The sequence below is a fragment of the Rhea pennata genome, chromosome 2 (assembly GCF_028389875.1).
Source record: "Rhea pennata isolate bPtePen1 chromosome 2, bPtePen1.pri, whole genome shotgun sequence".
Classification (NCBI taxonomy): domain Eukaryota; kingdom Metazoa; phylum Chordata; class Aves; order Rheiformes; family Rheidae; genus Rhea; species Rhea pennata.
In genome coordinates, this window is record NC_084664.1 from 96,322,761 (window position 1) to 96,394,595 (window position 71,835).

The 71,835-nt window shown below is 39.2% G+C and overlaps 4 protein-coding genes across 5 annotated transcripts in view; 2 read left to right on the forward strand and 2 right to left on the reverse strand.

The window, feature by feature from the left end:
- The window catches only part of GCM2 (glial cells missing transcription factor 2), a 5,748-nt gene extending 3,270 nt beyond the window's left edge, over positions 1-2,478 (forward strand). Inside the window, exons 4-5 of the mRNA XM_062568051.1 lie at positions 1,254-1,379; positions 1,597-2,478. Coding sequence (XP_062424035.1) covers positions 1,254-1,379; positions 1,597-2,478 — 1,008 coding nt within the window. The remainder of the gene's footprint in view (positions 1-1,253; positions 1,380-1,596) is intronic.
- Positions 2,479-13,776: 11,298 nt separating this feature from the next.
- MAK (male germ cell associated kinase) lies at positions 13,777-49,108 on the forward strand. Of its 2 annotated transcripts, XM_062568052.1 has the most exons (16): positions 13,777-13,862; positions 15,294-15,403; positions 19,382-19,716; positions 21,493-21,547; positions 22,358-22,479; positions 23,542-23,621; positions 25,473-25,605; positions 25,701-25,872; positions 32,010-32,177; positions 34,084-34,404; positions 35,590-35,780; positions 37,100-37,230; positions 38,854-38,985; positions 40,752-40,826; positions 44,110-44,238; positions 47,346-49,108. In XM_062568052.1, exons 3-16 carry the CDS (start codon positions 19,616-19,618, stop codon positions 47,498-47,500), a joined length of 1,965 nt encoding a protein of 654 aa, XP_062424036.1. In that variant the 5' UTR covers positions 13,777-13,862; positions 15,294-15,403; positions 19,382-19,615; the 3' UTR covers positions 47,501-49,108. The 2 variants fall into 2 exon arrangements, with proteins under 2 accessions (XP_062424036.1, XP_062424038.1); XM_062568054.1 differs by lacking the exon at positions 40,752-40,826.
- A 2,445-nt stretch (positions 49,109-51,553) lies between these two features.
- On the reverse strand, positions 51,554-56,194 carry LOC134136278 (transmembrane protein 14C-like). Its single transcript, XM_062568055.1, has 5 exons — positions 56,140-56,194; positions 55,659-55,734; positions 54,811-54,912; positions 52,572-52,656; positions 51,554-52,367 (listed from the first exon to the last, which is right to left on the reverse strand). Exons 2-5 carry the CDS (start codon positions 55,732-55,734, stop codon positions 52,310-52,312), a joined length of 321 nt encoding a protein of 106 aa, XP_062424039.1. The 5' UTR covers positions 56,140-56,194; the 3' UTR covers positions 51,554-52,309.
- Positions 56,195-66,568: 10,374 nt separating this feature from the next.
- The window catches only part of LOC134136604 (N-acetyllactosaminide beta-1,6-N-acetylglucosaminyl-transferase-like), an 8,554-nt gene continuing 3,287 nt past the window's right edge, over positions 66,569-71,835 (reverse strand). Inside the window, exons 2-3 of the mRNA XM_062568518.1 lie at positions 68,479-68,571; positions 66,569-67,057 (exon numbers count right to left, since the gene is read on the reverse strand). Of these exons, the coding sequence (XP_062424502.1) occupies positions 66,867-67,057; positions 68,479-68,571 (284 nt within the window). The 3' untranslated portion in view covers positions 66,569-66,866. The remainder of the gene's footprint in view (positions 67,058-68,478; positions 68,572-71,835) is intronic.

Below are 71,835 nucleotides of genomic sequence, written 5' to 3' on the forward strand. Positions count from 1 at the left end.
CTAAGAAAATTTAGAAGCTTGCCAGTAAAGGAGAACTTAAACAGCTCAATTCTGAAATCTTATGTTGATATTTTCGTTTTTAGCAGCACTAGGACAAAATTTCACAGAAAGCTTCCATTTTATGAGATTACATGCTATCCTGGATTTTTTTTTCCTGACTCAATCTCCAGTCTCTGTTGTTCAGTGAGTAAAAGGAAACAAATTGGCCACATTGCTAATGAGTGAGAAATCAGAAAATATTTTCTTGTTATTATTCAGCCACTGTTTTACAGAAATGTAAAATCTAAGAACAGGATTTTTTTTTTATAAAAATAGGTGATAAATCCTCATTTAAAAGTTAATTTCTGTTGAGGAAATGAAAGCACTTTTAAGAGCAATGTCAAGTTTGCTAGTCCGCATTAGGAACTGTACCCAAGTCCACTCACACCTGGGAAAATGTCACAAGTAAGTACATGTAGCATGCAGTATTTTATCATAGTTTTGCATACATGTACCTACCTATAGATCTTTCAGTAGCAGAGCCTCTCTGGATGGCTTTCAAGGTAATGTGTTGATCCTCTTCAAGAAGATAGTTATTGCTTATTAGAGTAAAGAATGCTTGTCATCTGGTAGCGTGCACCCTCTTTAAAGCCTATTTTTGCTGTTTTGGTGGTGGCTATTACAAAGCAGAAGCGAAATCTTGGACTGCGGACACCTGACCAAATTAAATTTATAATCCTTTTTTCTTGGTTCTAACCAGCTACTCCTGAACATCACAGAAGTAAACAACATCTTTTCTCCGTTTCCCTTTTCTCTATCACCCAGGCTCACAGCTCTGCAGTCTCCACTGACTTCTCCCTCACTTTCTACACCTATATACCTTCCAGTCACTTTTCTTTTCTTTTTTTTTAATTTAAATTCTCCATGTGCTTTAGTTTCTCTTCCCAGTCTACTTGTTCTCAACCATGCTGTGGCTGCTACTCATTTTACTCCCATTTACTGCATTTTCTCATAAATCCTACGACTAATCTTACCTTGTTCTACTTCACACCTAATGCTGCCCCTAAAACCATAGGCAGAGCATAGAAAGGACAACAGGGATCTTAACGCAGGCACAGCAATCAGGTGCCTAAATTAAGATGGGATTAACCTAGCCCCCGATAGTCTCAGGAGGCCTATAAAACAATAAACAAACAGTGCAAAGACTGAAGTTCAGTTATAAGATTAGGTGTATGTTTGGATAAGCAAGCAATTCTTTGTTAATCTTGCTTTAGGCTAAAGGAGTCCATGACCACCCCAGGCCAGAGAGCAAACAGGAAGCAGAAGCAAGAAGAAGTGCAATTAAGAAGCAAACATCCTCTTCTCACCATTCCCAGAAAAAGAGACCTCTAAATTCAGAGGTAAGTGAAGATTTTCCGTTAATTAAAAAGACGACACAAGCACATACCACATGTGCTGGGAGTCACAGAGCAAAACAAAACTACGGCTGCTCATTCGGCTCGTGCCCAAGTGGACAAGGGCAGAGGAGGACGGAAGTAAGCAATAACGAACTGTGAAGACACGTGTGCGGGCAGTACCCATTCCTGAGCCTGAGACTGATTTTCTTGCCCTTTTCAGACAGGAAGATACCACGACAGCAGCGGTTATATCAGTAATATGCAGAATTTGTCCTGCCTGGAAGGCCCAGAAAGGGTCAGTATCATTGCAGACACCAGCTTTTCAGTTCCAGCTCAGTCTTATCCCTCGCTGCAAAACACTGATCTCTACAAAGCTGCTTATGACTCAGCCAGCTTCCAAGAGGACCAGCTATCAGTGTACCAAAAGTGTCCTAACCCAAGGATCTACGTGCCTCGGCCTTGCAGCTACGAGTATGGAGTTCCTGCTTTCATAAATTCCAGTTCTTACCCTGGGTTTTACAAAGACGTGACAAGTACTCCTGTGGATGCTGACCCCATGAACCTGAATGGATCTCAGTGTAATTCTGCGGCTGCCCATGATAAGAGCTTCGATAATACTGGTAGACATTATGGACTGAAACCAGTTTGGGGGAAAGCTGGCAGTGGAGACAGGAGTGACTATGGACAGATGCAAACCAACACGAATCATCCTTACTACAGCGGGGAGTATTCCTGCAGATACGGCAACAGTGCATCTCCCCGAGCGCCCCCATTACAAACAGTCATCACCACCACCACCAAAGTGTCCTACCAGGCCTACAAGCCATCAGTGGTGAAATACAGTGATAACCTCTGCGATGTGAAAAATCTTCAGAGCTATACTCACGTGGCAGAAAATGTCTCAGGCACTATCTATTCAGGGATGAAGATTCAGGAAGACTTTGGGATGATAAAGTCAGCGTTGCTTTACCAGCATGACCCAGTTCCCACAAAGTCCGAGCCAGCAGAGAGCATCGAGAGCTATCGGTATGGCCAATTGCTGGGGAACAGCTATGTGGAGCATGAAGAACAGGCCTTAAGGTTTGAGAGCAGTGAATATTAAGTAAATGTTGCTTAAATGACATCAAAATTAAAAACTAAATCAAGCTAGAAAATGTGTGCTCATACTGGTTGCATGCCTGTTAAGCCCAGAGGTTTGGGATTTGAGAAGCAAAGAAACTGTACGTGAGGATAACTGACCCCTGCAAGGTGCCTTTTATATATGTCTAACTGGCCTTCTCTAAAGTGAGAAAAGAAAAACCTATATTGTAATTTTGTTCTGCTTTTTGATTGCCTGTAGCAAGTGTACAGATTGCCTGGTCTTTCTGTGCAAGAAGAAAATTTTAGATATAGCACCACTGACATCAGGGGTTGCTCCTTGCAACGCTTTACTTGGAGGGGACACCACCCAGTTGCCCAGAGGCTGGCTTTTCTCCCAGCCCTCCTGGCTTTGGTCTGTATTTTTGACTCCCTGCAAGCACACTTGGCAGCATTCCCTTGGAAATGAAAAAACAACAAAACGAGAGTTGAGAAAACAAATGTTTCAAAGACCCTCGAGCTAAACAAAAAAATGTAAGGACTTAAATATCCAAATTCTATAAGCTAATTGAACTAATTTTCCAACTGGCTGAGAAGGAAAAGAAGCAAAGACATATTGTTTTAATTAAATATTTTGAAATCTGTCTAGTACTATGGAAGGGAACCAATATATAAAAAAACACAGGCTAACAAGAAAGCTATACAGAAAGAGTATTTTAGTCTTATTGGCAGGATATTTTATTATTGTTGTTATTATTTAGTTAACAAGTATCTTTAACTTTCTGAATGTTTGAAAAAGTATTGGGGAAACATCTTATCTGTACATTTCTGCTATGTTACTGTAGCTAGCGGTGTGCCTAAGAGGTCGGTACTGGGGCCAGTCTTGTTCAACTTATTCATCAATAACCTGGATGAAGGGACAGAGTGCCTCCTCAGCAAGTTTGCTGAAAGGATAGTTGATGAACCAGAAGCCTGTGCTGCTATTCAAAGAGACCTGGACAGGCTGGAGAGCTGGATGGAGTTCATGAAGTTCAACAAAGGCCAGTGCAGAGTCCTGCATTTAGGGAGGAATAACCCTAAGCACCAGTACAGGCTGGGGGTTGACCAGCTGGAAAGCTGCAGAGAAGGACCTGGGAGTCCTGGTGGACTAATTGACCATGAGCCAGCAATGTGCCCTTGTGGCCAAGAAGGCCAGTGCTATCCTGGGGTTGCCAGCAGGTCAAGGGAGGTGATCCTGCCCCTCTACTCAGCCCTGATGAGGCCACATCCGGAGTATTGTGTCCAGTTCTGGGCTCCCCAGGTCAAGAGAGACATGGAGCTACTGGAGAGAGTCCAGTGTAGGGCTACAAAGATGATATATCTCTCTTACAAGGAAAGGCTGTGAGAGCTGGGCCTCTTTAGCCTGGAGAAGAGAGACTAAGGGGGGACCTTATCAGTGCCCACAAATATCTTAAGTGGGGGTGTCAAGAGGATCAGACCAGATTCTTTTCAGTAGTGTCATGTGACAGGACAAGAGGCAACGGGCACAAACTGAAACACAGGAAGATCCACCTGAATATGAGGAGCAATTTCTTTGCTGTGAGAGTGACAGAGCACTGGAACAGGTTGCTCAGAGAGCTTGTGGAGTCTCCTTCTCCGGAGATACTCAAAACCCACCTGGATGCAACCCTGTCTAACATGCTCTAGGTGACCCTGCTTGAGCAGGGGTTTGGACTAGATGATCTCCAGAGGTCCCTTCCAACCTAAACCATTCTGTGATACTGTATTTTTTATGAACTTGCAGTCAAAAACAACAACATGTAAACCAACATGAGTAGCTAGCTAGTAGACTTCGACATAAAGAACCTTGTAATGCTATGATTAAACCAGTAAACAAACTTTTACTGCAAAGCATGGTGTACAAATATCTGAATATTAAAAATTATTTTTGCTCTATTTTGTTTTCCTTTCATACTTCTACAAAGACAATGCATATGGTCTGCTTTTTGAAGTTGAGCCCCACAGTTAAATTCATGGAAATTCAACCAATAGCCTCCTGTTTCAGGTGTGGGTTGTTCAGCACTTAAAAAAAAAATCAGGCCACTTGAAGCTGGAATTTACAAAAAGGCTGTGAATTCAACATTAACCTTACATTAACTTTTAGTGTATTTGCTGTCTACCTCACTTGGCTCTTTTTAAACTTCTATGGTAATTCTTCTATCAGGTATGTTAGATTATGTTAGAGAAGAACAAATTCAGGTGAGCAATATAGTTTTGCAAATTAAGCCATATCTCAAACTAAGAAAACAACAAATTACCACCCAGAAAGACTGATCCAAAGTTTTAGAGTTTAAAATATGCAACATGATGTCTGTTTGAAGAACTGATATTTCTCATTTCTAGTCCAATGCATATTGAGTCATTGGTGGTGTAGAATAAAGGAAGTTATTTCTAAGTTAAAGAAAGAAAATTAAAAATGCAAAAGAATCATACTGAGGGGAAAAATATGTAAGGCCAAGCAAAAGGACTATAATGTCTAGAAAGAGACTCTAAGTACATTCCAAATCACAAAAAAAAAAAAAAAAAAAAAAAAAAAGATGTAAGTTGCTTTATTTTATATTGAATTTAGAGAAATTAGACCACTGCAATTCAAGCTTCGCACATGTTAAGACATAAGACAAAGTGGGGAGGGAGGGTGTGCTGTTAACGTGCTGGTACAAAAATTGTCATTGTAGCTGTATGCCTCAATGTTGTCATGCTCTTGAAACACAACCTTTAAAATAGAACTTTATATCAGCTGAGAAAATGCAGCAAATTTTTTAAAGATGTTTCTTTTTTGGTATGAAGTAGACTTATTTCTAATAAACACGACAATTGTTTAAGCACAGTGAAAAGATACAGTAGCAATTACTTTACCATGTCATCTGTAGCACTAGAACAAATAAAAACACTCTGAAGGATATTGCACTCTTTCTCCACTTTGTTCCCTTTCACGCATGAGTGTCACACTCAAGATATCTGTATATTATCTTTTGGACAAAACATTGGATGGACAAAGCCTAGTGCTGTACTTGGCTTTCTCTCCAAAATGTATAAATGTAAGGGCAATTCTAGCTCCTAGAAGAGAAAGCTGAAATCAAATATCTCTTTGTGGGTTTATGTAGTTGCAGAATTGACTTTAAAAGCACGTTTCTCAAGCAAAGCTTTATTCTGAAAAAAAGATGTGCTCCCTCTGGTCCCTAAGCAAGCAGCTTCTCTCCCATTTATCATCCCATTAAAGCTTGGTTTCTGGTCCTGCCTCAAGGACATGAGAGGAGCACCTTGCCAGCCCGCATCATGCACTGCGACACACATCTTCACCTAACAAATTCCAGTTGTTATGGATAAAACGTGGAGGGGAAAAAAGGTGCTTTCAAACCTCAGCCACCTGTGGCTCCAGCTTCTCATGAACTACAAGGGCCCTACGGAGGTGAAGTGCCATCTGTCCCCATACTCAGGCTGCCCCTTATATGAAAAAAGCAGCCTCTTAACAGAGAGGTTTAAAAGCCCAAGTGTTGAATGGATCCCTCTCACAGAAGAGATGCAGCTTGGTCCTGTTTTAAAACATGTACCTACAGAAACAGCAATATGTCACCTACTTGATTGGTAGAACGACTCGTGGGCATTGCTTTGTGGTCCCATCTACTACTACTTGCAGTTGTCAGTGAAGAGGTCCCTTGAGGGAGGACAGACGGCTCGTGGCTTAGCACGTGAGCCCGCTCCTTCAGTGACGGGGAGTCACAGCTCCCACGAGAGCCTGAGCAATTCACTTAGAATTCATTCCTCTTCTGTAAGCAAGTCATCTCTCAACTATTTTAGTGTGCTAAATACTACAAGGTGCTCAGATACGTGGCTGTTCTGGGCCTAACGAGCTCAGAGTTGCTGATTTCATCGTTTAGCGTGTAGAGTACCTTCTTCGAAAATAGAGGCAAGTTTTCCTCTGAGCTCTGCTGGTGGAAACCAGAGCTACTCTAGGGACACTGATCATGTACTAGAGCAGAATATAACTTCCGAGCCTCTTTGGGATTTTTCTTTGTATCTTTTGGGGAGAAGCTATCTAACAGGACTGAGCTATTTCCATGCATGAAAATCGATCTCACTTTTCCAATGAGGCCGTTTAACAGGACACAAAAAGCATGTCTAGAGATGCAGCAGGTTTTTTAAAGGGCTGGTGGCCTTGCTGAGATGAATTACACACCTGGGGCTGCTTATGTAGTTCCCATCATTATCAGTACAGCCACACACAAATGAAAAGCGAAGAACCAGGACATTTAGTGTTGGCATATTTTCTCCTAACGGGCAGGGTGAATCCTGTAAACCCTATCTGTTTGACAACGAGTGAGACTAGTGTATGGTGGTGTTCCATACCTGGTTAACTGCCTTCAGTTTTCTAACTGCGTAAAGTAAATAAAGTAAATATCACATATGAGCAAAGGGAGGGTGAACCAGTTACTGTTTATATACTTTGCTGTGTTTAGGATGATGCAAAATGGAGCATGCCTTTCAACATGTCACCTTCATGGGCTTGCAAGAGTCCTCATGCAAGATGAAGACCAACAGGATGATACCAGTACAAATAAATATCATGCAGGAATATAGCTCATTTGGATCAAATCTATTCAAACAAACAGAAACCACATCAAGTTTACACAGCCTGTATTCACTTCTACATACCTGCTGTCACTTGCTGTAATGTGGTTTGTGAGAAGCTCGTTTCTGGTACTCAGCTTGGCATTTGAGCAAAGCGTCAATGACTTTAAGGAGCACAAGCAAAGAGGATTCTTTCAACAGAAAATTAGCAGTGGGTCTGTTCGTGGTGTTGTGTAAAACAAGTAGGAAAGCAGGTGCACAAAGAAGATCTTGGAGGTCCCTTTGGCAAGATTTACAAACTTCACTGCTGCTCCTGAGTCTCTTTGTTCCAGCTTGTTACCTTTCCCGCAGTTTCCTGGTTCATAGCAAGAGCAACACATAACCTCTGTTATGTCTTTATGACAAAATGAGGTGTTAACTGACTGGGTTGCAGTGCTGGTCCTACAACTTTGTAGCATCTTGTAGTTTGGCACTAATTCTGGCAATGCTGCCTGCAACCTTTCTGTCTTCATGCATGTGAAATGTTGTGGAAGGACACAGAAAGTACTGAAAATTAACAGAAATAAGACACTCATAACATAATTTAAACTTATAATTGCTGTGTCTGTGTAAAACTAATATTGAAATTATTTAAAAACCAGACCCCTTGCTTGTGCCAGGTCTCTTATAAGTTACCACATTTAGACCACAAACCAGAAACCAGAATCAACCAAAATCACCATTCTAGGCACTTCCCAGACACAGGGAATTCAGGCAGTTGTAGCCTACTTCTCTACTATGGTCTAACCTCTCTGGAGAAGCAACCGTGGTTTTACAAGACAGGCATGAAGGACAGGCATAAGGCCACTGAACACTCAAACGCTCAAGCACAGCAAGTGTGACGTCAGTCCCATGGCTCCGTAAGGAAGGCAGCAAGAGGGATATCTCTGGAAATTACGTGGCAACACAAGAAGGGAGGTATTTCTGTGCACAACAAAAAGCAGCGCAGGCCACAGTGCTCCAAGCCTACTAGGAGCTCACGACTGCCTGTAGAAACGGGGACTACCTTTAGATAAATGAAAAACTCAGAACAGCTCCTGCTCCTTTTTTATTGGTTAGGTGTCTAACTAAGCAGAAGAAACAGGAGGAACTTCCCATGACAAATAACTAGGACAAAAAACAGACTGTCTAGCGCAGGGTCAGGGTTGAGTAACGTTACAGTCAAAGTTTGCTGAGTCAGTTATGAGTACACAGCAGTACCAAACAGCAAGGACTATCAATGAACTATCTTTGCAGTACACAAGTTTGGAAAATAACTTCAAAGTCACCTCTTGAATGCAGCTTCTTTTTGCCTTGGCGTCTTTTCAAAATACCAGAAAAGCAGTGACAGAAAAGTCTTGCTTTGTCTTTAACAGTAAAGTGTAGTTATCTAGTGGCTTGGACATGGATCCCACAGCGCCACTGGAAACCTCTGAGCCCGTTCACTAGAATAGGGACAAGCATGCAAGAACAGTCTGTCCAGCTGAGATGCTAATGCTGTTTTTTACCCATTTCCTGGCCTTGTTTGCCTAGAGCAACCTCTCATCATTCCATGCTCTGTTTTATTGGGCTTATCACAAGCAGAGTAAAAACTGCATTCATGTTTCACTCTTTGATTAGTTTTGAGAACTCTTCTCTCAGAGCAGAAGGGAACAGGTGAGCACTTTTGTGAAACAGTAGGAAATTCCAGGCAATATGGCTCACCTCAGCATCAAACTTGGCAAATAAATTTTTCCCACTTCGCTGTGCCCCACATTGCTGTGGGAGCTCCCTGCAAGCCTCGACCTGGCCCTATACCAAGCTGGACAGCCACCACAGCAGGAGGATGCTTGCATGGGAGTGACAGAGAAGAGTGCTCCTGGGACCTATTTCTGCTCCCTCGTCCTGCCTGGTCTCTGAGCGGAGCGTCCACCCACCCCGGCGGTGACTTCAGGGAGGCAGCATGGTGGGGGATGCTCTGTTCAATATCCCTAGCAGGTTCCTATTTTTATATTTTTAATCCTTTTAGCTCTAAACCTCTTCAGTAATGGTCACAAACAGAAGTCAAGTTTTACAGCTTCTGCGCCTACAATCAACCTAGGAGACATGCCACCTTGTCAAATTATTGTGACACACTGATCATGAGTAACCCTAGGTAACTCTTAAAAAAAAAAAACAGTCCTTGGTACCTCCCTTTATTTATTTTTTTAAAAAACTTGAATTCAAAATCTTGTCCTGACTTAGGATTTGACTTTGCTTTCACACCACTGTTGATGAAATGCAGAGGTAAACATAGGACAGCAGAATTACATACCTGATAAAAGCCTAAAAGAATCAACCATCATTGCCAAATTGCAAGGCATCATTTTATCATAGTCTTTAAAAGCTGTCTAAAACCGAGGGTCCTACCCAACCTATGACAAAGGTGAGGTGAAGTTTTAGCTTTTATGCTATGCTTGTGGACACCCAGAGCCTCTTCTCCAGTCAGGAAAGCGTATCACTAACTGTAAGCATATGCTTAAACCCTATCTAGGCCAATAATGTTCAAACACATCTTTACAGATAAATACATGATTAAATGCTTTTATGATCAGCTTCTGTTCGATCACTGCCTGCATTCTCCTCATGTGGACTGTGTTGGTAACGGCATCTTCTAACTTCTCAAGCTGAAGTTCCACCTTTGAACTTCATTTTACCTGAGAGGCACCCCTGATGTTTTTGTTTCAATAGAGAAAACAGGCATATTCAATTTCAGAAGAAAATAGTGTTGTTTTCTTGTACTTTCATTTCAGCCAACTGTGAATGGTTGAATCCTTTGGATTCCAGAAAACCGATTCCCATAGCTTCATGTTCCACACAGTTGACTTGAGGTAGAACCGATTAATCTGTCAACAGGACTTAAACGATCATGAAGTTACCGTACCAGTTAATGACAAATAGGAAAAAAAAATGCAATTAAGACAGCTTCTCATTTTAGCTCAGTGTGCCAGAGCTGTCAACTTAGTTAAGCACATATAAGCCTGAACGTCTAACATAATTTATGCTTTTCCCTCCATAGTGCCACTAGTAGTCACAACGTCGAAAATATCTCCTGTAATTGCCCCTCACTTTCAAAAACATTAAAATTAGGATGTTCATACAAATCTTGAGCATGAAAGCTTAAAAATGAGATTTCACAGTCAAAACTATTCTCTAGATCATATACTAAATACATGGCTTTGTTAACCATGCCTTCTGGACACACCAGGGATATTTTGGTTACAAAGGAATGGTAAGACACTTCATGACTATTTTTGTAATAGAAAAACATATAATTTAGAATAGATATAGCATTCAGACTCTTTCTCTCATCAATATTAGCAACAGGCGTTTTAATAAATTGCTTATAATAAATTTAATAGAAGAAAAATGCTAGAAAAATATCCTCAGACTTCATAATATATAAGCATTTCTGGGGAAATCCCAGGTAGTGGTTGAGCGTATGGTTTCATTTCACATATAACTGTCCATTAGTAACAACAATCCTAGTTTACACTCTCAAGATAATCTCAAGTATTATGGTGCCACCTTCAGGAAATATTTTACATGGCTCTGTTGTCTTCAGACAGTTTTTATTTATTTATTTATTTAACAGTATTCAGTTTCTTTCATACCGTCACTTCTTTCTATAACGTTTCTCACTGCATTGTTGTTGCATGCACTGAGGAAGGTAGAAAGTCACTAGATGATACACTTGCTACCTGAAGCTGCTTTGTAGGTGACCAATCATTTAGGAATTCAAAACAACTCTAGGGAAAAAAACAATTAGTGCACAACAAAACTAATAAAAATCCCATAGTCAGTGGTTAATTCCAGTAAGTTCTCTGATAACACAGAAAAGATATTATTGCATATTATTTTGTAGCCTTCAGTTCTAATATCATCTCTCTCCCTTTTCTGGCCATCATGAGATTTGCAGCTTTGAAACCCTCTAGTGCTTCTTCAAATTTGTTCACATTACACTGTTAGGCAGACGGATGGGCACACGCGCGTGTACAGCACAGCACGATTGCTTGTGCTCTCTTCCCTAAGACCAGGCTAAACTTTAAGCAACTTGAGCACGAATGTCAGCTTTGGTTTTGAGGGAGCTGTCCTGAGTTACAACAGCTGCAAAGCTGCACAGCAGCACCTTCGCCTGCACCTGCACGAGAAACTCCATCCACACTGCCTTTTTACAGATTTCCAAATCCACAGAAACAAATACTTCCTGCACGCATGGGCAAAGTACAGCGGATGGAAAAACAGCAGGTGAAAACTCCCCATCCTAAGCACACGCTAGCAAACAGGCTAAGCAGCTAAGGTGCTGCTTGGGCAACTGGACGTACTCCCTGGGCTACCACCCTGGCCTGCGCCCCAAAACGTCCCCTGGCCTCCGGCTTTCTGAGCAGACGATGCCGGAGACAACTGGCTAGGGAAAAGCAGGCAGCTCCTCCCTCTGGTACACGGTATCTTCCTTAAAATTCCCTTTCTGTGCCGAACGGCACGTACTGGCTGTTCAGTTTCCTGCAGAAACACTGCAGCCCAGAGGCCGGGAGGGGACGGACGCACAGGCTGCGCTCGGGCGCGCAGGGTTCGGCCAGCGTCGATACTGAATTGTCTTTTCTCGTCTTTTAAGTCAGGCCGTAGCTCGTCCGGACTGCAGGACGACACTGAACTCCAACTCCGCTTCCGAGTCTGGTTTTGCTATGGGTATAAAGCAGCTGAAACAGGAGTGCTTGCAGTAAAATAACTGGCATCGCTTTGATTTCTTGGTTTGCACCTGATTTCAAAGACGTCTTCTACTCCCTTTTTTCTATGACTTTAAAGAGGTCACACGGAGAGTGCTACCTTCATATTATGAGTTCTCAAAAATATCTGCTTTACAGCCCTAACTCGGTAAAGCGTAATTCCCTGGAGCAACTAAGTAAGAAGAAGCTTCTGTAACTGTGCTGAGGAAACCAAACCAAACCAAAGCGCGTGGCTCTGTTTGCTGTTCACACCTGTGTCTCTGATCAGCAAAGCACTGCCACACTTCACCACAAATTTAAATCGTGCCGCTGGAGCTGTACAACCAAAACTAGGCACCAAGGTTTAGCAGCTGGTGGGCTCGGTTTAATAAAGTGCCCTGCAGATCTGCGTTTGTAAGATAGAACCTGCTGGAAATGGTATATTCCAGCTTGGAAAATATCTATTCTAATTCAGCTGGGTGTCCCTTATGCAATACCAGATACCTTTGTCTGACGACAGCTGTTTTGTTTCTCTTTATCCTGGCCCATACTCCAAAGAAATTTTGCCTAATCTGTTAGACTTACTCAGCTCTTAAAGCCACACACAAGGGAAACGAAACCACGCACAATGGCAAAAAGCCTCCTGCAATACCTAAAAGAAAACGCCTGGAAACGATGCAAGCTGCAGGAATAAACATCTTGGATGCTGCAGCTCCAGGGAAAGCAGCAGCAAAAATGTTTCCAGAGTGGTTGTTTTTCATACCATTTTCCACCATGCTCTTTGTGCCGAAAATAATGTAAAAATGGAAAGCAGCAAGAAAAAGCACAAAGTTGTGTCATTGTGCTTGTGAAATGCTAATCTCAAATTGTGCTTTACATCTACCTGATGCCATTAATTTTGCTGTACAGCATGTAATGTCTGAGAGCAGAATAAAGTTCTCTTTGTTACCACAATTAGAAAAAATTGAGCTGAGGAAGGTGCCCTGGGAAGATCTGATTAAGTAACACCATTCATTTGCTCAGAAAAGGACTGCCTGCTCTATGTATTTACTTTTAAATTTCTGATAGACTTGAGTCATACATGGAAATTCTTTTCCTCCCCTCATGCTCATTTCTGCATTTTCATGCATGGATTTATGTATGTAAAAGGTATAGGGTGACTAAGCTGTCCAGCCATGCAGTCGTAACTGCTTTCCTTAGTTTTTGGAAGCTCCTGACACCTGTGAGAAGTCTGCAGATCAGCTTTAGTTTTATTGGCTGTATAATTAATGAATTCCGTATCCATCATATTTAGAGGAAAGAGGTGTTTTTTCTGAGCTCCCTCTGGAGGCAATTCACAGCACCTTTACTCAGGCTCCTGCTCGAAAGCATCCTCTAAGGAAGCTTTATTCATTATAAAAATGAATAAAGATCAATAAACAGTAGTAAAAGGATTTATTACTATACAAAAAAGTGGGAAAAGTATCCCTTAGCTGTCACAGTGTGTCTGACTGGCATTGCAGTTTTCTTCAAGAAGAGATCATCAGCCTGTGATCACACCCGCCCCTGCGCAGCACCCCCGCCCCCCCGCGCGCACCGGCTGCACTCCCGCGCACACCCCACGGCACCCTTGCACGCGAGCACCCGCGCGCGCACACTCACGCCCTTGCACACCCGGCGCGCGTTGCCCGCCCGCCCCCTGCCAGGCGCCCGCCCCCTGCCAGGCGCCCGCCCCCTGCCAGGCGCCCGCCCCCTGCCAGGCGCCCGCCCCCTGCCAGGCGCCCGCCCCCTGCCAGGCGCCCGCCCCCTGCCAGGCGCCCGCCCCCTGCCAGGCGCCCGCCCCGCCCGCTGCGTCGTGCGGCCACCCCCGGCCGGGGGGCGGGGCCCGGGCGCCAGGAACGGGGCGGGGCCACGGGGCAAGCCCCGCCCAGGCCCGCCCGGTCGCCTAGGCGACGAGTCGCCGCGGCCTGGCGCGCGGCGGCTGCGGTTGGCGCTGGCCGTTGGCGGTGGGATGCGCCGGCCCGGCAGGGGGCCCGGCGGCGGCGGCGGCCGCCTGGCTGGCACCGGCCGAAGCACCGCAGTAAGTGGGCGGCCGCGCTCCCCGGGAGCGGGGCTGGGGGCCGGGCCCGGGGCCAGGGCCAGCCGGCGGGAGGGGGCCCCGCGGCCTAACTCTCACCGGGGCTGCGCTGCCGGCGGGAGCCGCGGGGCGCGTGTGTCCGTGCCCGTCCAGCAGGGGCCCCGTTTCCCCCCCGCCTTTGCTTTTCCTTCCCCTGCCAAGGCCCTGGAGGGGGGCTGAGCACCACTGCCCCTGCTGTGCCGGTAAAGCCCCTCAGCCAGGCATGAGCAAAGCCCGAGAGGTTTTCCCATAAAAACAGAATCGTTGATTGAGGCTGGAAAAGGAGCAACCCCGGTTCTGTTATCTGTCCCTGACTGGATCACCCCTTCCCCTGCCTTCCCCCTCCCCTTTCCTCTCATCTTAGATGAACTGAATCATGTGTGATTTTTCTGTGCATATACCTGAACCTAGCCTGTGTTCTTAGCGATGGGTGTAAGAGCAACGGCTCTGTTTAGGTACAGTGTGTGGGGATGTGAGTCCTGCCCCCTTTGACTCCAGTGAGATAGGACAAGTCCTTAGTGGTCTTAAGTGTTCAGTATTGATGAGACAAGGCTGATTTTTGTTTATGAGAACTAAAGTGAAACTTCCAGACCAAGCAATCTTGAGTTCCACATCTTGAAGAGTTGTGCTCTTCTTTCCAAGGGTAGCATATATTAAGGGAGGTAACTGTGCTCTCAAGAGATAACAAAAAATCGGAATGAAACTGAAATTGTCATGGAAATGGTGCTCTACTGAGCCAAAATGGACACTTATTCAAATTTATAGTGATCTAGAGTGAGTCTGGAGATTTTGAAAATGGATATTCTCTGTTCCTTCTGAACACCCTCAGGAGCTGGAGACTTAGAGTCCCTAAGTGTTGCTCACTGAAACCAACATTACTGTTAGTTTTTTGAGGGCGTTACTGGGGAAAGTAGTGACAATGTTGCTTGCACTGAATAACAAAAAGTTACTGCTTAGGAATGTTGGAAAAATTGGTGTGGATCATTCTGGACTGAAACCAAATCTGGTTGTGAACAAAAGGAAGAAAAATATTTCTAGCAAACTGGAATCCCTCATTTTTGATATGCTGTATTCTGAATGCTTGTTACAAATAAGTGAAACAATGTATTAAACCTTTAAAGAGAATTTGTTTTATTTATTTAAGGCAGTATTTTGAAAGTACAAACCTCCTCCCTGAGATTATAAACTTGCTTGTAGTAGTGAGCAGCTACTTACAAATTATTACTTATAAATAACTGCTAGTCTTTGATGAGAGTGATGGATTTGTAGTCTAAGCTTGAGAACTGGACATACCAGCCTTGGAGCCAAAACCGCCAGTTTTGGTAATGTGACATAGAGTCACTACTAAGAAGATTCTTTTAATAATGTTTTGTTTTTCTTTTTTTAACTTATAAGATTTACATCAGCATACATCACTTACTGTGCAGTTCTGCCAGTTTTGATCATTGAGAATAGTACCATGCTCAATGAAGAGTTTTGGCAATTTCAACAGTTACTGCAAACAGGTTAGTGAAACTGGGTTATAAACATTTTGCTTATCCATATTGGAAATCTTTATCAGGTCATATATTCTAGATTGTATTTTAATAGGATGGTAGTTTATTTTTCTTGAACATTCAACTATAAAATATTTTCCTTAGTAATGTATTATAAATGTGCAGCAGCGAGGCAGATGATTTGCTGTTATTTAAATTGTAATTCAGACATTTTAAGTTGGTTTGGATTGTTGCTATTGCTTACAGAAATAATATTGGTAATATTGCAAATGTGAAAATTTTCTTGAAATATTTAATAGTTGTTGAAATTACACAAACCATTAGATTCTTTCAAGTTCCTATATTTTGCCCTCTATTTGTCCCCTGCTTTAATCCTTCCTTAATCCTGTGTGAAGAGATTATTGGCAATATGTCACTAAGAGTATAAAACAAGCTGTTGTTTACAATAGGATTTCTCTTTTCAGTTTGGTAGCCAAGACTGTGATGGCATATTTATGTTCTAGAGCTGCATATAGGTTGGGAAATATTATCATATAACCTGCATGATGGCGAAAGGCACTCAGAGGCCTATGTTACCAAGAAAAGCTAGATTGCACCCTTGTACCAACCTTGAGAGAACAAAAGAGAAAGCTGAACATCAAATTTTGAATAGAGGAGACCACAGCGAAAATTTACTAACTTAAGCTGGGTATGTGTGGTGCAAAATATAAAGCATGCAAATGTCTACTGTAGTGAAGTATGAATCTCTACGACATTTGTTTATATTCTAAAACATTCTATTCTGTAATTTCCACAGAGCAAAAGAAGCTTCTGATCCTGATATCATAGCAGCCTGATCAAAACAGATATTTAGCAGTTTTATTTATTCTAATATCAGTGGATGATGGTGGTCAGCATTTTGCAGGATCCAGTTATGTACTTTTTGGTCAGCAAAGTTCTGTCAGCCTTCAGTATTTCTTATGGACTACCACATGCCGTATCATTGCTATAAAATTGACTGTTTAGTTGTCCACAGAACTGTATTATTTTTTCAGATATTTCTGGTGTGAAGGATGAATTCTCTAAATAGAATTGGAATAACAGAAAAGTCCTAACAAAATTGGAGAAGAGCCTGGAGTCAAATGTGATACCTGAAGTCATTTTTTCCACCATATTTAGTTAGTTTTCAGGTGATGATGTCTCACTAAGAGTTCCCTCATATGCCTTTCTAATTGACCAAGACAACTCTTTCAAGGGACTCATCAGCAAAAATGGCCTAGTGGTTGAATGTGTCATATGTATGATGATACCCAAATGTTGGTGTCAAGATACATAGTTTTCACATCTGATTTTATTCGTTTCTGTAGAGCAGCTTTGGCATTTCCATTTGATTACTGAAGGAATGTGCTGCCACTTCTGTACTTTAGTAGATTGTCTTCATACTCTAATAGATTACAGTATACAACAGAGAAGGAATATATTACAGAGCAAACAAAATGCACATGTTTATTATAGCTACAATATATTATATTACACAGGAATTTTAAAGGGAGGAAGCACTTTATGTGATGCTATTTCAAGTATCCAAGCTAAAATAATAGTGCAAATTGGATGAAAGGAATAATTGTAAAAGAATCTAATTATCTTAAAATCTTAAATTAACTTGAAAAGCTGATAGGACTTAGGCAACAGAATCAGAAGACTAAAAGGTCAAAACCTGAGGTTTGTGACTAGATCTAGGTCTTTGTTTATTCCAAATATAGAGTTTTCTGTCTTGTTACTTTAGTTTACTTTGTTAGCAAAAAGTTGGGTATGAAAGGTAGATACACTTTTGAGTTCTCCAAACTTTTTTAAAGTATTTAACTCCAGAAGTTCAGATCAGAGCCATCTGTTGTAGGTGTTGCAGAAAAAGACCATGGAAACCATGTTTTAATCAATCTGCAATTAACGTTTGCTAAAGCAGGGAACTGCAGGCACTCAAATTCTGTTACATTTAATTTTACTTCATATTACATGAAACTGGCTGCCTATTCATAAAACCCACATGCAATATATTGTTGCTCATGCTATAGATGCTGTGTTTTAAAATGTATACTAGAATACGTTCAGACAGTGGGATGTTTTTAGTGTCACTAACAACTGGTAAGCAACAAGATATGACTAGCTGGCATGTATTTTAGCCTGAAAGAAACGCATCTTGCTTGTTACTGTTACAAGTAGTCTTGTCGAAATGGCATCATTAAGTTAGTAAAGACCACAGTGCATGCAGACACTTTGGGGAATACAGTGTAAAGCTGAATTCTGAGAAAGTCAATGACAGAAAATGTAAATATATGAAATTCCAATATAAGATTCGGCTTGTCGTTTTAGTTGGCTATGATTTTTACTTCTTGTTAAATCTGCTTTGTAAGATGTTATAGAATATACCACTAAACAATGATCTTATTTTACTGCAAAGATGTTTTTTCCATATAGAGATAAGAAGATCTTCATATCTTTCATTGCCAAACTGGTTATTGTCCAGTGCAAAGATTATAAATTGAGATTGTCCACTGAGTCATTTGTTACTGGAATCTTGACAGGTGTCGTAAGATTGCCCCGGTAATAGAAGTAACAATGAGTGGGGAGGTGTACATTACTACTTTTCCAAAGAAGCAGCATTTCAAGTAACAACAGCCTAGAAATATCAGTGTATTGTCTAGGCAGATGTTTCTTTTACACAACAGACTAGCCTACTCTGTGACGTTGTATTCAGAGTAGTAAAGGGACAGCTTTGTGGTTGAATTTGAGCAGGTCTGTAGAGCAGAGATTTGTTACTAGCTGAACTTGAGTTGCCTTAACCTATTTGGACAGGCTTTCCAGCCTGTAGCTAACTCTCGCGTGAGGATTAGAACTACAGAGTTGTGTTTGTAGCTGAATTTTGCATCTCCAGTAGAGGTAGGTTGAGGGTGGATGTCAGCTGATTTAGGCATTAGTCTGAATTTTCAGACAGCAGTGGCAAAAAGAGAGAGAATGCTGGAATTAGACTAGCAGTAGATGATTGATCTATATTTAAGTATTTGGGTTATGGAGAATAAATGATGCATGATTGATTGTTAATTTTTCCTAGGCCTACATAAGTAAGTGGATGAATATTGTGAGTTTACATAATTGCCTATTATCAATTACCTTAAATTTTGGTGACAGATAATGTTATGTATAGCCAGGGTTAGGGTTTGAGTTTGGATTAAGATTCAAATTAAAGTTTAGATAAATAGAAGAAGAAGGACTAACATTTTTTAATGTGGACTCTGTTCTAGATGAAAGTTCAGGTCAAGGCTTCCAGATCAATGCACATGAGCCTTATACTTATTTCTATAGGCCTTTTCAAATTTAACAATAATCTTAACTCATTAGCCATTACTATGCCTAATCCTAATTGTGACTGTAGACTAAGAACTGTGTGAACTGCAGAGTAAGATATCCAAATAAATTTATACATTGGAGAAGAATGCAGGGATTTACCTTAGGGAAGATGCGCTCCTTCTTCTTTTTCTTCGCCTCCCTCCCTCACTAGTTTTAAGCTACCTAATCTGCTTGCACTGCCAATTCGAAACACAACATTTAGACCAACAAGCACCAGCCCTATTTTTGCGTTAGCAAGCTGTCCAAAACTGGACTTATTCTGTCTGTGATCGCAAACCTCAGCTCTGCCTTTATTGCAGATTAGGAATCTACTGCTGTCTGCAAACTTGGAATAAGGAGTTCTATCAAAGAACATCAGCCTTAAACACACCTCTCCAGTTCTACGGAATTATGACAGTAATCCTGACTCTCCAGTCCCTGCTTACTCTAATCCTAGACCAGGCACCTTCTGTGGTTTGAGGGTTTAAAGGAAATAGTTTTACTGAAGTGTTCTAGTTAGAGAATACTTAGACATCTGGGAAGTATTATTGAGATAAAAATAATACAGTGTCTTTTACCTAAAATGTTGTAAAATTAAATTTTTACCTATTTTTATTTTTTAAGGATCTATATGAGAATGACCATGTCCTCTTCTTAGTTAAACTTTATATCTGGATCTCAGAATAGCTATAATTTGGAGCAGATCAGCAAATATCCTGATTAATTATGAGAAGACATTCATCAATATAAAACAGTCTGGAAGAAAAAAAATTCTTTAAGAAAATAAGCACAGAATCCATTAATAGAACAGAAAGTGTTTAATATTTCCAAAGCTTTTGGCTACCCTGGTCTTACAAAATGAACCGTTATACTACCATGAAACAACTGGGCGATGGCACATACGGCAGTGTGTTAATGGGGAAGAGCAACGAGTCAGGAGAACTTGTGGCTATCAAAAGGTATGTGTTGCTCAGTAAATGTACCTGGATAACCTTTATGATGTTGTTGTCTACCATCTGCGTACAGGAACAAAGGACAGCTTGGTTTTTCCCAAGGAAATTAGCGTAACAAAAATATTTTATCTATTAAGGTGCTTGATTAAGCGATCTTGTGTCAGACCTCCAGCTAGGGTATCAATAGTGAGACACAACAGTTTGCACAAGTTACTAAGGCATCTTGGCATATAAAATTATGTGCTGCTTTTGTTCATCTAGAATGTGCTTCCTTCTAAAATGTTGTTAGGTTAATGCCAATGGAAAAGCAAAATTGAATGTACAGTTGATAGGTTAGGGAGATTTCGGTTTCCCATAATATTTATATGAATTGTGAAAGTGGATGACATCCCTCTTAATGGGTAGATTTGAAACCTCCGACCCCCCCTAAACCTTCTTATGTACTGTGCAAGTGTCAGATATTACTGCAGTGATAAATACCAGGTAACAATCTGGTCGGGTAAATAAAAGATATCTGCTTGGGTCTAATAATGATGTGTTGTGCATAATCAACAACATTGTCATACTAGCCTGAAAAGATTGTTAGAAAACAAGAAAAATTGTATTAGAGGAATGGAGATATTTCCCCTTATTCCTGTAGAATTGCAAAGCAAGAGACAAAACTTAAGTAGAAATACCAGAAATTGAAAGTTACTGGGATTTTTTTTTTCTTTTATGGATTTACTGTGGAAAGGTAATTGGAATATAATTGACTAACTAATTGCTTTGAGAATTGCATAGAGCTTTAGGTTTCTCCATACATAGCTAGTACTGTTACCTAAGTTAATAAAATTAATCAATACTCAAAAAAAAAAAAAAAAATCTGTGGTTTATTTTTATGACTTCTAGGCAAAAGGAACAATGTTTTGTGGAGAATATTTTTCTTGTTTTTCATTGTTATGATTTCAGGGTTTGCAATGTTTCTGTGTGATTTTAAATTTGGAGTTTTGTGAGGGGGCAGTTTAGGTTGTAGATATATTTATTTTAAAAGAAAATCTCAGTTTTAAATAGAGTCTCTCTAGGAGCCAGAACTTTTCAGAAACACAATGAACAATATGAAATTCACAACCAAATCCCAAGGTCTCAGCAACACCTAATATTCATGTCTATATCTACACAAGACTTGCAAATAAATGTTACACTGGTACACATAGCAGTTAGTTTAGAAACTTTATTTATATGTATGTATGCATATTCCTTGGAAGATTAAGTAAATTTTTATTCTCTATTAAATACCTTAATAGAAAAATGTTTGTAGAAATGACTGATCAAGTCAGATGGCTAATTATAGTGTTCAGCACTTAACATTTTTGAAATCTGAAGAGTATTTTATTCTTGTTTTCATAAAATCTTCAAATGAGGCACAAATAGGTGATTTTTCTTGTTTTAAATATCCACATTTTATTCACTGTGTCACTGTTATTTCCCTTTCAATTAAGGGCAGTTCAAATGATACAAAAGAATTTTGTGTCCTCAATGTTTATAGAAAGGCCTTTTAGTACCATGGTCTGTCTGGCTAATTACATCTGTAAAAATATATCTGCAGTGATTAATCACTAAACACTTAAATTTGTAGCAAATCCAAGAGTTGTATGCTAGTGATGAGTATTCTAGTCTATTTGAAGTTCAGTTCAAAATACAGCTAGTGTTACACTTGAAAAATAGCATGTTTGGGATTTTCTTTGTTCTAAAATCATTCTATGCTATTTAATTAAAATACTTTGTTGTGGACTTCTATTTCAGAATGAAAAGAAAGTTCTATTCATGGGATGAATGTATGAATTTGAGAGAAGTCAAGGTAAAACTGTGAACATAATCATTTAATAAAATATCTGGTTAGGTTTGCGTAAATAAATGAACGGAAGGGTATCTGCAATGTCCAAGCCTAAGGTCAAACTCGAGCAGAAATCTTGAACCAGGGTTCCACAGCCACCATGGGCTGCTGGCACTCCTACAAAAGCTCCAGAGTTATGGAATATCTTAACATCCTCAAGCAGTGGTCATGTCCCGTAACAAAGTCATCTATCTTTGATAGAGGATAATAAAGCACAACAAAAGGCTGCTTATCAATTTTAGTAGCCTGTTCTTTCATTACAGGTAGCTTACTAGATATATATCCGGTTCCCATATCTTGTACTTGGGCCGTCTGTAGAAAGCACTGAGAGTTTTGGCTAGCCAAGTGATATAGGGCCAGGCCTGACACTTGAAAATTTAGACTTAAATTTCAAGTCATCTCATGTTTCAGACATTTTATTCTCTATATACACAAAACTACCTGTCAGACAACCTGGGTATCCATAATTTAGGTTTGAAGTATTGGACATTGCACATAATCACCATTTACAAAAAGAAAGCATACAAAAGAGAATCCTTATTCATAAGAAGCTCTTAACAAAAAGACCCCATTTTAAAAAAAAACACTAGGTTTTCTTATTCAATTCTGTAAGCAAGAGCTGTTAGAGCTTCAGAACTGTTTTTTATTGTAGGGATCTATACTTTTTTGTGTTATGCTTCAACTCAACTGGAAACTGTTATTGGTAAAAATTTAGCTCTGTTAAGGAACCAAACTCGGTCAAATTTTCTGAATCCATATTTTGCTGTATTACAGTCTCTGAAGAAGCTGAATCATGCCAATGTAATAAAACTGAAAGAAGTCATCCGAGAAAATGACCACCTTTACTTTGTGTTTGAATACATGAAGGAAAATCTCTATCAATTAATGAAGGACAGGTATGTTTCTTCCATAGAACAGACAGTGTGCTATGATGTTTCATTCTGTGACTTTTATGCTATCTTGAGGAACTTGTTGGAATTTGTGTTTTAGGCTCTTATTGCAGCCCCATTAATATGAACCAGAGTTACTGCACCTGCATACCAAGAGTAGTATTCTGCATTGCTCAATTTATAATGCTTCTGGGAATAATACTTTGTTCAGTTGTTATGAAATAGATTGCATGTCTTCAGTGTGTATTGAGCCATGAGAGAAATTCTAAATACCATTATTTTAGCATTCACTTAAATTTATGAACTAGATAAATCCTGTTGATACTGCTTTTGTCTGTGGATTTGGTTTAAGGTCAAGGTGGTCACCTGCATGTACGTGCATGCATGCTGGTACCTATATGGAGAAAGACCTATATGAAGACTGCCTGATGTTGCTGTCTTGGATAAACTGTACATAGTAGGTTTTCAAAGTGGACTTCGCAATAAAACTTGCCTTTTTGTTAACAGTTTTTTCTTTCCTGAATTCTTTTGCTATTAATGTTTATTCTCTTTAGACTTTAGTGTGTGCCTGGTCTCCCAGTGAGCAATGATCTGAGCTTCACATCCTGTGATGGTTGCTAGCAGACCAGCACAGTTTTACCCTGCAGCTGAGAGGCATTGCTCTCAAGTAGGATTCCCCTGAGGGTACAACTGGATAGCATACTTACTGCAGTGCTGTGCCAGTGCAGTCTCTTGCTTGCTCTGGTATCGTGCCTACCACATTCATCTGGTCAAGCGCACTAAAGGCCAGCCAGCTGCATGGCCCTACAAATAGGGTCATGGACCTATCTGCAGAGAAATCCCTTTGTGGCACTGAAGGAGACTGAGACTAAGGCCTGGAAGCAAGGGAGTTTTGAGACAAGAGCTAGTTTTGTCTGTCTTGCTTTGTGTGCAAGAATTGGCAGGTCTGTTTTCCTCCATTTATGACATAGTACTGAAAATGAAGAAAAGCGTTTATTTTGCCTTATAGGAAAATATGGATTTATACATTTTTTAATCACATGAAATTGTTAATTTGTTTCTTCACAGAAACAAGTTGTTCCCTGAGTCAGTCATCAGAAACATTATGTATCAGATATTACAAGGGCTAGCTTTTATTCATAAACACGGTAGGTTTAATAGTAGAGTTTAATTCTGTTACATTTTTCTTAAAAAAGGAAGGTAATGCACAGTAACAGCATGAATAAAAAATCTGGCAAAGTTGATTAATTATCTCTAATAAAAATTATTCCCATCTACTTCAAGTATAGTGCGTTTTTAAATCAGACCTAAAATTATATCTTGCTTTTTATACCATCAGATGTTTCCATTTAATTTTGAAAGCATTGGAGTTCAACATTTCAAAAATTAGTAGGTTGCTTAGCATTTTTTCTCCCTCAGATGCCAGATGAATAAACAAACTAAAGAAAACCTGCATGTTGTGCTATACTGTGCATTTCTCTCTATTTCCTATAAAAAGTTCTCTTTAAGGAGCATTGATACTTCACAGAAGGCAGTTTCTCCTGTCTTAAGGTATTATAATTAATATGGTACCATGAATCTGTAAAAATATTAAAATAATTTGCTTGCTAAGAAAATCCAGTCTCCCTGTCAAATACAATCTGGATATAAATATTTTAAGACATGAGGCTTTTTTTTTTTTTTTTTTTTTTTTAAAAAAAAGCAATTACAAGCACCGACAGTTCATTATAAACAAGAGGTGCTGTGTGCTTATAACAACAACGAAGTTTCATAGCATTTACAAAACTTCTAATTCTCATGTTCAGTATCTATCTGTAAACTGCATTCTGAAATACTGGTATTATCTCCTTTACATTTGGAAGTAGTATTTTTCTCTCCTGCTCAACTCACGTTTTTTGTACTTGTCTTTCTCATCACATTTTTATCTCTAAAGCTTCCCGTAGAGAATAAAGTAGTCACTGAAAATGACTAAGAATGACTAAATGAACAAGAAACAATGCTTGCAGTGATTTCTGTTTAGTTTTCATGTACTATGGCAAGGCCTGCTGATGGGTTCACATGCATGACCAGCTCTGTTTTCTAGTATTAACCAATACCCATAAATTGGTGTTTCATGTCTTTTTAAGCAAGATCATATACTGTTCTCTGATTTATTAGCATTCTCTTTTCCTTCCTCCTTTTTGCATAAAATTGTTGAGAAAATCAGAACTTAGGAAAATCTACCATTTCTAAATTACATTTGGGAATGACAGGTATGATAAACTTGAAAAATGACATTTTAATGTAATAATTTCAGATGATTGCTTACAGTTGTTGTCAATTTCTGAATGCAGAAATCAAATACTTTGTTGTAGTGAGTAAATTTCAAATTGATTTATAATAAATAGTATTTTCTAATTAAATAGTAGAATTGATTTTCTCAGTGATTCCTCTAAAGATGCTTTAAAATTAAGAACTCCAGATATATAGGTGCTCAAGCCAACACTAAGCATTAAAGAAACTTTATGTTCCTGCATTATTAATATTAGCATTCTAGAGCAGAATTTTGAACTTAAATGCTTCTGTGTGCAAAATGCTCTCATAATAATAAACAAAATAGTTTAAATTATTCAAGGAATTTTATAAGCCAGATAATGGTATCACATACTCCAATTTCCATTATAAAAAGGTGATGAGACAGTTGTAGTTTTCGTCAAAGATTTCATACTAAGATTAGTTTGTAATTTGATACTGCTATAATATCTAATTCATTTTCCTCAAAATGCTAATGACAGTTTTCATTTTTTAATTTAAAAATGTAAGTTAATAATTATTGGAGAGGAAAATACGGATTTTTTGTTGTTTTGCCATGCCCCTATTTTGAATAAAAATGGACAAAATAAAAAGCTATCATCTTTCAAAACATCCCAAAGTAAGTTTTGGATGGTGCTACTAGAGCTAGCTGTTTGAAAAGTGATAACACAATTATTTGTTATTCTTTTCTGTCTGGTCTTCTATAGGATTTTTTCATAGAGATATGAAGCCTGAAAACCTTCTATGTATGGGTCCAGAACTTGTGAAAATAGCTGATTTTGGTTTGGCTAGAGAGTTAAGATCTCAGCCACCATATACAGACTATGTTTCTACCAGGTGGTAAGTGTATTATGGTGTTAATACATGATCTTAAGTAGTTACCTTTCACTGCTTCTCATTTTGATTTTACCTATAATTTCTTTCTATTCCCATAGGTATCGTGCTCCTGAAGTTTTACTAAGATCATCAGTTTATAGCTCTCCTATTGATATATGGGCAGTTGGCAGCATAATGGCTGAACTATACACACTAAGACCTCTTTTCCCAGGGACAAGTGAAGTAGATGAAATCTTCAAAATTTGCCAAGTATTAGGGACTCCAAAGAAGGTAAGACTTTTGGAACACTTCACATATTAAATAATAATAATAATAAAGTGAAATAAAGTGATTACATAAGTTGAATTTATCTTACTTTCCAAACATACATAAAAATTATTGTTTTAGTAAATTACACAGAATCATAGAATGGTTGAGGTTGGAAGAGACCTCTGGAGATCATCTAGTCCAACCCTCCTGCTCAAGCAGGGTCACCTAGAGCGTGTTAGACAGGGTTGCATCCAGGTGGGTTTTGAGTATCTCCAGAGAAGGAGACTCCACAACCTCTCTGGCAACCTGTTCCAGTGCTCTGTCACTCTCACAGTAAAGAAATTGCTCCTCATATTCAGGTGGAACTTCCTGGGTTTCAGTTTGTGCCTGTTGCTTCCTGTCCTGTCGCATGGCACTCCTGAAAAGAGTTTGGCCCCATCCTCTCAACACCCCACCTTAAGGTATTTGTAGACATTTGTAAGATTCCCTCAGTCAAAAGAAGGCTAAAGAGGCCCAGCTCCAGGCTAAAGAGGCCCAGCTCTCACAACCGTTCCTCATAAGAAAGTTGCTCCAGTCCCTCCGTCATCGTAGCCCTAGACTGGATTCTCTCCAGTAGCTCCATGTCTCTCATTCTGAGGAGCCCAGAACAGGACACAGTACTGAGGCCTCACTAGGGCTGAGTAGAGGGTAGGATCACCTTTCTTGACCTGTTGGCAAAACCCTTCCTAATGCACCCAGGATAGCACTGGCCTTCTTGGCTGCAAGGACACTTTCCTGGCTCATGGTTAACTTGTCCACCAGGACTCCCAGGTCCTTCTCTGCAGAGCTGCTCTCCAGCAAGTCAGCCCCCAGCCTGTGCTGGTGCATGGGGTTATTCCTCCCTAGGTGCAGGACTCTGCACTTGCCCTTACTGAACTTCATGAGGTTCCTCTCCACCCAACTCTCCAGCCTGTCCAGGTCTCTCTGAATGGCAGCACAGCCCTCTGGAGTATCAGCCACTCCTCATAGCTTCGTATCATCAACAAACTTGCTGAGGAGGCACTCTGTCCCTTCATCCAAGTCATTGATGAATAAGTTGAACAGGACTGGCCCCAGTACTGAGCTCTGGGAAACTCCACTAACTACAGGCCTTCAGCTAGACTCTGTGCCACTGATGACAACCCTCTGAGCTCTGTCTTTCAGCCAGTTCTCAATGCACTTCACTGTCCACTCATCTAATCTGCACTTCCTCAACTTGCCTAGGAGGATGTTATGGGAGACAGCATCAAAAGCCTTGCTGAAGTCAAGGCAGATAACATCTACTGCTCTCCCTTCATCTATTCTGACAATTATTCCATCATAGAAGGCTATCAGATTAGTTAAGCATGATTTCCCCTTGATGAGTCCATGCTGACTACTCCTGATCACCTTATTTTTCTCCATATGCTTGGAGATGACATCCAGAATGAGCTATTCCATCACCTTTCCAGGGATGGAGATGAGGCTGGCTGGCCTATAGTTGCCTGGGTCCTCCTTCTTGCCTTTCTTGAAGACTGGAGTGACATTGGCTTTCTTCCAGTCCTCAGGCACCCCTCCAGTTCTCCATGACCTTTCAAAGATGATGGAGAGTGGCCTAGCAATAACATCCACCAGCACCCTCAACACTGGGGGGTGCTTCCCATCAGGGCCCATGGGTTTGTGGATGTCAAGTTTGCCTAAAAGATCTCTCACCCGATCCTCCTCGATTAAGGGAAGTCTTCCTTTCTCCAGACTTGCTCTCTCGTCTCCAGGCTCTGTGATATTTGAGGGCTGCCCTTAGCGGTAAAGACTGAAGCAAAGGCGGCATTCAGTAATTCTGCCTTCTCCGTATCCATTGTCACCAGGGCCCCCACCCCATTCAGCAGCAGGTCCACATTTTCCCTAGTCTTCCTTTTGCTACCGATGTATTTGAAGAAGCCTTTCTTGTTGTCTTTGACATCCCTTACCAGATTCAATTCCAAATGGGTCTCAGCCTTCCTCATTCTATCCCTTCATACTCTGACAACATTCTTATAACCCTCCCAAGTGGCCTGTCCCCTCTTCCACATTCTGTGTACTTTCTTTTCCTGGCTGAGTTTTGCCAAGAGCTCCTTGTTCATCCATGCAGGTCTCTTGCTCCTTTTGCTGGACTTCTTTATCCTTGGGATGCACTGCTCTTGAGCCTGGAGGAAGCGATGCTTGAAATTCCCTGCAGACTTAAGGTTTTCTCTTGCTCCTGTATCATACACGCCACATTCATCTGGTCAAGCACACTGCAGGAAAGTGAGCTGCATTTACAAATAGGCTCATGGGCCTTTCTGCAGAGAAGTCCCTGTTAAGTTTTTCTCAGCTGTATTTCTTTCTCTAAACTTTGAATCAGGCATATAATACTAGTGTTTTGTTGTACCTTAATGTCTGATTTATATTGTATTATTATGTGTAACTTTGTTCTCCTCTTTAGTAGAAGCCAGATAAAAAACTTAATTATCTAAAGCCACACATCTTAGGAAAAAGCTCCAAAACTTCCTAGGGTTTCATTTGTCACAGTTGATTTGTTTTCCTTTCATGAAACCATAATTCTTTTAGGCTGGATCCCAGAATTTGGAGTTACTATAGTATAGAAGTTACTATAAGTAAAGCAAGTTCCACTTTAAGTTACATTTTTTTAAAAGCATAAAAGGAACATTTGAGCTTGAACATAAATCTCATTACATATTCTTAACAATAAAAAATAGTGGAGAAAAATGTGTAGTATTTTATAGAGAAAAACAATTATTTTCAATTATTTCCTGAAAGGCCTAAATACCATTTCAAATCTACAAGGGGGATTTGGGTATAAAAATATGAAAATGCATGGAAAGAGAATATAAAAATGCGCAGAATTTTATTTATTTCAGTTAAAAAGTTGTTTAAACAAACATATTTGAACAAATAAGAAAAGAATTTGTTTTATATGCCAGTATTTTCTACAAGTAAACATCAGGTTTTTTGTACCAAGTAAACATGTTCAATTGTTTGAATTATGAGTATTACATGACATTACTTGTGTTGAATAGCTGACTAATTCAAACAAACTAATCAGAATGCAACAACTGTTGAGACATACAGAAACACCATGCAGATATGCATACAGACAAGAAAACTTCATGAAAGAAGAGTTTGAAGGAAAAGTTGAAGGATGTTTAGAGGAAAATGCTAGAAAGCAGCTTGAAACAAGTGCAAAAGCTATAATTTGAGAAAACCAACAGAGCAGCTTGAAAAAGGTCAAGCAAGAAAGTAAAGTTAGAAAGGATACCTAAGATTAAGAAAAAAGGAAGATGTAAGCAGGTCTTGAAAGTCTTGATCAGGTGCCTGATAAAACTGTGAAGAGCCAGTGAAGAGATTTCAGAATCAATTGGATTAACACTATGTAAACGGTAAAAGACAGAAAATAAGTTTACCTTCAAAATTTTGTGTAAATTTGACAAAGGTCACATAATACAAATGTTTTTTGGAGAAGAAAATTACAATAGCTAAGATAAGAGCTGGCAGATGTACATTCTCATTTCATCTGTGGGAGCAAATAGAACTTTATGAAATAATTGGTGGAGCACTGAGTCTCTAGATCTTGGAAAAAATAAGGGGCAGGGGACACCAATTTCATTGGTGTTGTACCAATATAAAATAAAACATAATCCTGTCCAGTAAAGGAGCTGTTAGCAATAGAAACACAAGGAACAGAAATCTTAAAACATAAATAGAACAAAGTTAGCTAGGAATGTGCAGAGCTTGAAGAGGTGGGAAGACTTCCAAGAGAAGATACTGAGAAACAGGTGCAAATTCATGACAGAGCAGAGAGTGAAAGGTCAGGGGTTGAGAATTATACATGATATGTTGTGGAAGTGGAAATTTAATCTGAAGGATTAAAAGAAAACTGTTCTGTGTAAAATAGTGCTTTCTATAACAATTGGGAATCAAAAATAACGTGTAATAGGTGGCATTATTTGAAGACTTGAATATTCAAAGCCTGCTGTTAAAAGATTCTTTCCTTAAGCAGCTCACAAGTCTGTGTAGGACAAGGAAAAGAATGTTTTGATATATATATGAAGTATACTTATATTCTTGCATATACTTACAAGTATACTTATATATAAGTATACTTGTGAAAGAAAACAGCTTTCTGGAACATTTTCAGTTTATAGCACAAACAAGCTCTGGAAGAGAAAAGAGATCAGAGGGAGAATTTTAAAATGTGCAACAGAGGGATGCTGTGCATCAGGCGCTATGGTTTTCCTGTAGCCTTAGTGGTTGAACAGAAGCAAATCAAGACTGTTTACACTCTATCATTCCCTGACTAGCAAGCTGATTGCTTGGTAAAGGAAGGAGGTGTTACCAGCAGAATATTTCAGAGAAATTTTAATCAGCCTTGGTTTATAGTTATATTTGAGCTCTATAATTACCGTAGATTGTGTTAACGGAGCTAAAACTGTAAGTTGTTTAAGTATAAAAGTGAGTAAAGGTAATATGATGTACTAAGACCAAATTCTATCAAATCAATCTAACTTACTCTTTCAGTAGTGTAACAAAGCTTTGTGGATAGAGGAGAAGCAATACTATACATTGACTTCAACAAGGCTTCTGATGCTGTTCCTCATAACATTCTCATCAGCATATTAATCTGAACAAACAGTAGGATAGATGCATAACCATTTGGAAGACCTTATTCAGAGAATAAGTCTCTGTGGTTCACACTCAGAATGAAAGAAAGAATGAATAGGACTCAATGGTTCTGGACGTGATACAATTTTTCAGTTGTACTAAAGCCTTCTGATGGAATAGATTTTACTTTTTAAATTGGCAGGTAACAGGCTGAGGAGGACTGAGCAGGATCAGAATTCAGAATTTCTTATAAAATTAGTGGTGTAGCCTTTAAAAACTCTTTAGCAGTGTGTAGAATGCTATACTTAGGGAAGACTAATAAGCTTTGTAAATATATCAGGATAACTATCCGGGTAACTCTTAGGTAGAAAAGGATGTAGAAGCTGTAGTACGTTGTCCACTGACAGTGTTTTGTTACAAGAAAGACAAATTCCATACCAATATGTAAGAAATAGGAGTATAATCTGCTGGCAAATGAACTAATCTTTCTGGTCTATTTGCTACATTATGCCCTGTTACAAGTTTTGCATTTCAAGAAAGAAAAATTGGTGTCCAGAGAAGAGCAAAAGCTTAAAAAGTCGTGACCCAGGAGTCAAATTATTTGGGCTTCTTTAGTCTATACAAAGGAAAATTGGAAGAAAGAAGAAGAAATATATTTTCTAGTGCATAAAAAAGGCTGCTATAGAGACAAAAGAAATAGCCCTTCTCAGTATCCATGGATGATAAGACCCATAGCAAGGGTCTTATATTGCTACAGGAAAGATGTATGCTTTCTAATCATGAGATGAGTTCAGCTCTGGAAATAGACTGTTTAGCTGCATTGTGGAATGGCAGGAAATGGAGGTTTTTTGAGACAAATACCAGTCAGGAAGGGACAAAGGCATAGACTAGGTGATCTCTTGAAGTCTTTCCTAACCCTATGTTTTTTTATCCAAGTAATGCTGTTATCAAGCAACTTAAGGCATCATACTTTATTTCTTGAGAGTTTGATGCATTTTTTTAAAAAAGTTTTCATTTGGTGGTCGTGTTTTTTCTTGTTGCAGTAGCATCTAGTTGATTTAATCATTGAATTTCTTAATGGTGAAATCAGGGGTACCTGATACAGGCTGCATAATGGTTACCCAAATATGGTATGCTGGAAAGGCCTCACCTCTGGTATTCCCATAAAGGATATATGTTGAAGGCAGCGGTTTGAACTTATATCAGTGATATGTGTTGCTGCTCCTGGTACTGCTACACTTTCTCCTCCTTCAGACAGGATATGTTTAAATGCAGTATCTACATTGAGAGTTCCACCCTTATCTGTGGCAGAGCTTGAGGAAGACTGCCATTGGAGACTGATGCTGCATTTATAGTTATCATAGCAATTGCAGTAAGAAACAGGAGTGTCTGTTGTCCACTATTTAGGAAGGAGCTACACAGAAGAAGCATGACTCAGGTTCCAGAAAACTTAATTTGATTTAGTACCTCAAAGATAGTGTTTGAGTTTTTTTTTGAACTAATTTTTCTTTCCTTTTAAACAGAGTGACTGGCCAGAAGGATACCACCTTGCTTCTGCCATGAATTTCCGCTTCCCACAATGTGTCCCTATAAACCTAAAAACTCTCATCCCAAATGCAAGCAGTGAAGCAATACAGCTTATGAGTGATATGCTGAACTGGAATCCAAAGAAAAGACCTACAGCAAGTCAGGTTCGAGCCCCTGAGTGATTAAGTATAAGACAGCATTGTCTTGCATTGTTAAAATATTTTAGATAAGGAAAGAAACTGATTATTGTAGTACTGCAGGCCAGAGAAAAGTCTTTGCATTTTGAAGGCCTAGGTGGGAATGAGACTGAGTAACGAGGAGAAAATGTTCTAAACGTAGCTCAGTCAGAAGTATAAGATCTTAAGTTATTTCTGCAATGTTGTCTTCTGTATTGGCATGTTCTGAAACTATGTTTGTACAGGACAGATGAAAATCTGAGAATGTACAAGTTTCCTGATTTGTTACTATATTTTAGTTCTGCATGCTTCATTTTCCTCCCCTCTCTGTAAGAAGGGGGATACTGAAAACGAAGCTTTTTTTTTTTTTTTTTTTTTTTTTTGTAAAGCTGCAGATGGAAAGCATTATGGAAGAGCTAAGGATTATTTATACTATGATATATGACAAACTGTACTAAGTGATGAGGCACAGACCTTTGTAATGAACTTACAATGGATCACAGAAGTCACAGTTTTTAATCTAAGTTAATATAAATATGAAGTATACATATTGCCAAGTACTAAGGATGTATATGTTCTGCTGATTGTGAGTATTCATACCTAATGCAATCCTATTTAGATGGTATAAAAGGAGACTATAGTGAGGAAATACAAAAAACATATTGAAAAGTATCATAGGTGGATGTAATGTAAGTGATTCAGAAATGGTTAAGCAGATGGTACAAAGTAGAGCAACCATTTCTCTTCACTTTTATAAAGCACTTCTATTGTTAAAGTCACTGAGGTCTAACTGTAGTCCAGTGCTATAGATCTCTGCTTTCATAAAGGGCCATGTGGCATACTGTATAAATAACCAGGTTTTGCCTAAGTAAGTTGTCAAGGAAGCAGCTGCAGCAGTTGTGTAATTCATAGCCAAAAGGGAGAGATTAATGTACATTTATGGAAATGTGTACAAAGGCAGTAACTCTCATGTGCAGCTGAGGCAAAAAATGTCTTTGAGAACTCTAACAAAGAGCAGGATTCTACCCAGCAAGAGTAGCATAGTGTATTATTATGATATAGGAAGATTTAGTGTGTTAGAACAGTATGTCCATATTTGCATATCCACCACTAGATGCATAAGGTCAGAGGAAAAAAAAAAAGAAATACGCATGGCAAGAAAATAGACACTATAGTTTCCTAATAAACAATAAACACCATGAAGGAACAGCAAACACAGTGAACATGCTTCAAAGTATATTAAACATGTTAAACAACAAAGAGAAAATTGGTAATAAGAAAATGAAGGAGAATTTTTAATCATTAACAAATTCTAATTGCAAAACCTATGCATTAATATTGAATGACAGTCACCACACTTTCTTGTTTGTTTGTTTGTTTAAAAAAGAGGGGAGGCTGTGAGTAGCAAGGAAGAATCAGTAATCACCAAAAGATGGTTAGGCTTGGAAGCATGCAATAAAGCCCTGAGGATTTAATATTGTGGTGGAGATTACATTTTTTGGATGGAAATATGTTACTGCAGGAATGAAGAATCCTCTTTAATTTAGTAAACTATTCGTTTATTCAAATATTTCTTTATTGGCTATTTCCATAAAATATAAGAATTAGCTCTTAAGTATACATCCCAAAAATGAGATCCCACAAAACCCAGAAGTAAAGGAGGAAAAAAGAGTATGACTTGTACAAGTGGATTCATCTTACTGAATTATATGAGAAGAGCTTAAAGTATAGAACAGACAGCTTTCTGTACATACTGTTTACATATGATCTCATTATGCATACATCTTGCATCTTTGCTGTAGCGCTTCCTCAAACACTTCAAAAACCTGCTTAGATCCTTGATGTGGTTACCGAAATTAACTTTTTGAAGTATAATTGTATCTTTTTTTCCCAGGCTTTGAAGTACCCTTACTTTCAAGTTGGCCAGGTCCTAGGACCACCTTCACAATATTTGGAGAAGCAGACTCCTCTTAAACCAGTTCAGCCAACAGAGCCAAAGCCAACTTTACCCAAACTGGAAGTGGTAGCCAAGCTAGAACCTCTATCTTCACCTGCTGCACCTGACAAAACACAGCCGCAGCCCCTGTCAAAGGCTGATCACTCACCTCTCCAGCAAATTCAGTTGCCTCAGAATACAGCTAACCAGCAAATACCAAAATACCAGCAGCCACAGGCACAACCATTTTTTCCAGCTCTCAATAAAAACTCATCACCAGTAAGTTGTTTTCAGTAATAGCTAATTTAGACAGATGATTCTATTGCAAGCTTTTACTATATACAAACAGTACTTCCACTGAAAATTGTCATGTTCGTTATTAGAGGAATTACAAATAGATAATTAGAGATTAATTACAGATATAAACAACTACCATTTATTAAAATATAACAATATATCAGAAGAACAGATTGCTTATAACAAAAATGTATGTTTATTTCTAATACCCTTTACTGACATATATAGTAACATAGTTATAACAGCTATTATTTATTAATCTTTGAGAAACAATTTAAAAAATATTGTTGGTATAAATTAAACAAATGGAAAGCTAGAAAATCCTTAGCCTCATACAAGAAGGCTAAGGCTTTTAGGACATTAGTTCTCTCACTACCGCCTATTGGCTATTAGTAAATAGCTCCAAACTGAGAAGCACCTATAAATCACACAAAATGCACCACTTCCTTTAAATTCCCAAACCTGTCAGAATTTAAAGATAACATTTTTAGCAAGATGCATATTAAACTGATTTGAAATGTTAACAGTATCTAGAATGATTTTGAAATAAAAATAGAAAGCTGCTCTTCATTTGGCCTTCTACTTATGCTTACTGAACTACAATATAAAGTATGTGAAAAATAACAGATAGTCATAAAATGCTGGAAAGTAAACTATAGTCAGGTGGAAGAGCAGCTTTATAATCTAATTGGGGTTTTTTTTGGCAGAGAATGTTAAGGAAAAGCTTATCTGACTTCTAAAAGATGTACCTACATTGGGACCATGACAATTGGCGCTCCAAACCCTGAACGTGATTGCCCTGAAGGGTCTGCAGCACATTACCCCACTCCTGACAGTTTATTTTCCACAGTCAAGAACACAGGTTCTGTAGGATACCAGCAGTAGAGCCTCAGGGCTGAAGTGAGCCTGCAAATAGAACATTAGCTTCACTACTTCAGAGAGATTTGAGCCATTTAAGATTGACAATCCAATTGAGCTACACTCAAAATACCTCTCAATGTTGTAATGTTTTGCATCTAAAATCATTCTTAGACTCAAACCAAAATAGGTACAAAACACAAGGGGAAAAATTCTTGAAGTTCTTCATGCATATTCAGGAAGTAAGCTAGATGTAAAACACAAATTTTGAGAATTGAATTGAAGCTTTTTTTTCCTTATTTAAATTAGAAACAAGCAGCTAGTGGCCCTCAGAATGCTGCAGTAGGTCTTAAAAGCTGCAGGAGACGATGGGGTCAGACGTTGGTAAAGGCTGTGGACAGCTGGGATGACATGGATGACACTGAATTTGGAATGTCATATTCAAAGAAGCCTAGCATTGCACTGTTAAAAGAAAAGAAAGACAAGGAATGTCTTTTGAGGTAAGTCCTGTAACTATAAAATCACAATTTTCATTGTTTACAAAGTCTAGTAGATTTATGCATTGATTAAAACAGATCTGCTAAAATTTAAGTCCATGAAGCTCTGCAAGGATGCAAAGAGCTGTATCAGGAGACCATATTTGGGTGCGATAATGATATAGCAACAGTAATATCCAAGCTTAATCAAATTTATTTTCAGACACTTAAGATCTGGGTCTTTGTCTTTTTTTAAGAAACCTGTGTGTTTTACTGAAACTAAGTTAATTTCATTTCCTCTGTCACCTAAGTTAGGGAAAGTTTTGCAACACTTACCCACATTAGCCCTTATTCCGTAGGCCAGTTCTTAAGCTACCCAGTTTTTCTAAGGGAATCTCACTTATTTTGAACTTGTTGACAGCATGAGGAAATGTGGAAGGATGACAGCATACTGCCTCTCTTGTACTTCTTGGATTACACAGTTTTGTCTGCTTTTTTTTTTTCATTGGTTTTGAAAAAAAATCTTCTAAATGTAAACATTCTTTCTTTAAGAAATTAAGTGGGATTCATGGGAGGACAACTGCTCAGAATGCCTTCCCCTCTTTTTGAGGCGTGATCTCACCTTTGCTTTTTTAATTCTTCTGCCTAATCTTATTGTCCCACAGAGATCATTTAACAAACAGACTTATTACTATGGTGATGTGACTTGCTATTTTCCATATATACTTGCATTATTACTTTTTTTTGAAAGTCTTTAGTTGCTTTTTATTAAAATTTTGATTTAAAGTCAAATTCTCCATTCATATAGAGAGTTCCACTTTCATTCATTTCAGTAATTACCTCAGTGAGATACAATCCTGCTTTTTCATAGAATTTTCATAAATTAAAATACATCTCAACTTTCCTCTATTTCCTATTAACTGAGGAAGCATATAGGGTATATGAATTGGGGAGGGGGAAATCATTTTCACTTTTTCACATGTAAAGCAGTTGCTTTCTTCTGTACTTTCAAAAGTAGCATTGCAAACATTATTAACAGCTGATATATTTTTGTACATTTTAGTTTATTATTAGCAACAGTTTCTCTATGAATTGGGAAAACAGTTTAAGCAAAGAACACCATGACCAGTCAGTTTAAAATTAAAAAAAAAAAAAGTGTACCCAGCCTTTTAAGTCCCAGTCAAACTCATGATGTAGGAGATTTGGCTGTTACTTTCAGTGGGAATAAATTCTACTGATGAAGGCGGAATGAGAGAAGAGCACTGAACTTCAGGCTAGTGTCAGCTTGTGATATTCTGAGTTGAAGTTTTTGGTTACATTGTCTGAACATTTTGATTTTTCAGTGTGCCAGATCCAAAGGTTTCATGTTGTATCCAGCCAGGAGGTGAAAATAAGATTCCAATGCGAAGTGATTCTGGAATATCAAATACATCAGCAAAACAATACTATCTGAGACAATCAAGATATCTACCTGGTAAGGGGAAAAGTATGTTAGGTAAAACACAAACCACAAACAATCTACATGCAGTATAATAAAACTTCAGATTTTACACTGGATAATTTTACTTTTCATAACCTGGCTGATCTTTCAAGGATTGGGTTAAATGTTTTGCAAGATCACAGCTCAGTACAATGGATGCAGAAGGTCCTGGCTATGTAGAGGTGAAAGATAGCTCAGCACTGCTTATACAGCATAATAGTTCACAGACACTCTTATGATCACTAGCATATAAAACACTCTCAGCAATATGAATCTAAGATCTCTTGGGAACCTCAGAGTATATTTGGATTGACCATTAGAAGGTTGTCTGAGGACTGAAGAAACTGCCTATAGCACACAATTCTCAGTTTTGCAATATCTAGAGACTTGGGGTTTTTTGGACTTAAAGTTCTGAAAAGCACAGTTGCTTTTCTTGGTAGAAAGTGTGTAAAAACATTGTCCACTCACACAGGTAGGAATTCGTACACATGCTTCTCTTCACTAGACAGTCATTTTCCTTAGTAATAAATAGATAATGTAGTTTAAATCTGAGTGATTTTGTGTGTTGAATAACATAAAGTGATGTAATTGCTAAGAATAAGAATGGGAAGAAAGAGAAAGAAAAGGGAGCATACGCTTCCGTTAGTTTTCTGAGGATACTCTGTAATAGAATGATTTCCTTGGTTTCTTACTATCTTTTCGTTATATGATGGTTTGTGCAATTACAGTAAGAGTATTACAACTTCTACTATGAAGCACATATAAGAACTTAGCTGTCTCACAGAGGAATTCTGGATTGCTAAGCAAGGTGTTTTATTATGTGTTTCCCAGAATGTATCACTAATTTCCCAGGAATTCATCAGGCCAGCTGTAACTTTTGAATAAAGTCATTTCTTGAATGTCAGATAGGATACCCGGAAACTCAAAGTCTTAAGTCCACAAAAGCTATTTCTCTATCTAAAAATAACACAAACAGAAAGTTAATCTCCATTTCTCATCTTTTTTTAAAAAACTTGCTTCTAATGCTTCTCTCTTTTTAGTATTTTTTTCAATGAGAAAGGCATAGTTATAAAAAAAAAATAATTAATATCAGCATTTAACCCAATGAGCGTATTTGTTATTTATCAGTATTACTCCTAGTCTGTCACCACTCGATCTGGGAGCTGCTTTCATGCTGTGTAATCCCATTAACTCTTTTAATGTTCCTAACATACTGAAGTGGCAAGAACCAACTTGTCCTACTTCTAAACTTAACCATTGAAAAAATAGTTTATTTTCAGCTTTGAGAAGCCCAGTATTTCATAAGTATATTTGATCTGTATTAACTGTTTGAAAGTCAAAATATCAGAAATGAGGTTATAGTTTTATATTAGCTAAGTGACTGTACTAAGTAGAAAAAAATATTTTAAAAATAAGTGTCTCCTGTTTTCGTAGTTCTGTTGTGAAATCTAACCTAATCAATTGACATTGTTCTTTGACTCATATTAATGATGTTTACGTTATACCACAAATAATTCAGTGTTGTTTTACTTTTTTAGAGATCTCAGTTCTTCATTTTTTGAATTGTTATGCTTGGAGACTGATTCTTACAGCATTTGGCATAATTTATTTTTTAAGGTGTAAATCCTAAGAATGTCTCTTTAGTAGCAGCCAGTAAAGAAGGATCTCATGGAACATGGAGCAACCAGTTGTTTTCTAAACCACTAGGACATGTTGGAGGAGGACTGTCTTTCAACAAAAATAGTACAGGTAAAGGTGTAATTAAAATCAGTCACATTGTATCAAATCATACTTTATGCAGTTAATTTAGTTAAGGCCTTCTAGTTTAACTTATACTATCAGGCTTATCTTCTATGCCTCCTTTATTTTTTTTTCCTCCATTTTCATTACATACTGTTAAAATAACAATGTTTTCAAAGGTAAGCAACTTATTTTGCTTTCAAAGCATACAGAAAGTATACAGACTAGTTCCTATTATAAAGCTCAAACAAATTTTGTCCATAATCCTCTTAGACCCGTTATCATATCCAGTTAATCCAAGCAACTAGTGTGACCTCATTACTGCTTGATTAGTGTGATGTGGGACACTCTAAAACAGTAGTCCCGCATACAAACACAAGAGATTGGATGATGAGCTCATATAATAGAATTATTACCTAACATCCTAAATGTTTCTTTTAAAAAACTTTGTCTCAAATACTTTCCTGTATGAAAAATTCCATTATTTTCAGCAATGAGCTTGCAACAAGATGCCTTTCAGTATTACTTTTTTGTGTGAAAAATACCATTATTGACATTGTATAGAGTTAAAATTAAGACTTAAGCAAGTTAAATGACTTACCTAAGAGTTCACAGTAAGAAAACATCAGACTCATGACTTAAAAAAAAATGCTTGTACAAGGCAAACTTTAGGAGGCTTGCTTACATGCAGATACTGTACCCCTTTTTAACAGTGCTTTAGCAGCTACCCTGCACTGTCATCAAATCTGCTTTTCCCTATGAGGTATGGGTTGCTCATCTGAAAGTATGCAAAAGAAATTAGGAAGTGGAAATGTTATAGCATCCATTAGAATTTTGATGGAATTGATGAGACTTAAGTAGTCAGCATATGTACCTCTTTAGTTTCAGGTACCTAGTATCTACATGCCTCAGAATTAATTAATCTGTTTATAAAATACTCTTGAAAAGGAATGAGGCACAAAAAGGTGAGGAGCTCTGTTTCCGAAAGTATGCATCAAGAGGCTAGGCATCTACCTACTGGACTGGACTGAAAAGAAAATCATCTGAAGTCTGTTGGTCAAAAATCCAGCTTTTGTCCATAATGGCTTACTTGGGCCATCTGCTAAAATGTTTAAAGAAAATAAAACAAAACAAAACAGACTATTTTTGAATTTTGGAAATACTTAACATTATTTCCATCAGTATCTTAAATTGGATGTGCTGATCTTTCATATAATGGGGAGGCAACAACGTTTAAGACAGATGCATGCAAAAGCAGGATAGCTAGGGCACAAATCAGGGAATGCAGCACATGCAAGTTATATGTATTAATTTTTCATATTAATTGGACTGAAAGATGATACTGCTGTTTACAATTTATTTAACTAAATTTGGTTTCTTTAAATGCCTTCATTTTTTTCCTTACCTGCAACTTTATCCTAAGATGAAATAAGTTAACAACAAATACTTCCAAATGTTTTCTTATGAAGAATTACAAGGTTATGATCAGTTAACTTGGCAGATATGTCTGAGTGCTTAAACTTGTGTGATTTATTTATTTGTGTGACTACAGTGTGACTGCACTGTTGGAAAATTACATTTGGATTCCATTATTAGAAAGAACCTTGTAAAGTAACTAGTTAGAGAATAGCATTTCCTGCTTGTGAAAACACGGGAGTGAAATTCTTGTTCTGTTTTTCCTCATTTCTTTACATCACCTAGCCAAGTTCTTCACCCTGTTTTTCTAAAGTACTGTCTTTCCATCTTTTTCTTCTTTTCATCTTCCTTCTCTACAGAAGAGAATTTAATTATACCAATTGAAAAACTATCATGCAAAGAAAGGTTGAATGAAAAATTAGAGGATCCAAAAGGTAATTTAGAGCAATTATAGCTTGGTTTTGCACCTTTCATATTTATATTTTACATTTTCTTTTTAAAATTGCACTTATAATACAGATTCCAAATTGTTACATATTTCATTTTCAATTGTAATACTATTTTGTCAAATCTTACTCTTTTTATTATGACTGCTTTAGACCAAGACTCTCTGGGCTGAAGGAATTAAGACAGAGAGTCCTACTTAACAATGAGCTATGCTTTAGCAACTATCTTCCAGTGACATGTAGAAGCAGGGAAACAAATGAATCTTACTTATCTCAAGGTAAAGTAGCATGGAAAACTGGTTCCACTTAGAATTTTACTCTTTGGGGGTGTCAGCTGGATGAACTCAAGTAAAATAAATACCTGTATTTAAGGACTCCTCTATTTTTCTTTCTATACTCACAAAACCAGAACACACTTCTCTATCTGTGTTGAAAACAAATCACATCAGTTGTTGATTTTGGCCTTTTAAAGGAAATGGGATCTTCACCGTTAACTTCACTGAGCACAAGATTAAACTGTTAATAAAGATGTGCAGTTACAGCTAGGGAGAGGAAGTCATTCTCCCGCCCCCACACGCAGACCAACTTGAGGACTGTCCTAAATTACACCACTACAATCCTTTGAAATATGAGAGAAGAAATTGAGTACCTGCGCTTACTAAATTCCTTTAAAGAATATCTGAGTGTTCCAGTAAGTAACTGATTTTGTTCTGAACCCTTGGTGCTTGTTCTGTTCTAAGGGCAGAGATTATTTTATTGTCATAATTATAAGCCAGAGCATGTAATTGCACTGTTGCTGGATTATGGTGAAGGACTGATGCTAAAGGAGAAGCATAGGCACCTCTGCTGAAGGACTGTTTTGTGACTTACACCATTGAATTCTGATTCTCCATCTATTACACTGATTTCACAGTGCTGTGATTGCATTGATTTCAGTGGAATTACAGAGTAAAGGTGGAAAATCAGGTTTCCAGGCAGCCTAGTTCGTATGTAAACACACTGGTCACTGCAGGCATTGTAAAGCTGCTGGAATGTTTCACCTCTCCCACAGTTTCTGGCACCTCAGGCAAATACTGCCTTTGCAATATACCTCATTGCAACTATTCATCGTTTTTTCTTAACTTGCTGCTCACCTCAAATGATTCAATGACTTCATCCTTTATGAAGAATCAGGTGTGTGTTGTATGAGGCAGGGGCTACTGCCTAAGCTAAGTTTATGCTTGCTGACATCATGGCCATCAGTATCTACCTGTACACCTGCTGCCAAACCACCTGGATGCCTGATGGGGATTCTAGTGAGAATTCTTTCTTTTGTACAGCAGTGGTCAGAGGTAAGGAATGAGTTATGGCTTGCTCTGTAATAAATTTTAAATTTTTATTTGGAGTTAATTCTTTTGTTTTGTATTGACATGTTTTTTTCCCTCCTTCCTTGTTCCCATCCAGCAAAAGATCACTCCTTCAGTTTCTCCTAGACTGTTCCTCTGGGATGCTTTCTTCTATTTCTTGCAGAAGGGCTCATAAAGAAGGTTGGACATTGACAGGTAAGGGGAGACAAAAGATGGCTGAGCAATTTTTGACAGACAACTTTGCTGAGCTGTAGATAAGCAGGCAGAAGTAGTCTTTTTGAGGTAATATTAGTAAAGACCTGTCATGTTTTCATTCTCAGACCTCAGGATTACGAAGAATACTGCTGAACTTCAAAGGACACTCATGAACTACTTCCCAGTGAAATAATCAGGTATCAAAATTGAAGGGAAGAGGAGAATGTATGTTTGTGGCAGGTGAATGAAACACTAAAATTGTGTTGTTTTGTTCTTCAGGCACACTTCTGAAAAGGAAGAAAACCAGAAGATTAAGAAGTAACATTTTATTGGAATATTTCATTAAAGCTGTATTTTTCATTGGGACTTCTGTGTCATTCTTTATCGTATTGGGAACTGACATCAGATCAGATACAAGGAAGCCACATACAGACTCAGCTGTTCTCAGGATTGATAAAAGTATCAGTTTGGGGAGACTGGCAAAAACGAGTCAGCTGAACACATTTTATTACCGCTTGTGAAAAGAGAGGCATAATATGACCCAATACAGCTGTAATTAGCTGAGGAGTCATTTGGGATTTGTAGATAACCAATTTTACAACTTATAGATCCACTGCTTTGAGTTCTGAAATTATCACTAGAGGTAAGTGTGTTTGTGTGAAGAGGAGCATTTGGGGATTGTTCTGAAGCCACAGATTTAGGAAACAGAAAAATTTTGTCAAATCAGATATGTGTTTTACCAGACCTACTATTGAAACTGTCCTGAATGCTATTGTGATAAAAATGCTCTATTTGCTACAGGTCTGGTTAAAACAGCTGTATATGGACTTATAGTTCACAAATGTAATACTACTGAATGTGGAGCCGCACCAGAGAAAACAGGTTTTTTCTGGATATTGCACCAGCATACCCAGTCTAACACTGTCTATGACTGACAGAGAGAGGAAAAGAAATTTTGCTTGGAGCAGGAACAATCTAAATATTGGAAAAAAAAAATGCCATTTGACAATAATTTCAGTACTGATTTTGTGTGTAAATGCAGGATATTTCTTGACTTCCAAATCAGGGTGATTATGTCAACCTGCCCGAGGTGGCATTGCTATAAATAAAAATCTGGACCAAAACCAGGTACAGTAAAATGGTACGCATGGCTCAAGAGAGAGGGGATCTGGGTCTGACTTTCACAGCAGGTCTTTAATTGTGGAACAAGCAAAGTCAACTTCAAGAAATGCACCACTTGCCACAAGAGCAGTTTGAATCTATTTTTAGATAGATGTAGGCCTAAAATGTGCAGTATAAGACTACTGTTTACTACTGATTTTTGAATATTGAAATGCTTGAACTAGCTTCTAGTAAAGAAAGTATCTGCAAGTAAAACATAAGATATTGCTTTCTCTATAACTCAGCATAAACCTTTTTATGAGGTCTGAGTTTAATAAAAGTACACATGAAATGTTTTTTCTGCTTTGCTTCTCTATGCCTTCTAAATTGCAGCATCAGATTACTGAAGCATAAACTTAGAGGGTTTGTTAGGTGCTTTAAAGGGTCTGACTAACACAAAGCAAGGAAGGAATATATGCTTCTTGTCAGCAGATAACAGCTGGAGTTTTTGAAGAACACTCTCACTTAATAGTCTTGTGGTACTGTAAATATGATTTGAAGTGACTATAAAAAGCAGGCAAGGTTTTCTGAGTGCAGCTGAAAATATTAAAACTCTGTAACATCAACAGGAAATCCTGGCATTGTAGGTGGTGCTGCTTACAACCCACCAGGAGGATATATCCCTTCTTTTCATAAAAAAGAAGTTGGATCAGCTGGACAACGGATACAGCTAGCCCCTTTTGGTGCATCTGCCTCAGGTAAGAAACATCCCTTTACCTGTTATACACATCTGGAGCAAATAGAGAGATTCATTTCCCACACCTCCTAAGAGATATATTAGTTTTTAATGAGGTTTTTCTCAAGCTTTGTAAGAAGTTATGTCTGAGGTTTTTATATAAGTGAATTAAATGCAGGTATCTAGAGGTAATCCTGATACCCAAAGAAGTTATTGTTAAGTAAAAGGCTATTGTTAAGCAATAGGCTACTACCTACTGTTAGATAAAAGAGAAAATAAACATACAAACTCCTTGTTATTCAAGAAGGTTTATACTGTTTGCTAAATTGGTTTTGATTAGCCAAGGGCTTAACAGAGCTGTAAAACTATGTAACTTCACAATTTGATAGTAAGTGATCATATAAATTTGACACAAATACAAATGCATGATTTATGCAACCAGTAAGAATTGGCACTGTCACCAGTTAGTAAATATGCAAATAGATTCAGGTTAAAATCATCTTGCATTTCAGTAGATTTGTAGGAACTTTATTGACAGTAACTGTTGTAGCATGGAGCTGTCCTGTTTTGATCTAAAGATGGACCCATGTGATCTACAGCTTATGTTGTGGTTATGCAAGATGCTTTTTCATTTTGTCTTCATCTCACTGTGTTGGCTGTGCAAGTCTGTGGATACTGAGATGACATAACTCTTCCATCCTTTAAATGTCACAAGAAACAGTGCTTATGAAGTGAAAGTTTCAAAGTTGCTACATTCTCATTTGGTTTTTATTTTCTATAAATGACCAATTCTGAACAGCTATGATGTAGTAATGACATGGCTGTGCATTACATAAAAGAAAAAAGATTTTTTTTTTGTTATCAGTTGGAAGCAATGTGAAATATATTTGAATGTAACTGTTACCTACTCTCCATTAAGATATGTATATTCTGAGCGCTTTCTTTACTGACACATTTCTGATCTAGAGAAGATTAACAAAAGTGCTGAGTTTGCAGGAGAAACTTGTTTGTGAGTAAACCCTCCAAGAACATTTGTCGTTATTTCAGAGGATATAATAAAGATCCTGAACAGTGAATTGTTTAATTAAATGGCCTATGGCACACCAGTCTGGTACATTCCTGCTTAAGAACATTGCTTGTTTGGCTGACTTGCTATTTTCAGTTGTCTGCTCCCTCTTATGGAACTTGCAAGTGACCTCTGAGGAGAGAGGGGAGGAATGAAGGAGGCAGCATGCATTCAAAGATATGCATAACTGTATGCATACAAAAAAAATCATAACTTTATGCATATACTGAGCCTTGGGCTGGTCAGAAACCCACTAGTGAAGACTGAAGCTGCACTTCATTATCTTATTGACTTATTACTGGAACAGCAGCTCTTGTTTTGATTTGTCACACTGTGTGGATCAAGAAGTTCACAGGAGGAAAAAATTTGCAGCTATCTCTAGAATGCTGTGAATAGTGAGAATGAAAAGAAATTACTTATGGTGATCCAAAGGGAAATAAAATCATTGTTAATCTGTAATTAGAAGTGAAAAATGTGTAGTCAAAGTCAGAAAGGTTGGCAGATGGAAGTCAATTAAGAGACTATTTCATGTCTCAGAGAGGAGCAAGAATCCTATTTCTTAAACCCCTCATATGGAGCCTAAAAACTGCAGATTTGCATAGCTAGAGAGATAAAGATGAAGTAAATGGCAGATTTTATCTGCTATCTGTCCTTATTTGAATATTAACATTTTTTTTTGATGCTTTGCTTTCTATTATCCAAACTGTAAATTTCTATTCTTGTTACCTTTTTACTTTCTGATATAAGCTATGCTCTCATATGTTTTTGCTCTCTTTGCTTTTCTATTAAGTATTTTAATGTCAGAATTTAAATAATGTAATGAAGTATATAAGGTAAATTTTTCTGAGGAAAATGCTGTGCTGAGTCCTGAGAGAAGTGACCTTCATTGTTCAGAGAGAGGCAGATGGGAATTGTGTGCTGCTGAAATATGAAGAATGCCATCTTAAAATAAAAGGGAACAATATTAGTTTCCAAAGAGATGGAACCCTCAGTAGCTTCATTTCCTTGAGAACTTTGCCAAACAGATTCTGCTGTTGAAAAAAAAGGTGGTTTTCATAAGAAACAGAATATGTAGACGCAACAGAAGAATTATGTATTTTATACATAACACTGATTTTTAAAAAAGTATCAGTAATCTGTAATAACAGAATGCTAAACTGTGAAAGTAGGAATGGAAGGGACAAGACATACTTTGGGAATGCTTTAAAAAAAAAAGAAAAGGTGTTGCATAAGTCTAGATAAAAGGGATGCCAAATGACTGACTTTAAAGGCTTGGGAAAATGGAAGACATGGTGATGAACATGAAAAGCAACAGCTGCCAACTACTGGAGCAGTGCAAATACTTAAGTTATAACAAGTTTGATGAAGTAGCAAGTATCTGAAATGCAGGAAAAGGGAAAAAATGGTGTAAGAAGGCCAGGAATGCAGTAGTGCTCTAATAATAATGCTTATGAGACCAGGTGGATGCCAATATAAGGGAAAAAAAAAGACTGAAGACTTACAAGAGATCCTATGAAATCGAGAGAGAAATGGGAACTTGGGAGGAGGAAGACTCACTAGCACGCATACTAGTTGCTCTCCGCTAAGCAGGAGGGGAATAAAAGGCATAAAATCTCGAAAGGATCGAGAGGGTCTCCAGAAGCTTTACTTCAGTCTAGGCTGTTTGTGCCTTACCAAATTTATCAACATTAGTGTTAAATGCTGACTTTTTTCAAATATTTGAGATAAAGAGGATACCTGGTTTCTGTAGCAGTATTGTGATAAGAGATACATTCTCTTGTGCACATTCATGTCAGCTTTTTCACTAAACTTCAGTCTCAGTGTTTTCAACAGGGATTGCTGCAAAACCCATGTCCTGGAGATAAAAATTACTACCAAGATATAGAAACTTCTGGAAATACTAAGCTTACCTGAAAGCAAGGATAGGCAGCATACCAGAGACCACAGTAAGACTGTTAGCATCCTGGAGTTTCACAAGTCATCTTTAAGCTCTCGTTCTTCGATCTATGAAGCAATGAAATACTTTTTAACTGTAATTGATTCTGTGTTCTTGTTCCTTTCAGATTATTCTTGGAAAACCAAAGCTGCTCGTGCTCAGTTACCAGGTACTACTTACAATTCAGCAACAAAAAACATGAATATTTTAACTCGCCCACCAACAATTCAGCCAGTACATGGAAGAACAGACTGGATGGCCAAATATGGAGGACACAGATAATGTCATCCTGCAGAGATGTTACGTGAGCTGCATTCACTCCTCCTGCACTGGAAACCCAAAACGCCTATTTGCTCTAACTTTTCCTTAGCCTATGGAATATTAGAAAATAATAAAAGACCTTGTGTTCTATTGCCCATGAAAGAAAAAATATATTTCACATAATATTATGCAAAATATTGGCTGGAAGGTAGGATTTCATAAAGTATTGTGTAACACATCTTGCCAAAACTACTGAGTATTTAATGAAAATATTTCACTAACATTTTTCTATAGATTCACATAGTATGAGTGTACTCTTAAAAACAACTTTTATGGTTGTTTGCCCTATGCAAGGCCTCCACTGGCAACTTTCTGGTACTCAAGCAGCAAGAAACAGGGTGAAATTAGAGCAAGCACCAAGCTTTCAGGAGATGTGCTGCTTCCTTACTACAAAGGTGAAAGTGAAAGCACAGACTGGACTTGGAGAAGGACATGATGCTGTCAAACAAGGATTTCAGAACTCACCTGTACCTAAGAGTTATTTAGGGTCTATAATGTGCGAATGGTTGTAGAGGTTGTGAGAACTTACTTCTTCCAGTAGGACATAAGTAATCCACAGACAAACACTACATGAGAAAGATCTAAAAACTCGGCCTGTAATGATAAGCAGTACTGAAAAATAGCTGAACAAGTACTGAATGCTACACTTACCTGGCCAAGTTACAATTAAGTTTAAAAAATTGCATTCTGCAGTTACAATTAAATCATGCTCACATTTGGTCAAAGATCTGTGGAAATTTACATCTCCTTTGTCAAAGGAACGTCACAGTGAAGTTTTAAAGAGCCTGAATCCCTTTAGTCTAATAATCATTTTAAGGATGAATTAGCCAAAAAGGCATAACTAATCAGTAAACCCTTGCTTCTGAATGCCTTTATTCGGTTATCATCAAACTAAACTACAGACTTCTTATAGAAGTCCAATAAATTATGTGAGAGAAGAATTCAGGCTGGTCTTCAGAGGTTGCTTTCTATCCTAAAATCCCTGAAAACACACAGAAACTCTAATATACAATGCCTCAATGTTTATATGCGCATTCAACACATTTCCTGGCTTCTACAGTATTAGAGTAATATCCTGCAAAGGACCTTTTTTAAGATGCTGATCTAGGATATTTCTGTTAATAGCTGTATTTAGAATAGATGCTTTAGGTTTATTAATTACACTAAACCTGCCATTTTAAAGTACAAAATAAGTACACTTTTTAAAGATATAAAGCTGTTAACGATTACTTTAAGGGTTGTAAGCAGAGAAGTGTTTGTATGGCTTTTTTAACTGCATATACAAACCTAAGTTCTTGCTGTTGATCTAATCTGCCTATGGTTGTATATATACAGGTTATACATATATACATGGGTTATATAATTTACTGGAAGTTGATTTAGTCTGAAACAGTTGAACTAAGAAATCTAGTATTTTGTTATGAAAATTGCCCCTAAACAAAATGCCACTTTAATCCTGTATGAAATATATATAGGGACATCTGGTCAGTAATGCACTAGAGAGTTTAGTTCAATTGCCACTGGTCTAGCCTTAAGTATTTTATGTTCCCTTAGTACTAATAAATGTCCTTGTGCTATTAAATGTATCTTATTTATTTTTAGAATATCAGTAATTGATTATAGCAATGAAGGACAACCTCAGACTTTCTAAAACAATCCTGATTCATAAATGCACTGGCTTTATGATTAAAAACAAACAAGCAAAAAAAAAATCATTCTTCTGGAGAGCAAGATGCCAGTGACTTATTTAAGATCATATTCTGGTCAAGGAATTAACTAATAATCACTGTCCTTTGCTTCCTAAGTCACCTAGAGTAGAAAAATAAATAGGTAATAGAGAAATAATATTTGTTACACTAAATATAGCTAAGAAGAAACATGTTGTCCTTATGATGTGCTGAAGGATGTTGAAATTGCTTGGACCATGCACAACCAAGACAGACTTGACTCGTCCATAATCAAAACATGACCAATATTGAGAATTTTTTCTTGCTTCACAACTAATAATAGGAGGCTAAAAGATTTTGTACGGTTGTTTTAACTCAGATTCATTGATTACATATTGGATTTTTTAAAGCAGAGATGCCATCTAATGCTTTAGAAATTTATCTTATGATGATAAAGCTTCAAGCAGAGGGGGAAAAAAAAGTATGTAAAGCTCAAGCTTTTCTCCCCTCCCTTTGTTTGAATTTCTGCTTCTGCAGAACATAAAAGCAGTAACAAGGTGTTCTAGCAGCAGTTTTGACTTCAAACTGTAACTTTCCAAGCCACATTAGACGTTAAAACCAATGACAGAATAACAAGACAAACTTATAATTCACAAAAACGGCAGTGAGGCTTAATGCTGATCTAAATTTAAATGCTTATTAGTCTAATTCCCTGCTTTCCATTGCCTTTATTCCATTGATGGACAGTTGCAGCCCAAACTTGCAGATTACCTGATTTGAGGCCCTATTACACAATTTGAAAAATGATTTATCTTGTCTGTCTTCAATTTATTGCAGAAAGTGAGCGTATGTTTGCATTTTACTTCCACAAAAGACAACTGGTCCAAAAGCAATGTGAAGAGGTAAATAATCCATGCCACAGCTGAGAGAGAGGTGTCTTAAATGCTAATTTGCACGGTTTATTAACTCTTTCAAGTTAGAGCAAATGCATTCAGACACCTGGCCACCAGCATTAGGTCCAGAGCCCTGAATTGAGTGCTTACAAGGCTGATTTATAAAGAACATCTGTCCTTCTGTGCCCACACCCCCTTGTTCCTACACAGGAAGGGGAAAGGCAGGGGTGAATACAGATGAGCACCGCAAGCTGAACACTCCAGCTACAGGAAGGCATTCTCAGGGCCCTGACTGCAGCCCCCCAAGAGATTTCACTGCCTGTGCTCCAGGCCAGCTGTGACACTCAGCTGTGTGGCCTGGGATCCGACTGCTCGCACCAGAGCTGAGAGAAGCAGGGGCCTGGCTCCCTGCAGGACCCTGAGGGCCTTGCCCACGCTGCGCTGCAGCTATGCCCATGCCTGGTCACGTCCCTGCTAAGCCAGAGCCCAACCTGCTGATGTGACTTCCTGGCATGATCGCAGCCCTGTGTCATCACTCTGACTTGCCTGGCAAATCACTGTGCTGTTGGCTAATCCTGGCTACCATCACCAGACTCGGTCTGCGTGTCTTGCTAGGATACTACGGGACTGCATCCTTCTCTGGGATGCCACCGCGCTACGTGTTTTGCTCTGACCCCTGGCTCTGGGCTCACTTTTCCGGATGCGGCAACCCTCTCCCACTGCTCCCTGACAGGCACTTCCCCCCCTCCACACACCTATGACCAGAGCCCAAAACCATCTCCTGAACACAGACACTGGAGAAAGATGGCTGCAAGGAAACAGAGTGCATCACCGTCCTGCGGAGGTACTAGCCCACTTGTTCAGAGAACTCCGGGCAGCTGAGGCTCCAGGGTCTCACTGACGTAATGGATCAATCCCATCACTTCCGTCTCCCAGTACGAGTCACCAAACAAGAAAGGCTGAGAAAACTGAAGCTGAGGTTCTGTGCAGAAAGGGATGTAGCTAAATGAGCTTAGAAAAGGGATATGTTACTATCTACCTGTAGTGCTCAGGATTTTTTCTGCATGGCAGCTTTACATTTAGGATGGCTTCAGGCAACAGAGGACTTGGGGAATTGTCTGAGGACAAAGACTCACAACTGAGCTTGCTAGTGTTTAAACAAACTTTCACAGAGAATTTTTCAAATCTGAAATAGATCACTCATCTTGGAAAAAATGTTAGATTTTAATGCAACACTAGCCTGAATATATGGTCTGTATGCATTTGTTCTTTTTTCTCCTCCCTCCGTTCATACAATTTTTATATTTAAAAGTCACTGACCATAGTCAGAGACTGAACACTGATTAAAATCTATACAATTCGTGTTCACAAACACACCCAGATACTCTGCAGGAAAAGCACCTGTCAATTCAGATGAAAAAGAAAAGAAAACACAACTGTGTAGAATGCAAAAGTTCGTAATAATCATCTGTTAGTTTATTTTACGTCTCATGAAATGCAAGAGCTATGCCTACAATTTAGTATTATCTAATGAAGCATATTTTGATTTCTTTGATGAACAATAGTCTATAAAATGGCCTGTAGTTGGGCACTTTTGCTCACGATTTTAAGTAACGGGTTTACACTCATCGCATTACTGTAGAACCTTGACAGCCTGCTCCATGGTTGCGTCTTACGGGGCGAGGTTCTAACACACAGTGCTGAACGAACAAAGTCCTTGATTGAGAGGATTCAAAATTGATGACAGAATAAATTGGCAGATAAATGCTAGAGGAAGAGCTAATAGAATGAGCACGTTTGTTAACAGTAAATATTAATGACAAATCGGCAAATTCTCTATCTTGGTTTTAGAATATAACAAATCTCAGAATGACAAATCCAAATGTATATTTAAAGGTTCAATCCTGCAATTGTTTGCATGCAAGTGCTAAGAGGTCTTTGCCTACAGTCAGCTGCAGGACCAGAAACTAAACTAATACTATTCCTGTATTTTCTCGCTTCACAGTGCAGAAGATGTTGAGACAAATACCATTTTGGACAACGTAAGGGCTCTCATCTTCTGTCCTTTAAAAACACAATCTACATGCATTAAAAGATATGAAAAATAAAATGCACAGACAGCAGTCTCTTTTTTGCTTTTGTGTAGTACATTCAGGCAGTTGCATTTTCAGGCTTCTCAGTAATGTATCTTCAAGTGACTTGTTGCAGATTTATGGCTTAAGAGGCTTTTCCATGAGCTGTAATCCTAGACGTCCAACCATGAGTAAACTGTGGAACAGAGTATTTGTTAAAAATCTCACAAAGAAACAAAAAGGAAAAAGAAAACATTGACATGATTTCATTTAGCTGAACTTCAACATAAGATGTCATTTTTCACAGAACTTACCATGTAACATTTTTAAACAAATCCACATACAAATTAAACAAAAAGCTTATTCAAAAATATGGACTAAAGCAAAGACGTGTGACTACCTGGCACCAGCAATTAACCCAGGCATTGCTTTTCTGGAGTTGTAAAATCTCATTCCCATAACTGTAGCCAAAGTTCCAGATGCCACTAGAAGAAGAAAAGAAGAAAGTCCAGCCACAGCTATTTCAGGAAAGCAGGTCTGAAATACCAGTGTAGCACTACAACAGTGTTGGACATCTAGCAGTGCCAATAAAAATTAAACACCTACAGACAGAAATGTTTCCACAAGGAAACATGCGAACATTTTACTTTTGTTACTGTTGTTAAACAGAAGAGCTGTTGCAAGCTTTACAGCAACCTTGGTAAAATGCACCATCACTCATTAGAAACAAGTACTTCTAGAGTTAAGACCACTGTCTAACCACCCACAACCCCTAATTCTCTGGGCAAGTCACCAAAACCCTCCAAAAGCTTCTCCTTATTTGCAGAACAGGAATGATTATTTCCTTTAACACAAACAGCCTCAAAACTGCCAGAAAGGTGGGATGATGTAAAAAAATCATTATGCAGGTGATGAATATTACTGTGTTTCCACATTCTCTGTGACCATTGAACTAAAAGATGGAACTAAATTAAAACTTGCATTAGATTTGAACACTACATTCCTATATACATTCAATCTAAAGATGTCAACATCAAACATTAAGAGCCAACAGTAAATTTGGCCTACAGTGTCTTTGAATTTTTTTAATAGTTTAATACTCTAAGTTTAGAAATATAATAACTTATAATAACTCCATTTGAGAATATGGATTAGCAAATAGAAAGTAATCTGAAGGATCAAGGTGAAAAAGTGGTAACATTTTAAATATGACTCCACATTTAATTAAGACTGGAAAAAAATCCCATCAATTTCACATAAAACTTCCATGATTGTTGTTTCTTTGAAGAAGAAAGGCAGATGGAAATGGTGTATGCCTTTTCCCAAAATTTCAGGTTTGTTTGCATCAGCTTTGGGAACAGAGTAAAAGATATTATAAAGGTATGTCAAGGTTATTTTTCAGACTTCTAGCCTTGATATACTGTAGTTAATCTAAAGATGAGCTGGAGTCATAACTGCAAGTCAAAGCAGAGAAAAGGAAGAATGGATGAAACGAGAATTGTGCTAGTCTGGGACACCGCACTACCTTGAAGAAGTCTGCTTTGTCCACATGCATCAAATCAAGATATATGGAAGCTGCCTATCTATCTATCAACACACTGCCTGAAACCTAGTGCAGGAGATACACAGTGCAGGAGCCACTCCTACTACGTACCAGACCAGAAGAGAGAATTCACAAACAGAAACTTGGTTTCATTCTAAGCTGTGTTTTACATTAGATTTCATATTGATAAGATGGCTTGGTCCTCTGCAGTCTTTGCAGGGATTTCATAAAGCCCTTCAGCATATTATATGATCAAGTTCCATTGGTTTTATGTAGTTTTAAATCGTTGTAATACTGTAGTATCACAATTCTAATAATACTACTACGTAGCTACAGAACTAGAAGGAACCTCAAGAGACCATCTAGGCTAACCCAGTGCCCAAAGCTAAGATCAACTCCTGACAGATACAGGTCTAACCTGATTAAAAATAAGAGTCCTGCAGTGACAGAAATTCCCTGAGGTCTAGCTAATCTCCGCCAGTATTTCGTAATACTTTCTACCGTTAATTTATCCTCATGCTTCACCTGAAGGTTTTCTGCAAGCTAAACCTACAACTTGCTGTCCCATCTTTTAGAAACATGAAAAACAGATCATTCCCTCTTATACTATATATTCCTCCCTACTTAGGACTATTTCTTCCACAGTGTATAATATGCTAAAATACATCTCTACTGAGATGCCTGCGGAAACCAATATCCTATAAAATCATATACTGCTATGTCACAATGTTCTCACTATTGCAAACTTGCTTATTCCACGGCTATAGACTAAAAATGCTCCTTCACAACCAAATATCTTCCGCGTGCATTCCATGTGCCTACGTTAGTGTGACATGGTACCTACTCTGGCAGCTGAGATATATATTTCTCCCTGTCTGGCTTCCAAAAAGACAAACTAGGCTTTAGAATCAAGTGTCATGTTCTTATGCTAATACTTCCTCATTGTGGGCAGGAGGCTCTGCCACCATTTACCTTTATATAGCAGTCATATAAATAAAACACACAAGTTGGCTGAAACATAATAGAAAAAATGTTACTATTTATATGGCTACCATGCCATATAAATGCTTAGTACCTAAGTGCCAAGCAAACTTACCAAGAGAAAGCCACACATTCTTTGGATCTTTGGACTGCTGGTAAGCACCTAATCCTGCTAAACCACCAAAGAGAAGACCAGCAGCTAGAGATGGGACACTACCTTGAATAAGTGAAACAAAAAGAGTTTACTGAAAGACTATAAATCAAACAAAAGCAAGCGTCACATTATTAATAAAAAGTCTAAAACAAAGAAAAATACTATTTTTTATAAATAGGATACTTAAAAGCATTTAATCAAACACCATTTAAAACAACAATTTACTGTAATTTACCGGAACCACTTTCTGCAGCATGTCGAGATTGTATATTTGAATTTCTTGTAAATGCAAACTGAACTCTGACCTTCCTGATCAGCTTACTTTGGAAATACCAAGTCAAGTTTTTAAAGGGGAGGATGAAATCAGTCAGACCACTAAACAGTCCTCCAGAAGTGCTTAGATATCTGTAATAAAAATGGCCAAATTAACACCAGATAGAATGGATTATTGCACTATTATTACATGAGAACAGAATCTGGATATTAAGTCGAAAGTGATCTGGACCTGGAATTCACTGAACTTCATCCGTTTCAATGACAGTTGAATGCTTTTATTAACAGGGATAAATACAGCACTCGAAACCACTGCTTACACTGATGCCAACTTATCTCCTCCATTTAAAAGGCATTTTTAAAAACAAAAAATTGCTTCCCCTTGGGCCTTAAAAACGATTTTCACACCAATACTAGTCACCTCCGCTTTTCCTTATTGCCCAAATTTATTTTCCCTTTACCACGCGTGACTGCAGGCCGCGTTACTCAGGCCAAGTTACAAGACGGATTAGCCGGGCGTTTCTTCAGCACGCTACCTGCTCTGGCGTAGCCAATCACGCCACCAGAAGCGACCAGCGCCGCGTACCCGAAGCCGAGCCAGTCATACTCCATCTGCGGGCAGCAAAAACCGAAAGCAGAGCAGGCTGCTCACCGCGGCCGAGCCGTGGGCCGCCGCCCCCACACGGAGCGCGGCCATGGCCCCGCTCCCGCCAGCCGGTAGCGGGCGGCCGTTGGCGACGGGGCCCACGGCACCCTCCGCCTCCTTCCCCGAACTGTTGGCGGACGGCTTCGCACGCCCCTCCACTCCCCCTCCCCCCGCCCCGCGATCTGTTAGTGGGCGACCGTTGGCGGGGGGGGGGGGGAACGTGCTGGCGCGCCTCCCCCCCCCTACCCCCCCGCGAGCCGTTAGCGGGCGACCGTTGGTTGGGGGGGAAGCTCGCGCGCCCGCGCTCCCCTCCCGCGGGCCGCTGGCGGCAGCCGCTGGCGGGGCGCGAGCTCGCGCGCCCCCGCACTGACCTTGTTGCTCGGCGCCGCTCGGCCCGCCGGTCCGCACGTGCCGCTGGGCGGGCCGAGCGGCGCCGCCGGGCAGCGCCGCACCGCAGAGCGGCCGAGCGGCGCCTTCCCCGGAGTTCCCGCAGCGCCTCCCCGCCGCCGCGGGGCCGCGCTCACCGTTCCCCTCCCCGCCCCGAAAGTTTTGCCCCCTGAAAATGCCGCTTTTCTCACGTCAGCGGAACGACTCGCGGCCGCCGCGGGCGCTCTCGGCGGTAGCACCGCGTGTGCGTGCGAAGGGCTGGACGCTGGCGCACCGGGGGCGAGCGGACCCGCCGACCCGGGGCCCGGCTGCAGCCGCGCCGAGCACCGGCCGCGATGGGTTTGCCCCGAGGGAGGCTTCAGATACCCACCGCAGCTAGGATCAAGGATGAAACCCTTCCTGTAAATTGTTTTTCCTGGAAGCAGGAGAATTAAAGAAATCTGGTTCTATTTTACTCTCAAGCAACTGCATTTCTTTCACTTTACCATTTCTTCTGCTGGCAATTCATTGATCACTTGCATTTACGGACATGTTTCTCAATCTGTTATAGCTTTTTTTTTAATCTCCTTGACTAGGGAATCTGTATCTTGACTATGGTTCCTTTTGCTTGTTTTTCTGATCAAGTCTTAGAGATCAGGGTGGCTTAATATCAGATCAATCCTTCAGGTCAAATATATGGCAAGGGAGAAGCGGACTGGTTTTAATCACTGAAGGCCAACCAACTCCATCAAACAACTTCTGAAAATCTTGTGTTGTTATACTCATGCAAACCCCAAAGAAAGGCTTATGAACTCTGTGATAAGGGCATTTACATTTACTTCGCTAGGGTGTCATCTGTATTTGGCTGGAAATTGGATAAAGAGATTTTGTGTGCCTAATCTCAATGCCTTGAATGCAGAGATTTTGCATAGTTATTTAATTCCCCAAAGAAAATAAAATGCCTATATTCTGAGGTTTTTTCATACAGCCATTTACTCATTTACCCTGGAATAGGCCAGGGACACAGCTGGCCCAGAGTTTAAGCTGATCCATAGCAAGGGGCCACAGTTCTGTATGATCTCTCCTAGAGTTACCAGCCCAGGAACAAAAGCATGCAGAGTCTCTGCAGAGAGTGTCTCTGTGTCCTGAGCAAGACTCATTGAGGGTGATTTGAAATACTATGATTTTGGGGAGCTGACTACACGCTGTGACTTCCAGTGCAAGTTATAACACAAGTCCCAGGGGAGAACTGATCATGTTTCAGTCATTTCCCAGCTTCCTAGAAGTGCGTAACGTTTTTCAAATCCCAAGCACAAAAAACCTCACTTCATGATAACTGTGGACAGATTATTCTGTGTAACACAGACAACAGCTGTATCTAGGATGCAGAGATACATGCCTATGGGTAGGGGCTAAACAGGAGACAGCAGTTTGGAGAAAGAAGATAAAGCCCTTGACAAACAGGTTAATGTAACATAAAGTGAGGACTCTACATACTATTTATTTGAAAATTGAGGCTTTCTACATGCTCTGATTGCAAATCCATTTTGACTGCATTGCTAGACCAGCTTTCTGATGTGTTTTTAGCTGTATCTTGGACTACAATTTCAAGTACTAATGGTATAAGGTCATAAAACTCTCTTAGACAAGAATTAGACAAGATGCTCTTAGACAAGAATTGCTGTTGCTTGGAGCACACCAGTTTTTCAAGTTTGAACTTTCAGAGAATAGTAGTTAGACAATAAAACACTAGTTTGGGACTTTGCTACCAGTCTCACCTGGTGAGACTTACTAGGGAATTGCCCACAAGAGAGAAAATGGTTAATAGAAGGAAGGATCTCAAATCTGACTGAACGAGCAAAATGGAGGCATACAATCAGAAACTTTACGGTCAGGAGTAGAAGCAGTGAGTGTCAAAAGAAGGAAAGTAGATTCCCTGAAGATCTTGATGACCTAGGCTGTGAAACTGTCCTGGGACAGTAGGCAAACGGTGTGTTTGCCTACTGACTTTGCTATTCCATGCTCTTGAAAAGCTGACCTGTCAATCCAAGTAGATGTTTTTTTTCTTTCACCCACAGACATGCCAGAGCTTTTAGCAAATGATAAGCAGGAATCTGCCTTTGCTACTGTCATCTCACTGTTAATCTATTGCAAAATACTGGAAGGACTTATTTGGAACTGAAACTGTGCAGCATCAGAGATAATGAAAAGATCTTCTCTGAGACTCTGCAGATACAAAAGGAGCCCAAATCCCAAACTGTATGTACCAAAGGAGAGGCAGGCAGAGTCTGTCTATCTGTCAGGTTGGGAATGGAGACTCCTATGAAGGTGAAAGCTGGAGGCTTGTGAGCTAAGGTGAAAGCTGAGGGCTTATGAGCTCTGGAACCAGAAAAATGGCTCCTGCCCCATCTGAAGATCTTCCCCTACAGACAGGCATCAGTGCTGGGGTTGCAGAGATGGGTTTGGCTTATTGGGAGACGTGTGTCCAGCGAAGAACCTGGCAGCTGAGCCAAAGCGCACAGCAGTACCAGTGTTGAGAGGGAGACTCCCTGCCGCAGGAGACAGAAGTCCTCATATGCCAACCTGACTTCTTGTCTAGGAAGGTTTGCTGCTTGCATACAGCTTGGATCTGGGACACTGTGGAGAGACTGCCAAGGTTTGTGTTTGGCCCTGAGGCTGTTACCCTCAACTTTTTTTTCCACATGGGCATCAATGATACTGCCAGGGGAGACCTAGAGCATATCAAAAGTGACTGCTTGGCTCTTTTGGGGTGCTAGTCAAGGGCCTGGGGACCCAGGTGGCATCTCTTCAATCCTGCCAGTGAGGAAGAAGAGCTTGACAAGAAGTGGACAGACCCTGCAACTGGTTGCACAGCTGGTGTCAGCAACAGGGTTTTTGGTTTTACAACCACAGGACACATTTTGAGAATCAAGGACTACTAGGAAGAGGCAAGATCCACCTGACCATCTAGATTTTGCCAGCTGGCTGACCAACCTGGTAAGCAGAGCTTTAAACTAGGGTCAATAGAGAAGACCAACATTCTAGTAAGGATGGCAGGCAAAGGATGCAGGCTGATGTGGACAACAGAGACCTCAAAAATGACAAAACAAGGCTGAAGGGCTGAACAAGCATATGTACACAAGTAAGGAAGCGCCTGCAGGTCAATATTATGGGGGAAGCTCTCATACCATTTCTGTGAAATAAGTATTACTGGGTGCCTCTTTGAAGTGCCTGTACACTAATGAATGCAGCACAGGGAGCAAACTGGAGGAATAAGAGGTCTGTGTGCAGTTACAAGGCTATGATCTCATTGGGATGATCAAGACATGGTGGGATAGCTCATATGACTGGGTGCTGTGATGGATGCATGCATGCTCTTTAGGAAGGACCGACAAGGAGAGCAAGGAGGGGAAGTTGCCTTTTATGTGGGAGAGCAGCAGGAATGCGTGGAGCTCTGCTTGGGGACAGGTAAGGGGCCAGCTGAGATCTTATCGGTCAAAGTTAGTGGGCAGAATAATATTGGTGATGTTGTAGTGGGTATCTGCTATAGATTGCCTGATCAGGAAGAAGGAGAAGACCAGGCCTTCTTCAGACAGGTGGAAGAAGCCTCACATTCGCAGGCCTTGGTCCTCACGGTGGACTTTAACCACCCCTGTATCTGCTGGAGGGAGGCCCTTAAGTAGGGCTTAAGCAATCCAGAAGGTTTCTGGAGTGCATTGACAACTTCCTAACACAGGTGATGAGGAGCCAATGAAGAGAGGTGCTCTGCTGTACGTTATACTTACAAACAAGGGAGGACTAGTCAAGGATGTGCAGGTCTGGGGCAGCCTTGGCTGCAGTGACCATGAGAGGGTGGAGTTCAGAATTCTGCAAGCACAGTAGGGCAGAGAACAGGATCACAATCCTGGATTTCAGGAGAGCAGACTCTGGCTTCCTCAGGGACCTGCTTAGAACATGGTGGGATACAGCCCTGCAGGGAACAGGGGAACAGGAGAGCTGGTTGTTTTTAAGGATTACCTCCTCCAAGCTCAATAATGGTCCATTCCCACATGCAGGAAATCAACTGAAGGCAGCAGGAGGTCTGCATGGACAAACAAAGCACTTCTGACTAAACTCAGGTGTAAAAAGGAAACATACAAGTGATGGAAGGAAGGAATCTGGTAAGGGATGTGAACGGCAACAAGAAAGGCTTCTGCATTCTCCATCAGCAGCAAAAAAAGAGAAGACTAGGGAAAATGTGGGCCCACTGCTGAATGCAGCAGGGGATTTGGTGACTAAGGACATGGAAAAGGTGCTCAGTGACTTCTTAGTCTGGGTCTTCACTGGTTAAGTCCAGCCTTCAGCAATCCCAGGTCCCTGAGACCAGAAGCAAGGTCTGTAGCAATGCAGACTCACCCTCGGTGGAGAAGGATCGGGCTAGAGAACATTTAAACAAAGTGGACATACACAAGCCTGTGGCACCTGAGAGATGCCCACTATGAGTGCTGAGGGGAACTAGGTGATGGGGAAGGGTCCTGAGGACTGGAAGAAAGCAAATGTCACTCCTACCTTCAAGAAAAGGAAGAAGGAGCATCCAGGGAACTACAGGCTGGTCAGCCTCACCTTGATCCCTGGGAAGGTGATGGAGCAAATAATCCTGGAAAGCATTTCCAAATATATTAAGGACATGGAAGTGATTGACATTAGTAGTCAAGGGAAATCAACTAACCCAATAGCCTTTTATGACAAGATGACTGGCTCAGTGGGCAAAGGCAGACACTGTTTATCTTGAGTTCAGTAAGGTTTTTCACCGTCTCCTGTAATATCTTCATAGACAAACTGCTGAAGTATCAGCTAGATAGGTAGACTGTGAGATGGACTGAAGATTGGCTGAACTGCCAGGCACCAGGGGTTATGATCAGCAGAATGAAATCCCTCTGAAGGCCAAAGTGGTGTACCTTCAGGGCTGACACTGGGGCCACCAGTAACGTCTTTATTAATGACCTGGGTGAAGAGACGGAATGCACCTTCAGCAAGTTTGCAGATGATACAAAACTAGGAGGAGTGGGCACTGCTCTGGGACTGAGCTCTGTGGCAAACCAGCAGTTTGACCCATGTTATCTAGAAAAGAAGGCTTACATTGAATGAATTACTCTTATCAAAACCACATTTTTATCCTATTTAGCTTATCAGGTCTTCACATTCTCAGCTCATTCTCTCAAGTATCGTCTTCCCTTTTTTTGTTTTCTTCTTCCTGCCTCCTCTGCACTTTCATCCTCAAGTTTTCTCTGTCATTTCAATTGTCCTCCTGTCCCCATGCTCTCTAGTACCTCTTGCTCTTAGCTCTTATCCTCTGAAGATCTTTTTTGCTGTCCTTAATAATGGGGGTGTGCAAAGAATAAGAATATGGATCTCATTTGCATAAGTTTTCTTTCTTTTGTGAAGACAACTGGATTTGCATTTTTGTGCCATTAGATGCACTGCAAATATTGACAGTTTAGACATACATGATTTGCAATGGTGCCTGAAGCATCTAGCCAGTATAATGCTAATGACTGTCTGCAAAAGCTTATTTATTTATTTACAGGGAAATACTAAAATCATTTCCACATCATAAGTGAAGTTTAAGGGATACCCTCATATGCTTTTTCTTTTTTCTTTTTTGTCACTATAGCCAACTTAAGTAGTTGCTCAGCTCCTAGTCCTGTGATCACCTCTGTCAACCCCTCTTTTGGGCTAGCATTAGTTCTTATTGGTCTCCTGATAAACTACTGGGGAATTGATAACAGCAAAACAGCAGACAAGCCTGGCAGGAGTATGAATAGGAAGGCTGGGAGGAGATCGTTCCTGTTAATGATTAGAAGACTGGAGATGATCAGAGGACTGGAGCACCTCCTCTGTGAGGAAAGGCTGCGAGAGCTAGGCCTGTTTAGCCTGGAGAGAAGACTGAGAGGGGATCTTATCAATGTCTACGAATACCTTAAGCGAGTCAAGGGGATGGTGCTGGACTCTTCTCAGTGGTGCCGTGCGATAGGAGAAGAGGCAACGGGCACAAACTGAAACACAGGAAGTTCCACCTGAATATGGGGAAAAACTTCTTTACTGTGAGAGTGACAGAGCACTGGAACAGGTTGCTCAGAGAGGTTGTGGAGTCTCCTTCTCTGGAGATAACTCAAAACCCAGCTGGATGCAATTTTGTTTAACGTGCTCTAGATGACCCTGCTTGAGCAGAGGGGTTGGGCTAGATGATCTCCAGAGGTCCCTTCCAGCCTCAGCCATTCTGTGATTCCGTGATTCTGTTTTATGCTGATTTATGCGGTACTGCTGCCAGATATCAAGCCATGCCCTAGACCTAACATTTTCCCTCCTTCTCCCCTTCTCTACACAAAATCCTGCTTGTGGAAACTGCTGCCAGGGAATTTAACTACAGAACTCTAGACCAGAGGCCTGAAGTAGCATTTGTACAAATGCCTGATTTTCAGTAATGGGCTCAAACTTCCAGAGGAACATTATGAGGTACAATTGTGTTCCTGGTAATTCTTTCACAACTGCTGTAACCTGGCACAAGCTGCCTGAAATTTTTGGTTGCTGTGTACACTTTTGGTGTTTCAGGCATACACAGAACTGTTACCTTCCAGAGAGAAGGGATTTTTTGGAAGTGTTTGAGTGCATGTAACTGAAAAAAGAAATAGCATGTACCCCACAAGTTACCTGCAATTGGAAGTGAAATACCTGTGGCCATACACACTGTATAAACCTAAAATGTACTAGAGAAATGCACTGTTTTAAGGCCTCAGTCAATGGTAACTACTGTTCACCCCAGGTTGAGTGCTGACTACTCCAGCTTAGCCTGATCTGCAACCCACTTATAGCAGCAAGAAGCCTTTCTGCTGCCTTTAGTGAGGTTGTTGGATCAGGGCTTGGGAGTGTCTCAGCTCATATATTAATTCCACGGTGCTGCACTGGCAGAAGGAAACGGAGCACCTGACAGTGCCTTACTAGAACCTGAAGAAATAACGTATTTTTAGGATGACAAAAGTTTGGAAAGAAACACTTAACTCCCACATCAAACATATACTTTAAAATTCTGTAGGAGAAAGTTTCACTTAATTTGAGATTTTGCCAGCATCGACCCTTAAATGTATGAGCTTGCAAGCCCAAGTACTACATTGTACAGTTGCATAGCACACTATATGCACGTTTTGCATGACTACCTGCTTGTATTTATAGGCTAGTGAAACAAACCCTGGTGATGAATCCAAGTTTTGTCCTAGGCTAAGATAACAAGCCAGGGAGGAAGCAATGGTAACGTGTCTGTTCCCAGTACTGACAGAACATGTAATGTCAGCTTCTCCAGATGTCCTTTCCTTCCTACTTCATGTGTTAAATTAAGTGACAAAAGAGGAATACATGGTGATTCATTCATGTTCAGTATATTGAACATGAGACACTAGAGAATAAAGAAAAAATGTTGTAGTATCTAAGAGTGGCACAGAATTTTGCACGGTCATGGAGCTGCTTGTACAGCACCATATGGGATGTAAAAATGTCCTTAATGTTAGGAATACGGAAACAGTGAGGAAGGAGTTTATTTTCATTCACAGATATGCCTTTCAGTTCTAAATCCTAACCTGCAATTCAACCTGAGGGCAGGCTCTGCAGATGTACTTGTCATGACTTCAAACAAGTAGTATGGTAGGTGCTAGCAGCTACACTTCTATACCTGAGTGAAGTAGTTTAAGTCTGTCTACAAAAGAATCATATAATCACAAAGAAGTCATTCAGATTGGAAAAGGATCTCAGAAGTTCACCCAATCCAGCCCCCTACTCAAAGCAGGGCTGACACTGAATTCAGGGTAGGTTGCTCAGTGGTTTGTCCAGTCAGGTCCAGTGCTTGTTTCACTGTTCTCATGGTGAAAAGGCTGCAGTTCCAGAGGCCTTAAATCTTATAGGATTTCAGCTCCTTGGGCTAGGTTTATAAGGGTTTTCTGGAGCTCAAGAAGCAGCAAGGGATCCAGCAAGTCAAACTGATTACAATGAAAAGTCTGATGTGTTTGTAAATCCTTCTAGAGAGCATATTCATTGCATGCCCAGTACCTGTAAGCTCTTAAGTGTGTGACTAAACAGAACTGAAACTTTGCTTGACTGTTTATAGTGTCTGGGCAGATTTTTTTTTTTTTTTCTTGCCATAATTCTAGAAAACAAGGAGGTACAGGCATGGGTTATTCAGAGAATCGCTTCCATCTACTGAGGTGCACTATTGTTACTGAACTAATCACTATTCTTACTATTCTGCATGGAAATCTAACCCACCTAAACTTCATGCTTACCAACAGTTTTTCATCACCCTCTATCTTTTACTGCTATTCTAAAGTATTGTGAATACTGTTAGGTCACATTATTTTAGATGTATTTCTATAGGTTGACTGCAAAAGGTTATTCTTTCTTTCTTTACATGTCATTGAGCAGAAAGTGATGAACTGTAATCTTCCTTCTTCAAAAAAAAAAGAGAATGACAATGTGTATTGTTCCCCAAATCAGTCACATAATGAAAACAAAGTAATTTATTTCCAGAAAAACATAACATGGAGTAGCATTCATCAAAAAGCCTAAGTCATGGCTGGACAGAAATGTAGGTCTCTCAATAAACTGTCCAGCTTTGATTTTTTTCTGGAATCTTACTTAAAACTATGTGCTTAATTCAGTCCTATTTCTTTCTTTTAAAGCTCAGAGTAAAATACTCTTATTTCTGTGGCTTCAGATTGCCAGGCTTAATGCTCTGCTATTGAGAGATATTTTGCCATTTATTTCTATCCTGTATTTTCTGGAGTCTGAACAATGAAATGGTATCTCATTTCCCCGATACTCTGTGCTACTTTAAATATTCACATGAAACTGTGAGAACACCTGTTATGCATGTGGAATATTTCAGTTTGTGGGATATTCAGCTTGACAGAACAACAGGGGCCTGGCTTCAGCACTGTCTTAAATTGGACACCCTAAAACTACCTTTTTCAAAGAATGACTCTCCATAGCATACTTCTTCCTTCAGCTGCCACCATGGCAGCAAGCTACTAAAACTGTCCTCTTCTCCCTCTCCACAAAAAAATGAACAAGATTTCCACTAAAGTTCTGCTCTGGAGATAAATTCTTGATCCTTTTGTGCCAGAACCTATATTGTCAGGTGTTGACAGCAATAAATGCAGAATAAATTGACTGAACAGATCCTGTCCATTCAACCTCTTCCCTGGAGGTTACCAACTATGCTTTGGGACAGCTGAATACGATGCATTGTCATTTCTGAACTGTTGCAGTTTGCAATCCAATTTGTTAGAAAAAGCTGAAATTAGCAACAGCTAAATAAAGCTCATGGTAAATTGCTATTTTTTAGGAGGGACTCATTGAGTCACCTTTGCTTGTTCTGGAGAGGCTGGATAGCAGCAGATACTATCCCTAAATTTCAGGCATCTCAATTTACACTGCCTCAATGCTGCTGACCAGGTCATTCAACAATGCCGCTAAAATGCTTCATAAATACAACCTGCTGGAACTACAGGAAGAAGCATTCACAGTTTTACTTCCCTGCTTTGTTTTTCAGGACACAGTGACTGATATCTCTAACCTTCACCTTCTGTATTCCACACTAAAATATTCCTGGGCCTAATTTTCTCTATGGCATGCCCAATGTGCTGAGACATTATATGCATTGCAGGGGTTTTAGGGGTTTTTTTATGCTTTAGAAGGTTATACAGATTTGGAAAGGAAAATCTGCTCAGATATTTGATGCCCTCCCTCTAGTGGCTATTACTGGAAGATAAAAACAGGACTTTGATGAATTGAAACCTGAGGTTAAGTATGTGTATTAACTTTTGTATTATGATCAAAGGAAATAAACTTGGGAAGAATGCTAATGCCCTATCAAAATATGAGATAGAATTGCTGGGTTATTGTCAAAGCTCAGCTACTGCTCTTTCAGTCTTGAAAATATTTATCTTTTTCTTTTTTTAAAAAAAGTTTTTCCAGCTCTTCCAGTTGGCCAAGTAAGCCAAATAGCCAAATACACAAGCCCTTGTTTTCAGCCATGGAAAGCCTGAAAGCCTATCTGATTTTTCTAACCACACCCATTAGTCTAATAAAAGATGCTCTTTTGATTCACAAATCTCGTCCTGACAGATGTTTAAAGGAGAGCCAGGATCTGGAAGTGCAGTGTCTTTCTTCCATTTCTAGTACTTTCCTGTGTTCTCTGCATCAAATATTAGTATCTTTGACAAAACAATGTCTGTAGGTATAGCTACATGTTGTGTTCCTGCTTTTAAGATCTTACTGGTTGTGACTCGTCATCTTTTTGCTCATCAGTGCGCACTACTTGTCTTATATGTACAAGAAATTCCAGGGATGCATGATTCTATACATGTTTATACAGAAAAAGATAGCAAAGACTCTGTAGCTAGGCAAAAGTTGGGGCTGAAAAAACACCGTTAAAAATGGCAAAAATGCAAACAGAGCAGCTCCTAAAGAAGCTTTACCTTAGTTTCTCTTTTCGCATCTTTCACATTTTGGTCTCTTGGTGTTAAATGAAAGGCTAGATTTGAAGGTAGTTTGAGACAAATTGACCCAAACTCCATCTACAGAAAATCCTAAAGAAACCTGTCTGTTGAGTTTACGCTTCCGGAACAGCAAAAATTAGATTTCTGCTGCTATTTTCCTGACCACTTTTATTTATGTTGTAGCCTGTAGCCTGGCTTTTTCTTAACTAAAAATACCAGTTTGGTTCCACTTGAATCTCACTCTGAGACAAGGTTCTCTTTCGATGTCTTAATTCCAGACACTCCACAGTAAGTGGGTATGTTCTTAGCTCAAACTTATTCGCAAACAGACAGGAGGAGTTAAAAAGCCACTTGAGGTCACCTGTTCCATATACACAAATGTCTCTGACATAATGACCTGCAGGGAAAAGAAAAAAAAAGCATTGTCAGAATTCACTTTTTTTCCCATAGGCATCCTCTAGAATCCAAATCATTCTTTTTTAAAAGTCTTATCTGCAAACCTACTACAAATAATCCCCTACACCAATAAATCTGCTAAAAAGCACATTGGATGTACAAATGGAATACCTATGAACACTGGAGTGATATCAAGAAAGTTACTTAGGAATAGATAATAAGCAAAATTTCTGAATAAGCAGACAGATCATAAAAAGATGTGTTACTATCTCAGATGTTTTTTAAGACAAGGCTGTAACACAATAGACAAGTGAATTTCCTTCTGTCTGTGAACAGAAACAGTTACTTTTACTTATATAGGGTTTTCCACTGAATACTTCTGGTTGATACTGGGGCAGTTTCACTAATTTCAGTGTAGTTATGCTGATGTGAAACTGCTGTTAATTTAAGCTGATTAAAATTCCCAAAAAGTTTTTTTATTCCCTTTTTCTTTCCACTTTTATATTTCAGCTGTAGTAGCATATAACGTACAGATCAGTGACCAGAAGCGCTCCACACAACAGACTATATATTGCTAATGTCCTGTCATGAAGCAATATGAAAAAGAAAAACTCAAAATTCCAACAGTTTCAAATTGTAAAACAAATGTTCTAAACCTAAATGTTTTTTTTCCAGAAATTGTCCTACAGTGAAGTTTTAACCCCTCATTCCAATTGAGAGGAGAAATCAACTTCAAATTGTCAGAATGGCTTTGAGAATCAAACCCAGAACCACAACTCTATTTCAGCCTACCTGAAGATGCTCTGCTGACAAACTTCTATTACCTGTAGCTTTATGACCTGCGCAGTCACCCTCACATTAGAGGGCAACCACTCTTGGAAAAGAAGGCCAGAGAGCAAATAGGAACAGCACTTCCATAAACTCTGAGTTCCTTATGCTTCCTGCCAGTTGTGGCTCTAAATGGCATCAATGTAAGAGCTGAGAGCTGTGCTTTGTCGAACTCACAAGAAAGTGTGTCAATTATACAGCTGTTGGCTCTAGAAGTTCTGAGTCCCAGGGCTAAGAACACATGGGCTGTTCCCACCCACATACAAGAAAATTCCCCAGGGCCTACAATTGTCAGCTAGCTCTTGTGAAATGTAAGTTGCCACATATCCTCCCTTCCCAAGGCTGATATATTCTATAAAAGTTTCTGATCAAGAAGGAACTGTTCCACATTTCTGTTTATTTTATGTGGCTATTATTCACTGCATAAGGGCTATGGAGGAGGCGACTTCTTTTTCATGTCTTATCCCCTATGCAGTACTATTTAAAGACTGTCTTACATTATTATTAGAGGCTGTAAGACTAGAAGAAAAACAGCTAAATCTTTTTGACTGTATGTACAGGAAGAAGAAATGGGGGAAAAAATGTACACACTACCATGACAACCTCCATGGCGCTCTTCCATATCAATCCACTTCACAGCTTTCAGGTCACCTTCCCACAACGCATTGGGCATGGAGCCAGGGACACCTGCAATTGGGCAACATAGAAAATAAAACAATTAGTCCTTTTAACAGTTATGTGTTCAGTTTTATGTCTGTTCTCTGGGGTCTTTCTTTACAGAACTGGGATGAAATACCTAGTAATACACAAATGAACAGATGCCAAGCATGTTTCTGCACATCAACTTGTTGTAGTATTTCCTAGCTGAAAGCAGCTTTTATGATGTAAACAAGATGATGGTCTAAAAGATCTAACTAATTTCACTTGCAAAATAAAATCCTTCCTTTGCAACAACCTTTAGTATGATAATGCATGCATATATGATCATTCATGATGCTTTCATAACCAGTAGTACCCTCCAAGTGCTCTTTGAACACCATGCCACAGACACATACTACCTTCATATGAGGTAACAGTAAATACTTTTTTTAATAAAAAGAAAAGAGATCAATAGAACAAATTCAAGCACTGTATAGCTGGATGGAGCTGCTGAAACTGAATTATAGCCTATAGCATTATATAATAATATATTAAGTCTAGACAGAGACAGATCACAGGACTTGTCCAGATCATAAACTGCAAGGAAGGCTTCTCCTTGACCTTAAACAGTAAGTCCTGCTATAACCAGGCAAACACCCTTTCAAAGTCATAAGGCGTAAGGAAAATGCTGAACATTCAGTATCTGATATTTGCTGAAAAGTAAACAGGTGTTGCTTGTGCAATCTGTGGGCAATGCTTCTGAGACATGGGAATTTCAGTATCTTCAAATAAAGGCAGTAACTGTAACAAACCATTGCCAGGGCATAGTCTTTGTCATTTGAAAACAAGAGGCTGATCATGTAGTTAGAGCCAGGAAAATCCCTGCAACTGATCTGTTCTGCAATATTGTATTCAATTCAATGAAAGAACTTTATTAAAGCACTTCTTAAAATTGTCTTCAGAATATGGCAAAAAAATGAAAGGCAAGTGGCATAAAATAATAAAAGCTTTCTATAAACTTAACTGCTTTCCGCAGATTTTATCTTTCTTAGTGGCTCAAGTAATTGTTCGAGAACAAAATAATGATACAGACTTTGTAACTGCCACCTGATGTACAAACCACTTTGCTAAGTAAAACTGAAAAGCACCAACTTCTCACTGAAACACTAACACTTGTATATAATTTGTTTCCATGTTTGAAAAGACTAAATGTGTTTTGTTCTTTCAGGCCCAGTAAATGATTATTGTGCCACTGCATCTGGGTTATCAAATGGCAGAACATGGCAATGTTTGGGTAGTCAACATGCATGGTGGCAGGTACAAAAACCCAGAAATTATTTCTGCTTTTTCCTAATGAAGCTGAAAAGAAAGAAAAAAACGCAACTTGCTCAAATGCAAAGAATTCATTTAGTGTTATCATTGAGGCATGACTCAAGGCTTTTAACAAATGTGAAAAGCAGTAGTAACAGCGCTAATGGGTAGTGGTGATCAGAGAGGAGAAGATTTGTATTAACCTCTATGTTTCCTGCACACCTCAATGCTCAAAGGCGCAAGAGGCTGGAGCAGACAGGGCACCTCAGTTATGTACTGCACACTGCACAGCTGAAGCGCAGATCCCACCCCAGAGCCCCTCTTTCTGAAAGCTGCTCTGTAAGGGACGCTGAAGTCTGTGAATCTCGTCAATCTCTTCTGTACACACAGGAAGCATGTCTATTTAATGATAACAGTGTAAGGTGTCTAACAGTAACAACAGTAATAAGTATTACTACTATTAAATGCTAATAACCACTGATAATACTCAAATCATATATAAGACAAAGGTTAAGCTATTTTAACAGCTCAATACTTCCAAGGTGAGGGTTTCTTTCTCCCCAGATTTTGAATATAAGTATTTAAAATCTGTTACTACTACTTCCTCCTGTTTTCCTTTTTTAAGGAAGCAATTATTTGAGTGGAAAGGGAGGGAACTATGAAGCTTTTTATGAAAATATTTTTTTGCTCAAGCTTCATAATTTTTGTATTATTATCAGTCATTTGTACTGACTCTGTACATGGAAAACAAAGTATTTTTTCTTGATTTACACAGAGATTAGAGATAAGTCTTCTACAGCTTTGACAAAATGCCTAAAAGCATTGGTTTAGAGTTGCAGGGCCTGTGCAAAGACAGGGAAAACAAGTCCTTCAAAGATATTTTTAATTAAAGAGACATTTGAATCTCTAGTTCTGACTTCTCTCTTTCTTGAATGCCAATTAACCCTCTTTCCAGTTTTCATAATTTCATTTAAAATGTGGGTACATATATTTATTTTGCTAGAAAACAAGAATTTTAATAAGGCTAATTTAATAGCAGTTCTTTAAAGCCCATTTTCAGCTGGCTACTGCAGAACATTTGCAAAACTAGAGGTGATAAAGCAATAACTGAAATAGTGTGATCATCCTAAGTCCAAGTCAAAGGCAAAATCAAAGGAAGATTTTGTTACTTCCCCCCGCCCCCCCCCCCCATGGTAACAAATACAGTATCTCTATAGTTACTGTAGCCTAACAACTACTTTGCTTGTGAGCTTAAAGAGAACAGAGAAAACAGAAGCATAAGACACTGAACAATGACAAGGGCTTGAGGGTTTTTTTTTTTTTTTTTTTTTTGAGAGAGAGAGAGAGAGAGAAAATTGATAGAAGAAAAATTAACTAACATACTTTTTCTCCTTGCTTGCTTTGTTTTGTGTTTGTAAGTGCAGCATCTCCCTCATAAATAAGAATAATTATTGACAAATACTCATTCACAACTCTTCTGTCAGAGGCAAAAGGACTGCAAGCTCTAACAACAGAACCACTATAACATTTTGCGATAAACAGAAATATGTGGCAGCAATAATCAGAACTTCACAATCTTCTTATTCCCCCCCCTCTTTGTATATTGGGCCATTTTCAAATAAAGTAATGTTCTAAAAAGAGTGATTCTCTCCTAGACGGAGTTCAAAAAAATGTTTTTCTTTCAGATAAAGCATTAAACTAATGATAACACTTCATAAAAGACAAAAAGACGCAGTGATGGCAGGGGATAAACAATTTAAATGGTCTGGGACATGCATTATCCTTTTAAATTAAAAACCTGTTCACAACAGATGGCAGTAAACGCGGTGTGAGGAAAAACTTGGAATATGCTGACACTATGGTAAAGCAGAAAGAAGACTGATAAAACAGGAATTACCTCAGGATATCCACAAAACTGATGAAAGGCACTGCCTTACAGGAATACAAAATTACTGACTTCACATTACTCACTATCTCCTGAATTAAGGAAACTAGGCAATT

Coding starts and splice junctions, on each gene's coding strand:
- MAK (XM_062568052.1), top strand. CDS start 19,616: ATGAACCGTTATACTACCATGAAACAACTGGGCGATGGCACATACGGC. Junction 25,606..25,700: donor GACTATGTTTCTACCAGGTG/GTAAGTGTATTA, acceptor CTATTCCCATAG/GTATCGTGCTCCTGAAGTTT. Junction 37,231..38,853: donor ACAATCAAGATATCTACCTG/GTAAGGGGAAAA, acceptor TTATTTTTTAAG/GTGTAAATCCTAAGAATGTC.
- LOC134136278 (XM_062568055.1), bottom strand. CDS start 55,734: ATGGAGTATGACTGGCTCGGCTTCGGGTACGCGGCGCTGGTCGCTTCT. Junction 52,657..54,810: donor GAATGTGTGGCTTTCTCTTG/GTAAGTTTGCTT, acceptor TTCTTCTTCTAG/TGGCATCTGGAACTTTGGCT. Junction 52,368..52,571: donor GGGTTAATTGCTGGTGCCAG/GTAGTCACACGT, acceptor TCTGTTCCACAG/TTTACTCATGGTTGGACGTC.